Here is a 72,089-nt window from a genome sequence, read left to right on the forward strand (position 1 = left end):
ATCTCAGGAGGTGGGTGTGTCTCTAAAGGAAGAGAGATTGGAGAACCGCCTGTCCCACCGAGGCATCCTTCCTCTCCATGACGTCCATAGCATAATGTTTCGCGAACATCTCCGAGGAAGACCAAGTAGCAGCTCTACAAATGTCCCCCAGCGGGATGCCCTTCAAAAAGGCGTCCAAAGTAGACTGGGCCCTGGTGGAATGTGCTCTGACCTCCAGGGGAGAAGGCAAGTTAGGGCCAAGCTACACATGACGAATGACACTTGAACGGCAAGTGGATTGAGTGAAGGGCAAGTGAACAGGGAGAAATACACTTGCTGTTCAAGTGTCATTCGTCATGTGTAGCTTGGCCCTCAGTTTGGGAATAACAAGTCTTAATAGCCAAAGACACCCAGCAAGATATCGACTGAGACGTGGCAGCCTTACCCTGTCTTGGACCAAAGTAACAAACAAACAGTCACTTATCCTTCCTAAAAGCAGCTGTACGGTTTAGATAAAATAAGATCGCCCTTCGCACGTCAAGAGAATGCAGAGCTCTCTCTGCAGCATCAGTAGGGGATGGAAAAAACACCGGGAGAACAATATCTTGTGAAGTATGAAACTGGGTAGCTACCTTTGGTCTAAATCAAATGTCAGGTCTCAACACCACCTTTTGATGAACCTTAAGGAATGGGGGGGGGTCAAATCTCAAAGCTGCCAACTCACTAACCCTCCGTGCTGAGGTGACAGCCACCAAAAAAGCGACCTTAAGCGACAGCCACTTTAGCTCACATGTCGCTAGAGGTTCAAAGGGGGCCTTCATGAGCTCTGTTAGTACCAACGTGAGTGACCACTGAGGCACAATGTCCTTAACCTGAGGAAAAACATTATGTAACCCCCTCAAAAAGGATTTAGACAAGCTGTGAGGAAAAACTGTCTTTCCGTCTATTTTCGGATGAAGGGCTGAAATGGCAGCCAAATAAACTTTGACAGATGAGTTAGACAAACCATCATCTTTCAGGGATAACAAAAACACAAAAATAGATGCTAACTGACAATCCCCGACATCCAGGCCCTTGGCGGCAGCCCAAGCCTCGAAACGTTTCCACTTTGCAGCATATGACCTTCTGGTCGTGTCCCGTCTAGCATTAAGTAAAATTTCAGTCACTCTGTCTGACATTCCCTCCTGCCTAGTATGTGCCAGGCTGTGAGGTTCAGTCGGAGTAAATCGTGATACCACATTCCCCTGTCTGATAGCAGATCCGGATGCAGTCTGAACTGATAGGACAGACCCCGAGACAGCAGCATGACGTGCTGGAACCAGGGTTGGTGAGGCCAGAATGGAGTCACCAGAATCACGAGAACCCCTCCCGTTGAATCTTGCTGATGGTTCTGGATATCAACGGAAAGGGAGGGAATGCGTAGAATAGATGACCTCTCCAAATTATCTGAAAGGCGTCGCCCAGAGAGTGACGACCTAATCCCCCCCCCAGAACAAAATAGTGGGGCCTTTTTGTTGTTCTCTGTCGCAAATAAGTCTATGTATGGATAACCCCATATTACAAACACTCCGTTCAAGTAGGAGTCTGTTAAAATCCATTTGTAGTTGTCTTGCACCATGCGACTCAATTTGTCTGCAATAACATTTGCGGTTGCAGGAATATGCATGGCCTGGACATGGATGTGTCTGGCCAGCGCCCACTCCCAAATACGGATTGCCTCTTCGCACAGCACTCTCAATGTCGTGCCACCCTGCCTGTTCAGGTAACACATGGCCGTACTGTTGTCTGTGAGTACCTGTACTGATTTTTGTCGCAACGTATCTGCGAACGCAATAAGGGCATAACGAATGGCTTTTAATTCTAACAAGTTGATATGACTTTCCCGTTCTTGAACGGTCCAGGTGCCATGAGCCTCAAGGACTCTACATTTTGCGCCCCAACCCACAGTAGAGGCATCAGTAGAGATGGAGACATCAGACTGTACTGCGCCAAAAGGTACACCCTGAAGGAGATTAGATTCGACAAGCCACCATTCTAGGGAGCGGATAATATGTCTAGGTATCGAATATTTCTGTCTCTGAGAGGCTACCTCAAAATCATGGACAGATAGGAAGCACAATTGAAGAGGCCTCATATGTAAACAGGCAAAAGGGGTGACTGCCGTAGAGGAGGCCATTAGCCCCAAAAGACATTGGATGGTAGCAGCGGGCTGGAACCTACATCTCTTAAACAGATTAACCATTCTGCAAATTTTTTTTGCCCGATCACCAGGCAAAAAGCTTTTATTGGCAATACCATCCAGCACCATTCCAATAAAGAGAAGTCTTCTCGAAGGGAGAAGGGCCGATTTGTCAAAATTAATCAGAAGTCCCAGGCGGGAACAGGTACGCATGACTTCTTCAACCTCCTTCCGAAGAGCTTCAGCTGATGACGCTGCCAAAAGCCAGTCATCAAGGTAGGGATAGACTGTGCATCCCTGCTTTCTAAGGAACGCCACTACAGTGGATATACATTTCGTGAAGACCCTAGGGGCGGTAGATAACCCAAAGGGTAATACTTGATACTGAAAGATCCTGTCTTTGCAAAGGAACCTAAGGAATTTTCTATAGTCAGGGTGAATAGCTATATGGAAATAGGCGTCCTTTAAGTCCAGGACAGCAAACCACATATCATCTGGCATAAGCTGCAGTACAGTGGCAAGCGTGAGCATTCTAAACTTTTTAACCCTCACATATTTATTTAACCTTCTCAAGTCCAAGATAGGACAAACACCACCGTCTTTCTTATCCACCAGAAACATTCTGGAATAAAACCCCAGAAGGGAAGCCTGAGGGGGGAGTGGTTGAATCGCCCCTTCCCAGGATAACTTTCAAACTGAACTTTATAACCATTTGAAACGATGCTCAAAACCCAACTATCTTGAGTAATCTCGGCCCAGGCCGAAACAAACATAGCCAATCTGTCCCCAAACACAACAGACTGACCGTCATCTAGTCAGAACTGCTTATTTTGACTAGAGAGCTCCTTAGCAGCTGAGCTTTGCTGATTACCACGGGGTCTGTTATTAGACCTCCTACGCTGATAGGGAGCAGGAGCGGGCTGGTAAGGTCTGTAGGACCCATAGTGAGGATACGGATGGAACCTCTGATATCGCCCACGATAGTTCTGGAAGTTACAATAGTGGGGACGGTGATCAGATGGTTGTCTAGAAGGTAGAATACCATAAGATCTGGCAGTAAGGCGATCCTTACGCTTCTGTGAGAGGTAGTCATCTGTTTTACAAGAAAATAAGGTCTACCCTTCAAAAGGCAAGTTTTCCACCTTATTACGTGTTTCCACGCGTAAGGCGGTAATGCAGAGCCACGAGTGTCTACGCAGTACAACAGCCGAAGCCAGGGAACGGGCTGCAGTGTCCACAGAGTCACATCCTGTATTGATCTGCTGTCTGGACAGACGCAGGGCCTCGTCCATGATGACTTTAGCCAAAGGCATCTGTTCGTCCGGTAGCTTCTCAAGGAAAACAGCGATACGGTTCCACAAGAAGATTTGGTATGCTCCCATAATCGCTGAATGATTCGCGATTTTCAGATTCAGTGCTGCCGAGGAATATATTTTCTTCCCAAGTGCATCAAGTTTCCTGCTCTCTTTATCTGCAGGGACAGCATGAGTGCTATGGCGTTGCTGGGCCTGCATCTCCTCGGTAACTAAGGACAATGGAAGAGGATGAGAAAAGAGATAAGAGCAGTCAGTGTCCCTAGTTTTATAGAGAGCCTCCAGCTTACGAGAGGTCGGGTATACAAAGGCAGGTTTTTCACAAGTCGTGGTGATGACTTCCGCCAGGCCTTCCGTCATAGGAAATGCAATAGTGGCCGGGTTGCCAGACTGCACGTACTGGAGAATCTTGTCTTTAGGTTTAGGGTTGACCGTTGAGACCTCAATTTCCAGGCATCGAGCCATACGGAGCATCTGCTCTGCATAAAGCCTGTAATCTTCAGATGGAGACACACGTCCAGTTCCAATGATGATATCCTCCGGGGACGGATCTGAAGGAGGACTTGGACTCGGTTCCTGAATCCGATCCAGAGAATGATGTGAGAGACCTCTCTCCGGAGAGTCACAACGTGAGTATTCTCTCCGGCTGCCCCCCCAGTCCTCTCTACCAGAGAACGGGGAATACGATCAATGGGACCTCGGGTAATCCGATCCTCTGGCGAGATAATCCCAATCGCCAAAATGCAATGACAGGTCTCCCCGAAGGGAATAATCCCTACGGGTGTGCACTAGCTCACCCTCCTCTCCAGACGACGGGCAGGATGGGGATCTCATGTGCGGAGAAGGAGTCTTAGGTCTATCCTAGAATAACTGATCGGTTTGCACCGAGGTTGAAAGACTGTGTTTGGTCTTCTTCTTAGCCTTCTTCCCCACAGGAGCATCGACCGAAGATGCAGCCTCATGTTTCCGACTCTTCCGATCTGCTTTCTCCAGTAAGGTTGGCTCTGTTGTCTTCGGATCCGATCCGGGACCGCCCCACGGACGCTCAGCAGAGTGGTCCGTCTTTTTAGGTTTTGAACTGCTTGGATCCGAGGCTTTCGGCTCTGACAGGGGCCTAGATTCCGCTGTACTCGGTTCCGGCGGCATCAGTATCACTGTCGGATCCGATGAAGTCTTTCTGGCCTTTGGAACCGAGGATGTTGGCTCCGAACGCGAAGGTGACCTGTTCTGATGCTTCTGGACCCAAGCCGGATCCAAGTCCATCTGGCGGTTCGCAGTGTCTGGGGGGAATCTTCAGATCGGAAGAGCTCACGCGGGCCTTATCAGGAGAACGAGATTTGTGGGTCAATGCAGCACTGCGGACCGAGCCGACACTAAGTGAAGGTGGCTTTGGGGAGGTAGCACTCATGGCCCGATTCCACAACAAGGCCTGGAATCTGTGCTTCCTTTCGGCCCTAGCTTTGGGCGTGAAACGCTGGCAGTCCTCACATTCCTCTACTTTGTGGGCCTCCCCCAAACATTCTAAACAGACCGAATGTCCATCGGTCTTGGTCATTTTAGTCAAGCAAGTCGCGCAGAGCTTAAAGAGAGCTCTCTCCGACATCTTGGGAACAATCTCACCAACAAAACAAGGAGTCTTGCTGACGCACTTTTTCTCTTCTCTCTGCAGCGGACTAACAGGACTACACCGGTCGGCGGCAAAAGAGAAACTGAGGGTGAGGGGGCGCCATTGCCGGATGTTGTCTGGGCAGGAAATGCCGTGCATGCGCAATCGGCAGACGAGCGCCCCCTAGTGGACTTTGCTAGGAAAAAAAATATCCGGTCAGCAGGCCTGCGCGTGCGCAGTCCCATCTGGGGCTGCACAGAAGACGGACAATGAATTAAATATTACACATAAACATTACAGAACTTTACTGACCTTCCAAATTCCTTTTGTATAATTCCTGTTTATGCATTATTACAGAGTGGACTGCCTGGGCTTGCACAGGCTCTTATCCAAATGGCAAGAAATGGTCTCATTTAACCCATCAGAGTGCAGAGTTTTCAGTTTTAAAATCCGCTCAGCCTCCTTTCTCAACAGAACTTTATCATCTTGCCTGTTACGTTTAAATATAACCCAAAATAAAGTGTCTGTGGGCTTGTGTTCATGCTCTAAAAAGTATTCTACCAGAGAAGCACCAATTCTTTCCTGTGAAATGTTACTTTTAAAAGGTCTGCTCGTCTTGCCTATATAGATTTTACCACAACCACATGATATTGCATAAAACACGTAATCACTATTACATGTAGTGAATTCTTTAAAGCAATATTGTTTGTTATCTACAGGATTAATGAAATATTTCGTTGATTTTGTATTTTTACAAAAGCAACAATGCCCACAGGGAGAATGGCCAACTAGAGGGCTAGATCATGGTTACACAGTTTGTAGACTCATTTTCTGATGGATGTTCTAAGTGATCTTTCAAGCTAGCTGTTTTCATGTAAGCAACAATCAATTTGTTACTACACATAGGAATGTCATCTAGTATGTTCCACTTTTTGTAGATCTTGTTTTTAAAGGCTACACTTACAGAATTATAGGTTAGGCTACATACAAGCCTTCTAAGATCACTTTTCTCTTGCCCTTAATAGTTCACTCATATCTTTGGCGATGGCCTTGACGAGATGTTTGCAAAACTTGCTGTGGTATCCTTTCTCATGTTTTGCTTTAATACTGAAGGCTCATTCTGAAAATCCCGTATCCTAGAATAATTCTTCCTGATTGAGAAACTGACCAAAGAATACATTATTTTTCATATTATCCTATTTGAGGAAGGAATTTTTGTCAGTTGGTTTTTTTGTACAGATTTGTGAATATTTGGTTGTTATTCCTAAGAACCATGATATCCAAAGAATTTATCTGTAACTTATATGTATTTACAAATTTTAGATTTGTATCTCTATTATCAAACCAATTGTGAAACGTATGTAATTGGTCTAAGGTCCCCTTCCATAACACAAAAATATCATCAGTATACTGCCACCATTTTATAACATATCTCTAAAAAGGATTGTTTGAAGAATGAACCCCACATGGTTATTAAACTAAGTTTAAAGGCTAGTTTTCCTTTTATTATCATGGGTAGTATGAGGTCAGAATCATTCTGGAATTACTTTAATGACACAGAATATTGTTGTAGGATGGGACTTTATAGCTGGCTAGTAAAAAAAGGTTTGTCTACCAAGCCAGGCCACAATGTGCAGCCCCCGGTAAAAAGTCTTCATTAATAACCTTGCAAAATCTTGCTGAGTCTGTATTACTTGTTTCAGTAATGGTACCCCCAAATCTCTTTGCAGCTCAGTAATGAAAGTAGCACCTAATCTCCTAGTCATTTCTAATTACTAAAAGGTTAAGCAGCTGAATTGAACAAAACACCCAAGTACAAAATATAAATGATGCAGAATAACTGGAAGACATATACCAAAATTAAAAAGAAAACATAAAAAGGTAGAGGCATCAATTTCATTTAATTTCCTAAAATTTATAGGCAGCTTTTCAATACAAAATAAGTATGAATTTAAATTAATGTGAGTTAACAATATGCTCTATATAACTCTTGAGAAATTTCACAAATACTTTGTCTGCTGGTTACCTTCCAATATGAGTCACAAAACATAAGATGTTAGATGTTGATGTTATCTTTAGAGTTGCCAGCTGCCTGGAAAATAAATGTTCTGCCCCTTTAATAGAAGTTTAATATGTGGAAATAGGTAGCTGAATCTTTTCATGGCTTGGAGCTAAGTAATATCACCTGGTAAAAAAGCCCATTAAGCCTGTATTAAGGGGGCAGGATATTTTTTTTCTCTAGCCATATAATCTAGTATGAATCCTGACATGAAGAGAGGAAATAGCCACATGCGGAAAGTGCATACAACTGGATATCAATGGGAAGAAAACATACCAAATTATTTTAACAAAATACAAATTGCTTTGCAGACATGTCCCAAATCTGTACCTTTTTTCTTGTGGCTGGAGCACCATATTACAAAGAATACCAACCTCCCTGTTTCCCTGGTAATGCTAATGCAGGAGTGGGGAGCCTCTGTAATGAGAAAAAGCAGGAATGGCTTAATCCTTCTTCTACTTTATTTACTGGATAATGTTCTTCATTTCCAGGCCCATTTCCACACACGAAGCCTCTATTAAAGGCACAGGACATTTCCCCCCAGACATTTTGGCAATCCTAGATAATGCCCTGCTACATTGCCTGGAGAAATAATGCCCTGCCCCTTTAACAGAGAGTTAATGTGTAGAAATAGGCAAGTGAAGCTTTCCATGGAAACAACATCCCACTTATTAAAAGGACAGGGCTTTTTTTCTCCTGGCAGTTGGCAAACTTAGTGGTGCCATACTGAACTGAAAGTTACACAAATGCACTAAAAAAGCAGATTTCTACTTTCAAACCTGAAGCATTATTTTAGATGTCAGAATAAAAATATGGCTTCTCTCCTGCCTAGGGTTGCCACTGGCCAGCTACCTTGAGGGGGAGAAAGTAGTTCTGTCTCATTAACAGAGGTTCAATGGGATTTCATTTATCTCCATACCATGAAAAGCTTCCTCTACCCATTTCCAGACAAGAAGTCTCTTCTAAAGAGACAGGAACCCTGCCCCCGCAGTTGGAAATCCTGCCTCCTTACTGTATTAGACCAGCAAGGCTACCAACCCACAGCAAGGCTTTCCTATAAGAAACAGAAGTTGTGCTTTTGGCATGCAGGCATGGTAGATAAACAGGCCAATTTAATTATTTAAAAGACTGGCAATCCATCATTAGGGGCAGGTGCTCCCAAGGAAGTATATTATTAGCCTAGCTTAATTACACCCTTTAAAAATTCAAATAGAAAAGTTAAGGTGATGCTGTGTCCTCCTGAGAGAAAGTAAGGGATGGTGCCCTTTTCCGAGGCAAATGCTGTACTGGTTAACACCAGCAATTAGGGAGAAATATGTACTTAAATACTTATGAACCACAACCTTTGAATCAAACAGGTGTATATATATATATATATATATATATATATATATATATATATATATATATATATATATATATATATATATATATATATATATATATAAATATAAATATAGCCATCCAGCCTGAAGATCCTTGCATTTCAAAAGCAACTGAAGACACTAATTAGAGCAATGCATTGGTCCAAGGAAAATGAGAGCTAGATTAAAAGGAAAAAAACAATCAACAATGCAAAACAAATGCAAAGTTCGCACGTCCAGCTAGATGGAGGAAATTAACTAGATGAGCTTTGAATATTATGGGGAGCGCTAATCTTGAAAAACAAATAAAGTAAAATAATAGCAAGCAAAATCTAGATTAAAGCGTGATGTGATTAAAACCCATAATTTCAAGAAAAACAGTCATTCCGATTGATAGATTTCTTGGGCGTAATGATACAGGCATATTGCTAAAGTGAAAGTCTCTGTGAAGGAATCTCTTTGGTTCTTGGAAATCTTGAAGTTGTTCTTCCCATTCCACCCCCACCAAAAGACTCTCAATGACTGGTCCCCAGTTCACATTCTTCTGCTAAACCCAACCCTCAGACCCTTCCCCAGTCTCTTCTCTGCTTGAGAAAGAATGAAAAACAAAACGCTGTACCCGACCGCTTTCGTTCCCACGGATGCCTGCCTGGGCTATGATTTTAGGGGAACGCCGAAACCACTTCAGGGAAGAGAGAAAAGAGCAATTGGGCGAAGCGACGACCGATTTCCACCCCCACCTCCTTTTAGAGGCAAAACAAGCGGTGTCGGATTCATAGAATCGGAGCGAAGGAGCCAATGGGAACTTTGGAAGGTTGCTTAGCCAATCGAGAGCCGGAAGAGCGGAGCGCTTCTGGACGCTTGGCAGTTTCCCCGCCCTCCACGTGGCGCTGAAAAGGGCAGCGACGGCTCCGCTGCAGGTCAGGTCTCGTCTAGGTGGAGAAGATGGCTCCGCAGCAAGAGAAGGGACAACTTGATCCCGGGGTGGCTTTGCCCTCCTCGCGCCTGTTCACCTGGGAGGAGATCAACCTTCGCAATGGCCAAGGAGAGTCAGCGCGGGAACGATGGCTGGTGATTGACAGGAAGGTCTACGACATCACCCGTTTCCATAAGAGGCACCCGGGGGGTTCCCGGGTCATCTGCAGCTATGCAGGGCAGGATGCCACGGTGAGAAGGGAAAGGGTACACTCCCTTGGTCTGCCTCATGATTGTTCTCTTCATACTTTTTGAAGTGTTGCAGGACTGAGGTGTCTTGGAGGGCAGATTGGTCCCAAGGTAGATACCTGCTACATTTTTGGTTTGGGTACTTTCCCCCTCCTGTTCTCAGGTTTACTTAACCTTGTTTCTTACCTTAATTGAGGAGTCCGCTGGTTTTCCATGTGACTACATGTAGGTGATTCTACCTAAAGAAAATATGATTTCCTCATAAAGTTGAGCAAATTCTTTTAAATGTTTTATTAAACCAAACTTTCACATGCGCGCGCGCGCGCACGCACGCACGCACACACACAATAATTTGCTGCAACTTTATGAGGAGATCATATTTTCTTTAGGTGACAAAACAGTGCATCATGACTTCATTAGGTGTTATAAATAATGACTGCTTGATATTTATCTATGGTATTTAAAGTTGCAGAAAATTGTAGGAATGTAATAAAAGCCAGACTTGAAGCAATTGTGGGAAAATTTTAAGAATGACTACCCAGTAGCTGGACTTTGCTTAGCAAGACAGGATTTGAAACACCATTTGGGATTGAAACACATTTCGGATTGAAATCTTCAAAGATTAGGGTATTTTAGTATCTCTTTCCATTTGTATACACCAGTTGGAATAGGACCTGGGTATGCAAATGTATAGGACACATTATGGTTCCTAGGTGCACTCACGTTCAGAGTGGATTCTCATCATGGGATGGAGAACAGTGGATCCGCTCTGTACTCTCCAACTTTTTTTTATGATGGAAAAATTCCAGAAGAGTATCACTGCCTGTTTCTGGTAAGTATTTACAAAAGTAATGCTAGATGGAATATATCTATTGGTGTTTGGGGGCAAGAGGGTTTAATGTAAAAAAATGTATTTGTGATCAACAACTAACAAACAATAAGATGACTCAAATGCATTCAGGCTCTTCTTGCCCCTACCATCCCGGTCAACGGACTGAGCTTGTGCAAAAAAGTATATATATATATTCATTGACATTGCTGGTTTGGGATCATGCATCTATTTCCCCTTTTTATTGCACAGCTGCATTGTAGGCTACATCTAATTTAGTGCTGCAAATTTGGGAAACAAACCCTATGATTATCCCTCCAACAATAACCTCTCTATCATCCAAAGTACTGTGTTATAAACCCTCTAAACTGAAGATATTGAAAGAATGTATCTCAGCATTTTCTGGGTAATCTCATAGTTGGATCTATTTTATAAAGGACCCCAAAGTATTATCTGTTCACTTGATGTAGTGCAGACTCCTGTGGGGATATACAAGTTGCAATTAATCTCATGTTTTTACAAACATTAATATATTTTGCAATTTTCCTCATCAACTACAAAATATCTTTCATTGGAACAAATATTCCACCCTGTTTTAATTCTAACCATGAATTATTCTTATTTTATGGAAATCCTGCTGTAATCCATGTAAATGGAGCAACCTCATTAACTAATCTCACCTTTGGAACTGTTAAACCACAGTGTTGCTTCGTTCTTTCTTTTTTGCAAAGTTGAGAAACCAATTCTAGTTTTGTTTCCATTCCAAGCAAAACTCAGGGCAGATACATGTTCTCTGCTATCACCTTTTCATTCCCACAACAATCCTATGAGGTAGGTCAGGCTAAAAGACAATGATAGAACCACAACCACCAAGTGAAGTTTTTGACATGTGGGGATGTGAACAGAGGTCTTCCAGGCCCTAGTCTAAAACTACACCACACTGTCCGTCAGCTTTTGCCAATTCAATTGCAAAAAATCGGTAATAGAGTGCAATTAAATAAAAATATAATTTAGGCATAACGTTTATTTTTGTTAGAATCCAGATAGCCTTTCCAGCCCAGAAAGCTTCCATTTTTTCCATTGTAGCTTTAAAAATTATTTTAAAAATTGTCTTGCTTGATTTACCTATTTCATATGAGCTCACTGATTTTTGCTACTCAAATTAGCTGCTGTTTCAGTAATGTATTTTTGAAGCTGTCTGTCTCCTTTCTAGGAACAATGATGTCATTGCACAACCAGACCTGATTGGCTTTGGAATAGTGTTTGGCACAGTTCTTAAGAAGGCACTTATGCCAAAGCAGCTGCTGACGGGTTCAAGAGACTTCTGCCTGGAACCTGGGTGGGGCGTATGGGGAGTTAGTGCTGCCAGAAAATGTCTTAGAAGGGAATGTGCCTGTGCTTCCACTAGACAAAGACTTCCCCATTTCTGCACCTCCAAGCAGAAAAATCATTAAAAAAGAAGGCACTTTTCATGAGCAGAAAAAAAATTGTGACAGGAGCCCCTTCCCATTTGCTTCAGCAGTATTTCTAACCATCCTGGTTTTGCACTATTGTGGTGCCTTCCTCATGTCACCCATGTGCCATCGGCACTTAAGTATGCCTTGTGGCTGCAATACAAATTTATGCATGCATGTGTGTACTGTATATAGTCTCCAAAGTCAGAAGGAGTATTAAAACACTTAAAATGTTACTGATGGGGTGCTGTTTTGCATTTTATTTGAATATTTTATCATTATCTTATTTTACAGTGGTTGTTTTTAGCAGGTTGATTTGTTGTAGCCTGAAAGACAAAATGGCAGCAATACCTGGAATGTTCAGAATTAACTGTCTGGGATGCTGTGACTTTCCAAAGATAGAAGTGTAGCTCCTGAATAGATGGATGTCTTGTGGCACCTCAACAATTTTTTAATTCTAGTATAAGGTTTTGTAGATTACAGCCCACTTTGTCAGATTAAGGTAGTGGGTCCTCAATAAGCAGACATAGATGAGGTTGTGAAAGAAAGCAGTGTAACAATCAGAGTCAGAGATCCATGAAAAGTATAGGTTCTTTTTGTCCGGAAAGTATTAACATACAGGTGGACTAAAACCTGCCATAGTTCTTCATATAATTTCAGTGGCATCTTGCACTTCTTCCCACAACTCAGTAATCTCATGCATTTCCCAAAGTTAGGCTTCATTATAAGCATTTTATCTTTGAATTCATTACTGTAAATTGTTGCTCTAAATGGTGGTAAATAAAAATTGAACCTGGACTTGCACATTCCCTAAACTGAATGGGTTGCTGCTAGACCCAAATTTTGCACAGTGCAGCTGGGTTCATGCTTCACGAACATACAGTTCATGGGACTCGCCTTTTTCATGAATTTTGGTCCATTTGGGCCAGTCCGTTGGTCTGTGAGTCCAGACATCCTGGTGCCGATCTATCAATTCCCTAGGCAATGGAGAGGATGTCCGCAGACCTTTTGCAGACCTTAAAAACTTAATACTGAGCAGAGAGCTCCCATTCTGCTCTATGGAGCAAGGAGCAAGAATGAATTCCCTAGGCAACGGAGGGGTGGACGTTCTGTAGCCAATCTTAGCCCTCAAATCTTGATAGGCATCTTTGCCTGACAACCAGAGAGCTCTCATTCTGCAAGGGAGGGGTGGACATTCTGCAGTCAATCTTAGCCCTAAAAACCCTGATAGGCAGCTCTGCCTGCCAACCAGAGAGCTCCCATTCTGCTCTATGGAACAAGAATGAATTCCCTAGACAATGGCTGGGAAGGTGTCTGTGTGGTGAGTGAGGGGGCTCTTTCCCCACCCTTTTCTGTTTGATTTTCCGTCATTGCAACTTTTTGGTGCTGCTAGCTAATGCCAGTCAATTGGCATTTGCGACTCCAGTATCTACTAGAAGTTTTCTGGGGGCAGCCACTTTGGGGGTCTGTAACTCGGACGTCTGAAATGCAATCTTGACCAAACTTGGAGGGTGGCTGGAGAAGAGGCTGCTGAAGATTCTCTGCAAGTTTGGGTTCTCTGGGTGTAAAAGGACAGAGCCAGGGCTGCTGGAAGTGATGGACCACAGACCGACAAACCGGTCCATGAATGGGGCTGGTCTGTGAAAAGTTCGTGGTCCGTGAAAATCAACAGACCATGGGCCAGTGGTCCGTGGGGTTTTCCTGGTCCATGCCCACCTCTGGTTGCTGCAGGGCAAGATTTCGACCTCCTCTCTTAGCGATTTCCTCACACTACCACAGTATCTACTTTAAAAATGCAGAATATAAAAACGTTCTTTGCTGGTAATGATGTGCAGCACCAATCCCTCAAAAGCTGTCTCTGACCATGCAGACATCAATGGCTGGTTTGAATCACTTCTCCATTCACAGGTGCTTGCCAATCTTACGGCTGCTTTGGAGGGTAAATTCTATGAGATTTTAATACTCTGATGAGGTCCCTCCCCTTCTTAAATCCCACTGTTCGCAAGCTCCACCCTCAAATCTCCAGATATTTCCCAAGTGGAAGTTGACACCCTATTTCCAGCATGACTTGGACCTCTGTCCTACCCTCCAAATCTTCCTGAGAGATCTAGGGGATGGACTGGCATCTTAGAAGCAGGCAAAAAAAGTCCGTTACTATGACTAATCCGATAGGAACCCCCAAAATTCCTACTTAACTTCAAAGTGACCAACTAGTTCCACATCATTTTTTTTAATTTAACCAAATGTATATCACACCTTTCTGCCCTTGAAGTCCCCCTAAGCAACTAACAAATTAAAATATACATACTAAAATCACATTATAAAACTATTAAAATTAACCAAAACACATCATTAAAACAGTTAAAACCAGAACTTTAAAAACAGAACAAAGACATAAAAATGACAATTCAAACATTGGGCATGAAAGAGAGATCACTTACGGTATGCCAAACTAAATAAAAAACTCTTCACCCACTGGCAGAAGATGGCAATAGAAGAAGACAGACAAATCTCCCTTCGGAAAGAGTTCCAGAGTTTTGGTGCCACAACCAAGAAGGCCCTCTCCCAGGCTGTTACCCATATAATCTCAGAAAGCAGGGACACCCAAAGCAGGGCCTTTAAAGATGACCACAGTAGTCAGGTAGGTCCATAATGGAGTAAGGTGGTCTTTCAGATATGTTGATTCCCAGTGCTTTTTCTCTCTCTTTTTTTTTTAAAAGAGGTGCTGGTACTCATGATATTCTCCCCTCTCGGCCCAGGTCTCAAAAGCCCAAGAGGTGCCAGTACCCCATAAAACAATGCTGGTACTCAGGTACCCCCTGAAAAAAATGCCCTGTTGGTTCCAAACCATTTAGGGCTTTTAAGCTCAGCACCTTGAATGGTGCCTGGAGACAAATTGGGAGCCAGAGTAGATGGACCAAGGCTGGACTGATATGTTCTTTACAACCCACTCTAGTCAACATCTTTGCAGCATTCTGTACCAATTGAAGTTTCCAAACATTTTTCAAGGGCAGTTATACATATAGTGCATTGCAGTAATCTAATCTAGAGGTAACCAGAGAATGTACCATAGTGGCAAGATCTTTCTTGCCTAGGAAAGGCCACAGTTTGCTAACTAGACGAAGCTGGTAAAAGACACCGTTGGCCACAGCTGCTACCTGCTTATCCAGCAGTAGGTGTGGGTCCAAGAACACCCCCAAACTGTAGAACTGTTCCTTCAAGGGGAGTGCAGCCCCAGCCAGAACAGGTAACACCTTAAATTCTGGGTCAGACCTTCCACTTAGCACCAGTAGTGCTTCCATCTTGTCAGGATTAAGCTGCAGTTTATTAGTCTGCATCCACTGCAAAACTGCCTCCGGGCACCAGTTCAGGGTCATTGCCACTGGGAGGAAAGAGTGGGGAGCTTTGCAGCAAAAAAACACACCAAACAATGGTGGGACAGCTTGCAGAAGTCTTCTGTTTTCAGCCCTCTCATTGGCTGAACTGCCCAGAGCTGCCTTCCTTCCCCAGCCCCCAGGACAGATCCCATTTTCTGAGGGAAGTGAGTGCAAAACTGCCCCTGCCACTATTTGGGCTGAAACATGCTTTTGGAAAGACTTAATTGGCTTTTGCTGAAGCTGCTTGATGGCTTTTGTTTAACTAGTTACTGGCTTTATTATATTTTTCCTTTTTTTAAAAGCTACTATTTTATTGATGGTTGTGGATTTTCCGGGCTGTATAGCCATGGTCTTGGCATTGTAGTACCTGACGTTTCGCCAGCAGCTGTGACTAGCATCTTCAGAGGTGTAGCACCAAAAGACACAGATCTCTCAGTGTCACAGGTTTTATTGTTTTTGTCACTATTTTATTGTGTCACAGGTTTTATTGTTTTTGTCACTATTTTGTTTTTCTGTTGATTGACTGACCATTGGTTGGAGCCTACATTGGCTGAAAAGTTGACCTTGAAGTAAATGAATACATTTCTTGTTTGAATTTCCACCTTCATTGTCACTTTGCTGAATCTGTGAATCTTGTGTTTGTGTGTGAGAGAAAGAGCACATGCAAGAGAGAACACATGTATGCACACATAGGACCCATACATGGAAGCAAATAATATCTTTTCCAGCTCTGAAATAAGTACCCACATCTTTCATGCAAAAGCAAGCAAATTATTTGCTTGCATTTTCTACATCTGAACAAACTTATGGGAGAGAAGGAGGACTAAAGTCTTTCTTGTGGCCTCATGCAGAAACACCAGTATTAGGAATGCAGACATTACTGCTGATGCAGCCTGTCTATACATTACCACCTTTTTTGAAGGGAAAAGGAGAATAAGTGCTTTTATACATTTAACTATAATTCTCAAGACAGTGCTGTTTGTAACACCTCTTGCTCAGGGTTATGCCTAAAGGCAAATTGAGCATCTATATAATTATAGGTTAGAATTAATGATCATCCTTGCAGGTGTTGTATGATTTCTTATATAAATGTCAAGACCGCTTCAACTGGTCTAGAAAAGAAGCTCAACAAGTTGAGGTGGGATAGAGAAATTATTCATTTCTTCTGACATTTGTTTTCAAGTGAAGTTTTTTATTTATAATTATAGATCACTGCTATTTAAAATAAAATGCATTTTAAAGTATCATATTACCAAGTACAAATATTCAAATAAAAAACCCACCGTTGTTGTTTATCAACAATGAAATCCGGCAGTGAGATTTCCCATCAGGAGGTGCTGCTGAAACTGATCTTCCCTGAAACTGATCTTCATCATCACCTTTCTGTTTCAGAAGCAAACTCTGAGTCAGCTGTTAAACAACTATGAAATAAAATTGAGTTTTTATATCATGGAAAGTAAAGTAAATAATGAACAAAGTCCCCTCTCCTCTGCTGGCCTCACATATAAAGGTATTGCTCAAGTATTACTTCATTTTTTCCAGTTTTGCCATCTAGGAAAGCTAGGAAGTATAGTCTTGACAAAGAAGGGTAATGTTACTGTGGTGTACCTTACATTAATAATGCATATAAGAGAACTGAAAATTATATAATTGCTTACACATGAAGCTATTCCCAAAATTTCCTCATTATACATTATGACACCACAATGGGGAGTGGACAGGCTCAAAAATGTCACTGAGGTTCAATTTGAACCTAGCCCAGCAGCAACGTGAGAGATGGCAAGGGGTGTAGCTCAATGTAAGCCCTGTGGGCACCGTGGTTCAGCTTGCTTGCAGTCAGCAGTAGTGGGTGGGAAGAAGTGATGAAGTAGTTTATGCCTGTTGCTAGATAGACTCATGCTGACACTGGCTGTGTCCAAGTGAGCACTGGTAGTGCTGCTCTGTTGGGGCAGCCAAATTTTTTGACCCGTTCCTGACCCTAACTCTCAAGTTTTTTGTGTCATTATCCCTGCATATCCCAATAAACCTTTTTGCTTTTGCTTGTCTTGTAATCTTTAGGCACTTACCTTTTTATAACATCTTTTTAGAACAACTGTGAAGATCTAGTTTACTTTAATGGTTTTCCAATAAATATTCATAGTAGTAGTAGTAGTAGTAGTAGTAGTAGTAGTAGTAGTAGTAGTAGTACATGATAGTATTTGTTAGAGGCTATGCTAGGTTTGGTAATGTTTATTTATATTCATCCTTTCTCACTGATATTCAAGGCACAGTATAAGTCAATATGAAACAACTGAGACATTCAATAAACAATATAATAAGGATAGCATAAATTTGAAAACAAACAGAAATCCCATACAGAGCTGAAAAAGATGCTGAAACAAAGATAAGCAGATTGGTATGACATATTAAACAACATGGAACTATCCATTAGGAGCGTACTCATAGCAACAGACAATTCACAGTAGTACACCTATCCTTTTACCAACACATCTCTCTAAACCATTTCCTTACAGCACAGCCCTGTAATATATGTAAGAAACGCCCCGCCCCCGAATAATATGGTTTTGCTCAGTTTGATGAAAGCCAGGAGAGTAGGAACTTTCCTGACTTCTCACATTTGACTCCCTACAAAATATAAACCGCAAAGAGATGTCAACAAGTCTAAAGTTCTTGAATTTTGAATTTGTGAGTAAAATTTCACATTCAAAATTGGAAATGTTGTCTTAGAAAAAAATCCAGTGAATTAGGAATTACCACTGAGTTTCTTTTTCAAAAAATTCATTTCAGAACTATTTGTCAACAAAAAAACCCAGGCTCACCGATTTGCCTTCCATTTCCCTTCTCTCTAACTTTTCCTATGTCACAGGGCTTCTCAAGCATTATATAAAGTTTGCTTTGGACAAACCCTCCTTGTGTTTGACAGGTGTCTGTAAGCTTACCTTTAAAACAGCAGGGGTGGGGGGAGAACACAGGTTATCTCCTGTGCATCCAGGGGAGGCAGAAGGTGAATATTCATTCCCTCCTTTAACTAGCTGGGAAAGGTAGGGAGGAGGGCTGTTAGTATTACCAAAGTTTCCGCATGTCTGCCCAGGCATGATTAGATGATACAGAAAGATCCTTTTATTCATTTTCTCTTTTGGTTTTGTTCTGTTTTAGGATCCTTTCATGGCATTTCATGTGGATAAAACTCCAGTAAAGAAGTACATGAAACAACTCATGATTGGGGAATTGGCACCAGATCAGCCCAGCTTTGAACCCAGCAAAAATGTAAGCATGTCTTAACATTCACAATTGGAATAAAAACTTAGTATAATTTCCAGTAACTCTGCTAATGCTGAACCAAAGGATTCCCAAAGTAAGAATGTAAAAAATATCATTCATAGGCTTCTTCTTAATGTCACGATGGTCTATATCAGCTTCTGCAGTTCCATCTGAGAGGGAAGATACTACAATACTTATTTTAGTAAAAAGCTTAACCCCAGCTATTGAGTACTGAAAGTATATGTCTACTGTAACTTTTCTGATTCCTAAGACAGCTATATTGCATATTGAAAAACAAAAGAAGCTGCAAAATTGGATCTCTCCACAGAAATTATTAGTAGAAGACTTCCGAGAGCTACGATCCATTGTTGAGAAAATGGGACTCCTGAAACCAAACCCACTCTACTTCTTTGTGCTTCTTCTCCACATCTTACTTCTGGATGCTGCGGGGTGGTTTGTCTTGTGGTACTTCGGGACATCTGTGACTACGTTCATTATTGCTACAGCTCTGCTGCTGATTGCTCAGGTAATTTTCTCAAGTAGCCTATGCACATTTATTTAGGGGCAGATACATATCTTTATTACATAGGCTTAAAGTTGTAAAATACCTTTAATCCAAGCTAGTAGAAAGGAGGAACATAAGAATTTAGACCATAGGGTCCACTGCCTTTAGGAGGAATAGTGGTTCAGTCTTAAGCAGAGTTATACCTTCTAAGCCCATTGAGGTCAGCTCTGCTAAGAGTAGCACTGGAAGTCTCTTAAGTCAGCTGAGGAAATATAGGTTGCTGGAGGGTCAAATGGAAAACCACATGTACCACTACTCCAGCTTTACATTTGTTTTATTTAGACAATTTGTATGCTGCCTCTTGAGATCTATTTGAGGCAGATCATAAGGAAACAATAAAACAAAACAAGATAGACAATAAAAACAAGTCAAGCCAATAAAATTAAAAATTAAGTTAATAAAAACATGACAATTAAAAACACCAGGATTTAAAAGCATATTGAACAAAAAGAACTATAAAATAATACTGATTAAAACAGTCTTCAGGCTTGATGTAGACCATAAAACAGCTTTAAAAGGATGGAATGTTGTAGTTAAATGCCTAGGTAATGAGATATTTTGGCCTGGTTTCTGAAGGAATATAAGGTAGACACCAGGTGATCCTCAAGGGAGAGAGCATGCCAAGGACAAAGTGTCACCACTGAAAAAGCCCCTTCTCTGGTTGCCACCTGTGTCATCTCTGTAGATAGGCGCACAGAGAGCAGGGCTTGAGAAACGCTGGGCAGGCTGGACAATACGGGAAGTGGTAGTAAGAAGTGCCTGGAAACAGACAAGCATCCACTGTAGATAAAGTGATCAATTTTCCAGTAAGAATATTAGATTAAGAGACAAAGTACACGTGTCTTCCTAGTAGCTGCTCTTCAGAAATGTAAAAGTGAAGGGTGTTTAGATCTCTTGTTATCTTAAAGCTCAATCAGTCCCATCTTAAACTGCAGGAAATGGGATGGAAGTAAAGTGCAATGGGATGGAAGTGCAGTCCCATATAATTTCATATACCCACAGAAAGTCAATTAGACAAATTCTTAAAGGATAGATCTATAAATGACTTCTTGCTTTAATAACTCTGTGTTTAGTAGTCATATTTTTGATTGCTAAATCCTAAGGAAAAGCAGTGGAGGATAACCATCACCATTCCAAAATAATTGCCTGTGGTGGTTGAAGGGGGGGGGGAACCCCTAGACTGAATAACAGCGTATCCATGGCAGTTCTGCTTGTGCTTATGCTTGTGCTATGGTTGGATATATTGACAAGTCATAAGTTACATCATCATCGTCATCACATTCGATTTATATACTGCCCTTCAGGACAACTTAATGCCCGCTCAGAGCGGTTTACAAAGTATGCCATCATTATCCCCACAACAAAACACCCTGTGAGGTGGGTGGGGCTGAGAGAGCTCCAGAGAGCTGTGACTAGCCCAAGGTCACCCAGCTGGCTTCAAGTGGAGGAGTGGGGAATCAAACTCCGCTCTCCAGATTAGAGTCCCACGCTCTTAACCACTACATAGCCCTAGGATTTACAAGGAATATGTACAGTCCAGTCTTTACTTAGATGCAGCTAACATCAAGTTTTCTGAATTACCGTTCTCCTTTTTAGTCCCAAGGAGGTTGGCTACAGCATGACTTGGGGCACCTTTCAGTCTTCAGCAATACAAAATGGAACCACATTCTTCATGAGTTTGTGATGTGCCATCTAAAGGTAAATTTATTGATAATCTAGTTGTTAAGACTGGCCAAAAAAGAAATATGCTTGAAAGGATTCAAAAGAATACCACTGCCATTTAAAGAACAGGTTCACAGCTTAAGTTGCTGTTATATCCATGTTCACAAGTAAAGCCTCCTCTGTGGCACAGAGCACTTTTAGCCAACTTCAGCAAGTTTGATCGTTGCCACCCTTGGTTAAGAAATGTGATTTGGCCACAACTATCCACTCTTTAATAGCATCCAGGTTGAATTAATGCAATATGCTTTACTTGAGGCTGCCTTTGAAGATGGCTTGAAATCTTCCATTGGTATAAAATGTGACAGCATTACTTTAATATTCAAAGAACTACACTGGCTCCTTCTTGTTTTTCTTCATGCTGGTTATGACCTGTACATTTCTTCAAGACCCTGAGACCAGGGTAATCAAAGGCCAGCCTCCTCTCATATAAGAGCCATTAAGATTGTCCAGGGAGGCCCTGATCTGTGCACTTCCACCTTCTAAATTAAGGGGATGAGGCTAGTAGAGAGACAGCCTGGAAAACACAGGAAGATGCCTTATACTAAATCATACCATCAAGGTCTGTACTGTCTGCTCAGACTAGCAGTGGGTCTCCAGGTTCTCAGGTGGAGTTCTTTTACATCACTTGCTGCCTGGTCCTTTTAACTGGAGATGCTGGGGATTGAACCTGGAACCTTCTGCATGCAAAGCAGAGGCTCTTCCACTGAGTAACAACCCCTCCCCATCTTAGGTCATTTCCCCATGTCTTAAAAATAGCGCCCTACTCATGGAACGCTGGCGGCTCTTTTGCGCAATTTCTGACGTCAACCGTTTCAAAAACGGGGGCAGGCAGTTATGATTCCATTTTCGCCACAAAAATGGAATCATAACTGCCCACCTCTGTTTTGGAAACGGTGACATCAGAAATCGCATGAAAGAGCCACCAGCATTCCATGAGTGGGGTGCTATTTTTTAAGATGGCCTTACTGCGGCACTTGCTGTACTCTGCTATTCATCTGATGCCTGCATGTTCATTTTTCCATGCTGGAAAATGTTTCTTTTGCCCAGATATTTTGTTGAAGTGGCATATATCCATATCATTTTTTAAACTCTGACTATGCCTCCTGTATTGACCTTTTTAACTGTTTATGTGGCTACTATTGTTTTTCTTCTGATTTACTGTTTTACCATGCAATCCTAAGCAGAGTTACTCCAGTCTAAGTCCAGTGAAATCAATGGATTTAGACTGAAGTAACTCTGCTTAGGATTGCACTGTTAATATTTTATTGTTCACTTTTCTCCCCTGAATGAGCAGATTTATTTCTCAGCAACTGTAAATTTTTACTACTAAGATGACAACTGTGGCCATATTTCTCTCTTTCCATCTTTCTCTACAGGGGCTTTCAGCCAAGTGGTGGTCTTTTCACCATTCTCAGCACCATGCCAAACCCAACTGTTTCCTGAAGGACCCAGATATTGAAGTGCATCCCACAATATTTTCTTTAGGAAAACCTCTTTCTGAAGAGGTAAGAAGTAATGGCATTTCTGGGAATGTTTGGATGAGGTTTTTTTTAATCCATACCAGAGTAAGAAACTGCCTTAGTGTTCCTGGTTAATACAAGGAGTGACTCTGCTTATTCTTCTAAAAAGTTTTAGTAGAATTGATATAGTAGAGAACCAAATTCCCAGGTGTGGTAGCGGTAGCTAGGGGGCTTTTGAGGAGTTTAGGCTAGTAAGCTGGCTGTGACTTACATCTCTCAGGCCTTGGTAATTCACACTTCTGTACTCTCTTGAATGAAGTATTAACTAGGGTTGCCAACTGCAGATTAGAAACTTTTGGAAATTTGGAGGTGGAGCCCTGGGAGAGCAACGTTTGGGAAGGGGAAGGAACTCAGTGGAGACATGACGCCATAGAGTTCACCCTCCAAAGCAGCCATTTTCTCCATGGGAACTGATCTCTGTAGTCCAAAGATCAGTTGTAATTTTGGGAGGTCTACAGGCTTCACCTGGAGGTTGGCAGCCCTAAATGTAACACATACTACACGGGGCTGCCTTTGATGATGCCTGGGAGCTTCAGCTAATGTGAAATGTTGTGGCTTGACAAGGACTTGTTTCAGGCTCAGCAGCATTGGCCTCCTATTAGTTTCTGTGCCTGCGGCCTATGTACCTTAAGGAGTGCCTTCCTTCTCCCACATGTACTTCCCTGTCCTGAAAGAGTTTAAGAAATGCCTGGGCTCAAGGCCTACACATTCTTTAGTGACACCCTGAAATGCCTTCCTAATGCAGGCACATTGGGTGATCTCACTATTGAATTTCTGGTATTTGATGTGCCTTGTTCAAAAGACTTCAGTACTATGATCCTGGCTTTTGCTGCTTGAGATTCTACTTCTTTTTATTCAGTTTTGTGTCATTTAGGCTGTTTTTAGCTGGCTTTATGATGGCTTTAGGTTTCTGTTTACTTTTATTAGTAGTAGTACTATAAATATTCATTTTATCATTATTATACTGCTTCAGGAGCTACTTTAGTGGCAGAGAATGTGGTCTATAAACTGTAAATGTATGCCTGTACATTTAGTAGAATTTTAAGTGGTGTCAGGGGATCTCCCGTTCAGAGTAGTGATAGGGAAAAAATAAAAAATGACCATTGGGCCAATGGCATGATATCACTTCCTGGCAAATCCTGAAAGTGTCATCACACTTCTCTAGGAATTGCTGGAAACTCTGTGGTAAAAAAACTTTCAGTGATTCCAAGAAAAGATTGGTGTTACTTACAGAATTTCCTGAAATTAACATCACACTGATGGTTGTTTTGTTTCCCTGTTCCCCCTACCCTGGTCTTTTGCTGGTTGCCAGGCCTAGCAACCCTAAGTTGTACATAATAATGTGTAGAGATAAAAACTAATGCAATATAGAAAGTGTTGACTGGAAAATATACTGCTTACTGCTAAAGTTCTTTTGGCAAAATGTTAGGAAAATCTTATACGAATCACAACTCAAATATGTAGGTGATAAAGATTTGGCTAATTATGATAATGAATAATCTCACATATTTTGGATTGAAAAATCCATTGTATTGATTTCTTTTCTGGAATATGGATCATTGTACTGCAACAGAAAGAGATCCGAGGAAAATTTGGAATAGCTGTTGTAAGTGCTATGAATTCACCAGTAATTTCTGTGAAAAGAAAAGATTTCCATCTGTCAATCAGGAATTCCTCATCTCCTCAATTCCTCTGCAGCCCTAAATTGCCCTTTGAGATGCTGCTTCTGGGGGACGCCCAGAAACAGTATGCAGGGGGAGTTAGAGGTCTGCTATAGAAATGGGGAATTGGCAACTATAGCTCCCTTCCATCTACAGAGATCCTCCCTGGGATTCAACCCCATGGTTTAATTTGTATTTATTTTCATATCTTTCTATTTTTATGTAATGTTCAAAAGTTGGTTGATTATTACATTACAAATGAGGGGGGATTTTTTTTCCCTCTGCCAAAATTCTAGTACTTGGGGCCTCTCAATTAAATAAACTGGTAGTATATTCAGGACAGAAAAGACTAATGAATTTTTCACAGTGCATAATTAACATATAGGACTCCCTACTAAAGATGTGGTGATGACCACTAGTTTAAGTGACTTTAAAAGAGGATTGGATAAATTACTTTAAGATATGTTTATCGATGGCTATTTGCTATGCTAGCTAAATTGAACTTCCAGCCACTAGCAGATTAGTGATCTATGACAGGCATGCACGTGCAAACACATGCGCGCACACAACGTCCCCCTTGCTTGTTTTGGAAATGGGCTCAGGATAGCCTATGAAACTTTCAGTTTATTGGCAAATACATCACTTTGTCCAGGCCTGATCCTCACTGCTCCCTAATTCTTCTCTGGTTCATGTGGTGTTTATGAACCATAGAAAAAAATGTTTAGCACCCTTCCCCCTGCGCTTAACATCAACTTACCTGGTGTTATTGCTGCAACAGAACTCAAGAAAGAAGCCGGGTTGCCAGGGCACCCAGGGGATGGGTGTGTGTGTGTGTGGCAGCAGGTACTTATTCAATGTGCTTCCACCTCTCTGGAAAATAACATCATTTCCAGCGTGATACAGAAGCGATGGGTTGTGGCAAGAGCTGATTCTCTTTAAAATTGGCCCCAAACTTAGTGGTTGGAGCTGATTTCTAAAGAATTGGTGTTGGCACGATCCTTTGCTTCCCCATGGCACTGGAAATGATGTTATTTTCTTGTTGGCCAGGTTGATATATGCACACTTCACACATGTGCCTCAGGCCTGCCCCTGGCATTTACAGATGACTCCCCCCACCAGGTGAGCAGCAGTGTGTGGGGGAGGTAGAGGCTGGGGGCAGGAAATCCCCCACTGTGGCAGAGGATCTGGCAAGCCTGGAAAGAAGAGATTACCCATAGGTATCCCTTAGCATTGTCAGCCTCCAGGTAGGGCCTGAAGATCTCTCACAATTACAACTTATTTCTAGACCACAGAGATCAATTCCTCTGGAGAAAATGGCTGCTTTGAAGAGTGTATTCTGTTATTCAGAACATTTGTATGGTGCCTTACTACACAAAATATGGTCCCCAAGGTGGCGAACGTGAAAACATAAAAACATTTGAACATTAAATCAGAATTTTAAAATGTATAAAATAATAGTTTGTGTTGTGTTTATTGAGCTTTTTTACTATCTTAAGTGTTTTAAATTTAAATTGCTTTAAAATCTTTTAAAATTGTTAGTGTTTTAATGTTTGTGGCCTTGGGGACCCTATTTTGTGTAGATAGGTGGCATTGCAAATGTTTTAATTAAATGAATAAGATAAATTCGATAAAAACATATAAACACACAACACCAAAACCAAGAAGGGAGGGTAAATAACAGTTATTGAGGGAGTGCCAAATGAAACAAAAAAGTCTTTATTTGCTGGTAGAAGTTGATAGAAGATTATATGGCATTATACTCCACCCTCCCGAGGCTCCACTCCCAAAATCTCCAGGAATTTCTGAATCCACAGTTGGCAGCCCTACTCTCTCCCTCCTGGCACCGTGGACACTGTGCACCCAGTGCACTCTGAGGAGCCTCGTTCTCAGAATATGGGATATCTAATGCATTGGACGCCTCATAGGCAGTTGCTGAAGGAATGCAAAAGATGGAAAAATCTGTTCTTGTCAGCACCATCCACTGGCACTGTACCGAATCCAGGTCAGTTAAACTAACCATGGATTAGTTGTTACCTCTTCATGACCTTTAACACTTTTTTTTTACAGCTGGGCAGGCAGAAGAAAAAGTACATGCCTTACAATCATCAGCACAAGTACTTCTTCATCAGTGAGCATTTCCACTTTTCTCGCACACTCTTTTGACCAACACCTTCTGACTGATGCCAGCTTGCTGGTTCTTGTCATCATCCTTAGCATTTGTCTTATTCTTCTTACTTAATGTGTACATTGGGGATGGGGGGAGAAGGGAAACACAGTGTTTGAGTCTGGTACATAATCAGTGGTTAATAAATATGAAATAACTGTAGTATGAGTTGAGGCCTCCTCCATTTTTCCCATCCTCAGTGGTACAATTAGTAGATCTGACCTCAGAACTATTAAGTGGAATAAAGTGGTAGCACTCTAGATTGCATATAGATCAAGATGGGTAACCATATTTGTCTGTCTGTAGAAGTAGAAAAGAGCAAGAGTCCAGTAGCATCTATAAGACTGACAATAGTCATACGATAGTATTCAGATACTATGAAGAAATGAGTTGCAACTCACAAAAGCTCATATCCTACTACAAATTTTGTTAGTCTTATAGGTGCTACTGGACTTTTGCTAGATTGCGTATGGGATCATATACTGGACTTTCCCCTGACTATAAGCTCCCTGCACATAGCACATGGTACAGTCATGAATACTACCTTAGTCTACCACCACACTGTAATATGTCACTCAAGCACTTGAGAGGAAACTACTTTGAATTTAGTGGAACTTATTAGTTGCAATTAAACATCCATAGGATGAGATGGATTTCAGATTGTTGCTTCAGCCACTGTGAGAAAGAACAAAGCATTTCCTACTATTGCAGCTTATGAGAGTATGCAGTGGTTTGCACAAGACTAGCTCATCCACATAGTCAGACTGAATGGGGGCCATCATGCATGAAACAACAAGTCTTGGTTCTCACATTACTTCTTCCATGGCTGGCTCCTAATTCAAACTATGGAGCAATTATGTACCAGAACACTCTGCAACATGTCAGGGGTGTTTGGAAATCTCAGTTTGGATGAAGTTGCTTTCATTCTGCTTGTGCCCAACTTCAGCTGGTAAATCAAACAAAGCTTAAGTTACTCTTAGACAGCATATAATTGAACATTATTTATTTACTTGATTTATACCCTCACTTTTTCTCCACTGGGGGCCCAAAAGCAGCTTACACCATTCTTCTCCATTTTATCCTCACAACAGCCCTGTAAGTTGTTGGCTAAGGATGTATGAATTGCTCAAGGTCACCCAGCAAGGTTTCACGGCAAAGTGGTGACTCAAACCTGAGTGGCTCAGATCCTAGTACAGCATTCTAATCAGTACACTACACTGGCCATCTCATAAGTATGAAGTTAGTCAAGGCATACCACAAGCACATGGAAACAGGGAGATTTGCATTTGTGCAACTGTGTGTCAATCACATCACATTAGAAAGGTGGCGAAACCCAAAGTAGTGGAAGCATTAGAGGGAGCAAAAACAGGCATTAGGCAATAAAGGTCTAGCCCTAACAGTCAATGTGGTATAGTAGTTAAAGCTTACCACATAGGGTTGTGCAAGATTAAAATGGAGGGCTTCCAGTGTATTATGGTAAGAACATACAATAGGCCCTTAGCAATTGCTCCAGCAGTGCCATTTCACACATTGTGAAATTATGCTGGCACTGTGAAGAGGTAATACTAGTATTCTAGGATAAAGGGTTTTTTAAATCACTTTAAGGAAGTAAGCAGTTAACAGAAAAAATCCAATTTTATTTCAGTTTTGGTGTAATTTTAAGTATGAGAAAGTTGCCATTTGTATTTTGTTTTTTGGGCAACTTTCAGGTGATTAAAAAAGAATGATTAATAATTCTGCCCATTTTATTTCCTTCTGTAGCGATGCCCCTTGCTGTAGTTCCAGTATTTCAGATTTATTCAGTTTATTTCATATTCCAACGCAAACTATGGAGGGTAAGTGTTCTAAGATGACATATAATCCTTCCCAAGTATTAAGATGCATTTTTGCACTTTGAAAAGATCTCAGGGAAAAGCCCTGAGAGATGGTCACATGACCCTATTTTGGGGTGTGGCTTTAATCTGTCGACCAAAGAATTCGCATGTAATAAATAAGTCTTTCTTTTTAAGCAAGTATCACTGACAAGTTTATGATGACCTTCATGAAATTTTTGTACACAGTGCCTCATAGGATCACTAGGGAACTGAATCTCTGAACTATTCAGAGGAAAACCAGGCAGAAATTGGTTTGATTGCTTCCATCAATTCTCTCAGAAAACAAAATTGGACTCGAGCTGTATGAACTGAGCATCTGCATAGTTAAGGGAACATGTCATGTGTCAAGTTTGATGCCTAACATTAAACTGGAAATTGCTGGGGGAGGGAATCCCCCCTCCCCAAATAAGTAGGCACAAGGTATGTATCTGTGCCAACAATGAGTCTGATGAAAATGTTACCTGTGGGGCCAGTGGACATCGCATCAATGCAGTGGTAGTTTTGAGGAATCCTTCTGACCCATCCAACATGCTCATATAAAAGGCATGTAGATTCTAAAAAGTCTTTGAGGTTGGATGTCTCAACAGATAATAGTATATGTCCAAGCACAATAAGAGATAACAACAACAACAACGTGTGCTTATATACCACTCTTCTAGACAGATTAGTGCTCACTCAGAATGGTGAACAAAGTCAGTGGTATTATTATCCCTACAATACAGCTGGGAAGCTGGGGCTGAAAGGAGTGGCTTACCCAAAGCCATGTATTGTGAACTCATGACAGCAGAAGAATTTGAACAAACAGAGTGCTGATTCACAGCCTAACCACTTAACCACTATGCTACAACAGCAGATGTGGGAATGGTGTTCCACGTGGTCAAGATGTGTGTCTGCCTGAGGAACCATAGTGGCACTATATGACTATTGTCCTGACTCAGTCCTTTTTTTCCTTTTTCACAGGAGTTGGCATGGTGTGCTACGTACTTCATCCGATTTTTTATTTGCTTTGTGCCCTTACTGGGAGTGAAAGGTGTTTTGGGAGAACTTCTTCTGCTCATGTACTGTTCATCACATTTCTATTCATCACTTCTTGTTTTTTCTCTTTCTCTGGATTCCAACATTAAGCTTTCCCACTGCACCAAAGATTACTCTTAAGAAATGTTTCTTTTTTCCAAATAACCAAAGCAACAGAGGATGGGTTGGATATTTGACTAAGCCATTGCAGATGGGATTTTCATATCATCTGATATCACCCAAACACTGAGTTTTTTAATGGCATATCTATACACATTTGGCTGCAAATGTGTAGCATAATCAAGTAATATACATGTGCGAACTCACCTTGATTCAGCTGCTATTTCCTATATTCATTTTGTTTCTTTTATTATTATTATTATTTATTACATTTCTAACTTATTTTCATGTTTATATGGAACCTAAGCAGACTGGAGCCTATGCAACTATTTGAAAATGAAAACAATAATAATAATAACAACAACATTCAATTTATATACTGCCCTTCAGGACAACTTAACACCCACTCAGAGTGGTTTACAAAGTATGTTATTATTATCCCCACAACAGAACACCCTGTGAAGTGGATGAGGCTGAGAGAGCTCTGAAGAGCTGTGACTGGCCCAAGGTCACCCAGCTGGCTTTAAGTGGAGGAGTAGGGAATCAAACCTGGTTCTCCAGATTAGAGTCCCGTTCTCTTAACCACTACGCCAAGCTGGCTTTTTTCAGCTTGACAGCTACTGGTTTAGAATGGAAGTAGGGATGTGCACTAAAAAAAAAATGTCTTTTTCAGATTCTGGTATCTTAACTCTGGTACCATATTTATTCAGTATTTCCAGTATCTGGATCCGAATATACCAGTACAATATTCAGATTTGGGCTTTATTTGAAATTCTGAATATATTACACTCCATTGTTCCCTATGGGGGCCCGAAGGGCTGTTTTTCAAGCGAACTATACCAAAATTGCCAAGAACCTAGTCCTGCCTGTCCACTAAATTCTCTCCACATTTCAAGTCTATTGGATCAAAGGGTTCAGTTCTGTGGACCCCTGAAATGGTGCCCCCAGCCATTATTTCATGGGGGGGGGGAGATTAGTCAGTGCTTTCTCCAGGTCAAAGCCAGAAGCCTAAAAAAATCTTTACCCAAACAGACATGAGCAACCACACTGGCCAAGCCTCCCAATGCAAGCAGAAATAACAAAGCCCAACCGTACCAGTGTGAAACCAGAGAATCCCAACAGAACCAATCTGAAGCAAGGGACATTGTTACAAACCCAAGTGAACCAGTGTCACTTTTACAAGCCCAACAGAATCAGTGTCATGCTGGGCCGGGCCCAGGGCCAATGCATGCCTAACAGAACCAACATAAAACCAGAGAATCCCAGCACCCAAACTGGCAAGCCAATAGTGCCAAGGCAGCCAGCCAAACCTGGCAATGGCATACGGCAGGCAAGCAACACTGACACAGACACGCATACAGTAACACTGCCTCCTTTCCCCATCTTCCTGTCACTTGTGAAATCTGCAAGGGGGATGGGATAAGGTGCTGCAACCTTTAATTTGTATTTCCTGGATATACCTAATATATTCAGATAATTGGGGAGTGTAGAAACAGGTTTATCCGATTATACCTAAAGAAGACAGATATTTCCAGATATATCCAAATAATATCAAATAGGTATTTTTCAGGTATATTTTTAAACCAGACGTACCAACATGCAGATTCCTAAGTAGATGACCTTGATATGTTTATATCTTTCACAACCATATTTATATTTACTGAAAATTAGTTATCAACAAATCAAGTATTTCCTGTGCTCAGAATGTGAGCTTAGGTAGCTCATAATGCTTACCTTACCATTCCAAACTCTTCTCTGACTATCAGAACCAGGAAAGAACTTCCCTCCCTCCTATTTTGCTCTGCCTCCTCCCCCTTTCATTCAGTCTCCTGCTCATGCTCTTATGTTGTCCCCTCATGATGCAAACAGCAACTGAAGATGGCTCCTTCCCAGTGTCCCCCCCGCCCCCACTCCTTCCTTGGTACATTGAATTTAAGGTTTTGCACCCTAGGTAATACATTTTCAAGGAAGCTCTTGGTACACCGCAGACACGGCCATAACAGTATCCAAAGTAGTAGAAAAGGGAGAAGTTGAGTGGGAGAGAAACTTTCTTCTGACCTATTGACTGACCACCCACCCACCACCAGCTATAGTTACCACTTCAAAGTGAGGATGGGAGGGAGGAACAATGGAAGGAAGAGAGTTCATGTCTAGATCAGAAATTGGACATTTATTTTAGTGACTGGCTCAGCTTTGCCAATAAAATAAGCAACTATTTTTTTAAAAGCAACTATTTCACTCAAGGTGAGGGATAATCCCTTGGCCTCTATGGCCTATTTATTTATCCCTCCAGGGCAACTGATTGGTTGCTGTGTTAAACAGTAGGCTAGACTAGATGAACCACTGGTCTGACCCAGCAGGATCTGCTTATGTTCTTGCACCCTGTCTCTTTTTAAAAGGAAGTTCCAGTGAGTTCATTGGGGAGCTTATTTCCAAGTTAAGAATGCATAGTAAACTTGGCATATGTTGCCTGGAAAACCAAGACTGGTTTTAGGCCCTAACTTCTCTGTCTGTCTCACAGCATTCTGGAGAGTATCTTGTTTACATGGATATCACAACTGAACCATATTCCCATGCACATTGATTATGATGGAAACATGGACTGGTTCTCTACACAGGTAAGAGATCCTTCCCACATTCTCACCAGGAGCTATATGTGCTTCTGTGCCAGTGGCCTAGGGAAAATATTTGACCATGTATGATGAAGTTCATCAATGAGCCGAGAGGCTAGAAAGACACAAAGAGGGAAGCATAGTGGGAACAAGAGATTGAAAGAGGAAATTGGAACTGGATATGTATTTATGTAAGCTGGTTTACATATTCATGAAGATTTGGTTACTGTGACACTGGATTACAAATTGCTCATGAGAAAGAGCTAAGAAAGACTACACAATGAAAAATCACCCGTGTATTTAGAAAAATATTCAGTTGTTATTATTTAACAAAAGGACGATCACGACGTGAAAAATTCATACAGTGTGGAAACAGTGCATTCATATACTCTAATTATATCTAAGAATGTCCTTATCTCACAGTCCAAACCATGCAGGGAACTCCATGCCCTGCTCCGATCCTCTTAGGAACAAGGCAAGTACTCCGTGGGTAGAAGAGATGGTAAGTATGAATCACTTATGATCCTTAATATATTTGATGTCTTTTCTTCTCTTTTCTTTCCATACAGGTGTCTTCCCAGATGTTATTTGTAGCGTCCAACGAAAAAGCAGCCCTAACTGCAACCGGCTAAGCGGCAGATTTCGTCCTCATGACTTCCTCAGGGGCTGGTGGACCACCTGTACTCATAAATGTATGTCTCACCACCCAAAGAGCGACACGCATGTCGCTCTTTGGGTGGTGAGACATACATTTATGAGTACAGGTGGTCCACCAGCCCCTGAGGAAGTCATGAGGACGAAATCTGCCGCTTAGCCGGTTGCAGTTAGGGCTGCTTTTTGGTTGGACGCTACAAATAACATCTGGGAAGACACCTGTATGGAAAGAAAAGAGAAGAAAAGACATCAAATATATTAAGGATCATAAGTGATTCATACTTACCATCTCTTCTACCCACGGAGTACTTGCCTTGTTCCTAAGAGGATCGGAGCGGAGCATGGAGTTCCCTGCATGGTTTGGACTGTGAGATAAGGACATTCTTAGATATAATTAGAGTATATGAATGCACTGTTTCCACACTGTATGAATTTTTCACGTCGTGATCGTCCTTTTGTTAAATAATAACAACTGAATATTTTTCTAAATACCTGGGTGATTTTTCATTGTGTAGTCTTTCTTCTGTACCAGGTATTGCCTTGTTATATTGCATGAGAAAGAGCTAGCATAGTCCTGACACTTCAGGTAATAATTTTATATCACACAAAAAGCAAAATTTTCAGTGGAGTCTGAATCAGCTGCCATTCACTAAGTTTTGAAAAATCAAAACTGAAATTGAATAATATACATATTCAATTGAAATTGAATAATATACATGCCCATGGAAGCCAGCCTGGAGGGGAGAAACAGCATATGTGTTGTGCTGGAGACGGCAATAATGCCTCCTTTAACGCTGTGGCTATGTTCCTGAAAACAAAGTGCTAAGCTCAGTAATAGGTATATTTCAGTTTGTTTCCGTTTATTATGATCAAAGATCACAGTTTTACACACACACAAATTTATATATAGACAGTAAAATGTGTAGCTTATTGGCACTAATTTTGGTAAAAGAAAGCAGATGTTCAGAACTAGTTAATTAATCAAAGGTTTTGAACATTTGGTTTTGTGTTAAGCAAGCCAAAGCACAGGGTTTAGCCATTTCGACAGGGGTTTCATCAGAGCAATCTGAAAGAAGGAGGGCTGTATAAACTTTGCCAAATTAGCCTGGCAACAACAGGTATGGAAATGCTGGTTCTAATGGGGATATGTTCACAGTATCCCCATTCCACGAATCCCCATGCTGATGTGGGAATTCGTGGAACAGCCCTGCAATGGCTGAACTCCTTCCTTCACAATCGGGGACAGAGGGTGGCACTCGGGGAATAGATGTCTGCTCGCCATTCTTTGGTATGCGGCATCCCTCAGGAGGTGATTCTTTCCCCGATGCTATTTAACATCTATATGTGCCCCCTCGCCTGGTTAGCCAGTAGCTTTGGGCTGGGTTGTCACCAGTATGCGGATGACGCTCAGCTCTATCAGCTGATGGATGGCCAGTCTGATCTCGCTCTGGATTCCTTGGCCAAGGGTCTTGAGGTTGTGACGGTATGGTTACATTAGAATTACCTGAAATTGAATTCCCTGAAGATGGAGGTTCTGTGTCTGGGTCGTGGGGTGATTGAGCTGGGGACCCGGCTCCCAGCCCTCAGCGGGGTACAATTGAAACCTTCGCCGATGGTGAGGAGCCTGGGTGTGGCCTTGGATGCCACACTTTCAATGGAGGCCCAGGTTGCGACCATTGCCAGGTCAGCCTTTTTTCATCTTCGACAGGTCAGGCAACTGGCACCCTATCTTTCACCCCGGGACCTGGCTACAGTAATCCATGGAACGGTCACCTCCAGGCTAGACTACTGCAACTCACTCTACACTGGGCTTTAAAAGTTAAAAAATCATAAAATCAATAATTTTTAAAAATTAGCCCCTGGCATGACATCAGCCCCAAGTTCTGCAGGGGCACACTTGGCATGCATGCACAGGTGAGTTCCCTATGCCCCCAAATCTTTCTGCTCCCCCCTGGTTTGGAGAAAGGGGAACCTGGCAACCATGTTAGGAAGAGAGATCTGCCTCTCCCAGAACAAAGCAACATCATTCAATAACAATGGGGGTGATTCTCTCCCCATTGTTGTTCAATCTGTATATGTGCCCCCTTGCCCAGCTGGCATGGAGTTTCGGATTGGGTTGCCACCAATACACTGATGACACTCAGTTGTATCTGTTATTGGATGGACAGCCTGGCTTGGCTCCAGAAGCCCTGATTAGAGCTTTGGATGTCGTGTCTGGTTGGGTGAAGCAGAGCAGACTGAAGTTAAATCTCACAAAGACGGAGGTCCTGTACTTAGGTCATGGGACATTGGAGGGGGGGATCCAGCTTCCAGCCTTCAATGGCACACCTCTTGTGCCCGTTTCGCCGGTCAGAAGTCTTGGCGTGATGCTGGACTCCTCTTTATCAATAGAGGACCAGGTTGCAGCAGTTGCCCGGTCTGCTTTTTTCCATCTTTGGCAGGCCAAGCAGCTTGCTCCCTATCTCTCAACCTGTGACCTCGAAACAGTGATTCATGCAATGGTCATCTCCAGATTGGATTACTGTAACTTGTTCTACGCAGGGCTTCCCTTAAGTCTGACCTGGAAATTACAATGGGTCCAGAAGGCTGCTGCCCGTGTCTTGATGGGTGTGCCTTTCAGGACACATGTAACTCCAGTTCTGCAGCAGCTACACTGGCTTCCCATGGAGTTCCGGATCAGGTTCAAGGTTTTGGTGTTAACCTATAAAGCCCTAAACGGACGGGGACCAGCATAGCTGAGGGACCGTCTCTTCCCATATACTCCCCGGAGGGTGCTGAGATCAGCCAGTAAGCACCTACTGGTGGTCCCTGGCCCCAGGGAGGCTCAATTGGCCTCAATGAGGGCCAGGGCCTTTTCGGTCCTGGCCCCAACCTGGTGGAACTCTCTGTCTGAGGACACCCGGGCCCGCCAAGATCTTGTCTCCTTCAGGCGGGCGTATAAGACGGAGATGTTCCGCCAGGCGTATGGTTGAGGCCACCAGAGTTTCCACTAAATGAGCCTCTCTCCTGGTCTCCTCTATGTAGGGGGTGTTGACCATCTACCCCCTATATATGAGCAACCATGCATGTTTAAGCCGCACCTCCACCTCCATCAGATATTATATGGTTTTTATACAGTGAGCAGGTGTTTTATTAGAAAGCTGTGTTAATTTATTGTGATTTTATCTTGTATATTTTATCTTCTGTTGTAACCCTCCCTGAGCCCACCTGTGGGGAGGGCAGGATATAAATATAATTAATAATAATAATAAATAAATAAAGAGGAAGAAATTTTAGAAATGGAGCTCATATGAAACTGCTTTACAGATTCAAACTCATGAATCACTTCAGAAGTGAATGTTGACTTTTTGGATTCCCTGGCAAAGTAGGGATTTGAACCTGGATCTTCCCAATTCTGGCCCAACACTAACTGCTACAACAAAATTTATATTTTTGTTTTTGACATTTTATTTTGAGGCTTAGGTTAGACAAAAATGTTAAATACAATTGTAGAACAGTAATGTAAACGCACTTTAAATAAAAATGCAATACTGTCCATGACTGTAGCACTGGAAAGGAATTGGAAAGAAAATCAACATTTTAAAAGGATATTTGAATTAGTACGATTTGCTCTTCCTCCCCTTCAAAAAATCCGATAAATATGCCTGAAATGAATTTAACAGACAATGAAATATATATGGATCTACACTCACTCTTTTCTCTCTCTCCCTTTCTTTTTTCCCCCACCAGCTCCTGGCAACATGTAATGTGAACCAATCATTCTTCAATGACTGGGTAACAGGGCATCTGAATTTTCAAATTGAGCATCAGTGAGTATAGAGATAGGAAAATGGAAAAAATATTCTCACAGGCAACACTAGCAAATTGACCTATTATGGTAGATAGGCAATTGCTCCAGAGGAGCAGTGCATCCAGCAAGGGAAAAAACATCCTAGTACAGGTTTCTTCTTTTCTCTCTGCAGCCTTTTCCCTACAATGCCTCGACATAATTTTTGGAAGGTGACCCCTTTGATTAAGTCTTTGTGTGCCAAACATGGTATTGAATATCAGTCAAAACCCCTGTTTGCTGGCTTTGCAGATATTATATAGTAAGTATCATTTTTAATTTGTTTTTAATTTTACAGACCATACAAACTTCAAAAGGAAAAAAAATAAAAATATGACAACAATAGCGGTAGCTCTATACACAAGCTTCTATAAAAGATTTCCAAACATCAAAAATTAAGTCCATATGCAATTGTTGTCTATATGACATACGTTCGAATAAGGCTGTAAAGTCCTCAGTCCATTGAATAATGGGAGGTGGGCATTTGTCTCTCCAATGTTGTAATATAAATCTTTTAGGTACAGTAAGGGCACAGAGGGTCCGTTGTCACTGATCATCAGTTATCCTGCAGGACAGAGGCATATAGTTTAGAAGAACATACATTTCCTCAGAAATCAATAAATATTTTAATGCAAAATTAATGAGAAATGACTTCCTACCCAAACTTAAAGCATATGTTTAAGAGGTACATCCTGTAAGTTACAACACTAGCAATTAGACACTTTATTTAATTATTTACTTAATGTATTTATTTACTTCATTTATGCCCCACCTTTCTCCCCAATGAGGATCAAAAATGGCTGATATTGTTCTCCCCTCCTCTGATTTATCCTTACAACAACCCTGTAAAGTAAGTGAGGCTGAGAGGATGTGACTGGCCCAGTATTGCCAAGCAAGCTTCCGTGGCACAATGAAGATTCGAACCTGGGTCTCCCAGATCCTAGTCCTAGGATTCGAACCTGGGTCTCCCAGATCCTAGTCTCACACTTTAACCACTACACCACACTGGCCTTTTGTATACCGTGCTTACTAAATACCATGCTTACTCTCTACTTACTAAAATGGTGTAGCAGCATCCAATATATTCTAAACATATTTTTTTGCTGAATAAGCATACCGGGAGATCCAAAACAACAACAGGTATAAAGTTTAATGTCATATCCTATTGCTTTGGCATAATTGGGCAATCTAGCTCCTTTTTCTGTTTATCCCTAAGACTCTGTATATCACATTTATTAATCAATATCAAATATTTAAAAACAAATATTGTCGGTTTCATTTTCTGCATTCATTTAATGAGAATTTCCAGAAGTAAGGGAGACTCTGAAACACTTAATGCTTCAGGGCCATATTGAGATATCAACAGATGTTGCCATTGAACAGAAGTTAACAAGTCATAAAGACCTCAACTGAGACAATGACAAAACCTCATCATCATAGCCTATCAATTGGTCCATGTCAAGAAAAAACCCTATCTATACAAGCCTTCCATTAAAAAAAAGATTTCTTTCAATTTTTTAGATCTGGATTTGCTCATCATGTTAATTTAGCATGTGAAAATGGGTCAAATTATGACATTATGCACCATAATTCTCTAACTGTAGAAACTTCAAGAGGCATAGGATCAATTTTAGCACAAATAGACTCTAATGCACTCCATTTAAAGAGGGTCTCACCAGATAAGAAGCCTCCAAAAGAGTCCAAAATGTGAGAGGCACAATCTAAATAATTAGTACAAGTTATTAAGTATGCCTGATGATATAAACTAAGATCAGAAAAATCAAATTCTCCTTCATTATATTTCTGAGATAAAGTATTTATTTTATTATTATAGCTACAAGGTTTATAGGAATGAATTACATGCAAAACATATGTAATCTGAGGCATAATGTTCATTTTGAGTGCATTTCCTTTACCTCATAGAGACAAGTTTAAGTATCATATGGAAAAATATATCCAAGTAGATAGAGGTACTGAGGAATGGGGATGCAGAAAACATGTGAGACTTGCGGAAGCACTCTAGTATAAAATACAACTTACCAGAGCTATTTCCAGAAGAGATGGTTCTCATTGCTGCTGCAAATGCAGAGGAACATCTGCATGGAAGTTTTCCCAGCACTTCCTTTGTTTCAGCTATCCATGGCTGCCAATCCCCATCCATTCTACGTTCATTTTCAGGCTTTTAAAAAAAATGGTAATTAGCAGTTTTCTATATCTATTTTATTTATTTAACACATTTATTAGCCACTTTTCCTCCTAAGGTGCACAAGGTGGTTTAAAAAGTAAAATATAAACATAAATATATCAAAAAACAACTGTTAAAAATGCAGTTAAATCAGAATCAAAACAGTTAAAATAGAATGAAAAAGTTAAAAGAGTTAAAAATCCAGCCCATTTTTAAAAACTGTCCTCAATAAAACAGTCTTCAGCTGCCTCCTGAAGCTAGAAAGTGAGGGGTGTGTGCCTCCCTGGGGAGATTGTTCCGCAATTGTGGGGCTGCCACTGAAAAGGCCCTCTCCATGTATCCACGAACCGAATTTCTTTGGTTGATGGAACAGTCAGGAGGGCCTCTCCCTATGATCTTCTGCTGGGGTAGGAACATTATAGTATAGCTTTATTCACAATAAAGAAAGAAAGGGACACAATAAGGGAGTCCTCCATTCCACTTTACTTATCCTTGAGCCCTAAGTAAACCCTGGTCTGCAATTACCCCAGATTCTAATACCCTGGAACTGTACTAAAATATGAACTGGACTTCTAAATATTACATTCCTCTTTTCATCCCACAGAATAAAATCTTCCTTGAGTATTTTACTGTAGCTAAAAAAGTAAAACAAACTGTAATCATGCATTGAGCTGTTACAGAAACTCAAATATAATCTTTTACAAAATAATTTCCAGAATGCAGTGTCATAAAATAATCCTTGAAAAGTTCTGAAAACTGAAATCTTCAGTTTGTCTTTCGTAGATACTTTGAGGCCTCCAAACCACCTGGAGAAATGGAGTGTGTGTAGAGGTTCCAGCTTCTAGTCAAAAAATACCTTGAGATTTTGGGGTTGGAACCTGAAGAGGACAGGGTTGGGGGGGGGGACCTTCAGTGGAGTATAATGTCATGAAGGCCACCCTCCAAAGCAGCTGTGTTCTCCAGGAGAACTGATCTCTATGGCAGGGAGATCAGTTGTAATTCTGGAAAGATTTTCAGCCATCGCCTGGAGGTTGGCAACTCTTGGTGTGGGAGATGGCCTGTTGTGTGCTCAGTTCTAGTTCTAGTAGCTCCAGATCATTTTGAGTAGTGCCTGCTATGGTCCTTCAGGATTTTAAAACGGGGAATATTTGAGGTGGTTGTTTTCCTCATTGGACTGTAATCACAGTCCCTTGAATTCTTGTGATTGTGTATAGGTTAAGTATGTGTGGCAAGAGAAAGTTTTCTCAAGACCATAGATTTCTCACTAAGACAAGAATTTTTTTGTGACTGCCTGCTTTATAATTCTGTGCTTTTCCATTTTATTCTTTTGCTACTTTGTCATTTGTTCAAATTTTGTCAACATGTGCCAGGACTCTGAGAGTCTCTCTACACAAGATGTCTTGGCATGTGTTCATCAAGTATAGGGAGACACAGCGTTAGCCAGGAAGCATAGTTTAAAAAGACAGAACTATCAGAGATCACTCCTCAGAGGGTTTGTTAATTTCATCTTTGCCTCCCCAAAGCCTCTGTCAATTTCACCTCTCCAGTCTAAAACTGTGAGGGATCATAACTAGGGGTGTGCAAGGCCTGCCTGTTTCGTTAAACCTGATTCGGTTTTAACTGAATCAGGAAACCATTTCGATATTCAGGGAATACCGAAACCGCAAGCCGATTCGGTATTCGCGTTTCAGCTTGATTCGGCCATTGTTTTCAATGAGAAAACCTTCTCCCGGCTTTCCGGGGGTCTGGGGGGGCATTTTCTGTCCAAATCACACCAAACTTGGTGGAGACCTTCTCCTAACTCTCCTCTAACTACCCTCCAAGTTTCAAAAAGGTTGGACTTTGGGGGGGCCATGTTATGCCCCCCAAACAAAGTGCCCCCATCCTCCTACACTCTCCATGCTTCTCTATGGGGAAAAACAAGTCATCTTTCTAGGTGGCTTGGGGTGGCATTTTGCAAGCAAAATGCAACCAACTTTCAGGGGACTTGCTCCCACCCTCCACCAAGTTTCAGGCAGATTCCACTTTGGGGGGCCATTTTATGGCCTCCCAAAGAAGGTGCCCCTATCCACCTCCACTCCACTATTCCCTATGGGGGAAATAAGAGAGGCTTGTATGGCTAGGGGTGGCATTTTGCATGCAAAATGCCCCCAAACTTCAGAGGACCTCCTCCTACCTATCTTCCCTCCCTCCACCAAAGCTCAAGCAGATCTCACTTTGGGGGGCCATTTTATGGCCTCGCAAAGATGCTGCTCTTAGCCCCCCCTTTCTCCATTACTTCCTATGGGGGAAATAAGACAGGCTTGTCTGGCTATGGGGGGCATTTGGCATGCAAAATGCCCCCAACCTTCAGGGGACCATCTCCCACCTGTCCTCCCACCCTCTACCAAGGCCCAAGCTGATCCCACTTTGGGGGGACATTTTATGCCCCTCCAAAGGTGGTTCTCCCGCCACACCACTTTGTCTTTCTAATGTGGGGAAGACTTCCACACCGCAGAAACACATGGGATTGGGGCTGCCCATGGCCACAGCCACAGTCCACTTGCACCCAAACTGCCAAATACCACACACACCCTCCCCAAAACCTAACCTCCCCTGTCCTGTGGCCAGCCACTTTCTATTGATTCCTGTGATGGGAAAATCTCCCACAGCAGGAACCCACGGAATGTGGCATCTATGGCCACAGGAACAGTCCCCCTTTTAAATCTTCCCCCCCACACTGTCCCCACACTGACCCAAAGAAACCCTCCCCAACATTCCCACACCAGCCACTACCCCAGGAGCAGGCTGGCCAGCCGTCCCCCATTGTTCCCTGTGATGGGAACTTTTAAACTCTCTTTCCCTGGGCAATTATGCACAGCCCAGGGGTGCCACAATGGTGGGCACACTCCTGAGTGCGAGCTTGTCCCTGTGAAAGAGCACCTGAACCACAGACACCCTCCCCCAAATTCCCCCACCACCTACAGAGATGGCTGGCCAGCCAGCCCCATTGTTCCCTATGATAGGAACCAACTGCACAACAAAGAATAAAACACAAACACACACTGAATAAAGTTTTTTAAAAAATATTTTCTCACTTTCAAAGTACAAGTAGGCAAAGCATTATGACACATTACTCCAGCAGTCCCCCACAGAAAAATAACACCAACTCACTTAACATCAGAGAATCACAAAAACACAAGTCCTGTCAAAACACTTTATTTCTTTAACAGCTTTAGGTTACACAGCAGGGGGGCACACCAAAGGTCATGCCAGCTGTATCTTACAAAAAAAAAATAACACAACTCACTTCACATTAAAGAATCACCCAAAACACAATTGCTGTCAAAAACACTTTATTTCTTTAACTGCTTTAGGATACACAGTAGGAGGGCACAACAGGGCATGAAAGCAGTCTACTACACAAAATAACACAACTCACATCACCGTTTTTGACAGCAGTTGTGTTTGGGTGATTCTCTGATGTGAAGTGAGTTGTGTCAGAAAACGTTTCGGTAATACTGAAAAAAAATGAAATGGCCCTAATTCGGTATTTTTTGTCAGAACTGTGGCTAGATAATGTCCTTACTCCAGACTACCTTCTGCAATTAGACAACAGTCCATTGTTTCAAAAAGGTTTTTACTGAAGAATTAGTTCATTATAGTCCACTAGCCTGAATACAATATTCAGGATGGTACATATGCATTGTTACCAATGACAGGCAAAGCATGAGGTACAAAGTAACAGATCACAGCAGGCCCAACCTCCCCCCACAGTTCTCAAAACAACCCCTTTGAAGTTAGGAAAGCGAAAGTTCCTCAAGGCCGGTTCATGGTGGAACATCGGTAGCCAAAACAATTCTTTTCTGTGAGATAGCTGCCTGGGAACCTTGGCACCTGTGAAGGGAGCACTTAAACACTGAAAGGATTAAAAATGGAGTCGGTTAAGCAAAGGCATACAAGAAAGCATTCTGGACCTGACATTCTGCCCCCTCTAAGATGCTCCCCCCCAGGTTTATGTGGGTAGCGAGAGTGGAATGCTTTAACTAATCTAGGAGCATGAACATGTACAGAATTCACCCACTCATCAAACCCAGAATCAAAGTCCTTCCATCTGATGAGGTAAAACAGCTGATTTCTTTTTATTTTAGAGTCCAATATTTGTTGAACTTCATAGTGGGTTTGATCATCAATTAAAGTTGGGATTGGAGGGGCACGGGTGTGCCACTGGTCTGCAGAGGGAGCTTTTTTCAGCAAACTGACATGGAAGGTATCATGCACGTGGCGTAAGTTCTTTGGTAAATCTAGGGCAACAGTCACTTTGTTGATTACTTTGCGAACAATAAAAGGTCCTAGGAACTTCAATGCTAGCTTGCGGCTGGTTTGGGTTACTTTCAGATTCTTTGTAGAAAGATAAACAAGATCACCAGGTTGTAAATCCCATTCCGCCGCACGATGGCGGTCGGCGTACTTTTTGTAATCCTGTTTGGCTTTGATGAGGTGTTTTCTTATTTGAATCCATTGTTGAGCTGCTTCCCCCCACCATTCGGAGACGTCCTTGGAAATGGCAGTAGGAGGGGGAAGCGCTTCAAACGGGAATGGTTTGAAGTGGAAGCCATAGACGACTTTGAAGGGAGTTTCTCCTGTGGAAGCGTGTACGCTGTTGTTGTACGAGAACTCTGCCAAGGGGAGTAAATCAAGCCAATTATCCTGCTGGAAATTAATGTAACAGCGCAGAAATTGTTCCAATATCTGATTAGTCTTTTCTGACTGTCCGTCGGTTTCCGGATGATGGCTTGAACTTAAACCTTGTTCAATGCCTAGTAGTTGTAAAAGCTCCCGCCAGAAGTTGGCAACGAATTGTCCGCCGCGATCCAAAATCACCTTTGATGGAAAAGAATGTATTTTTACAATGTTTTTTTATAAAGATGTCGGCTAGTTTTTTAGCAGAAGGAATGGTGGTGCAAGGTATAAAATGAGCTTGCTTGGAGAACAAATCAACTACGACTAAAATGCAATTGTGCCCCTTTGAGGGGGGTAAGTCAGTGATAAAGTCCATAGAAATTATTTCCCACGGTCGACTTGGCGTTTCTAAAGGCTGTAATAGTCCTGGAGGTTTGCCCTTTCGGGATTTGGCGCTGAGACAAATGGGGCAAGATGCTACATATTGGGAAATGTCCTTGCGCATGCCCGGCCACCAAAATTGTCGTTGCACTAAGTGAAGCGTTTTTAAGTACCCATAGTGCCCTGCTGTGGGAGCATCATGACAGCGTTGTAAAACTTCTTTTCTTAAACTTTTGGGTACATAGAAGCGATCTCCCCAAAGCCATTCCCCTTGATCGGATTGTTGCAGTTTGTCTTTGGGCACGTCCCCCCCCTCCTTTTCCACTTCAGCTTTCAGTTTTTGTCTCCATCCCTGATCGGGTTGAGGGGGTTGGGTTGTGCGGCTGCGTGTGGTCACCACGCCCCCTAATTGCGTAGGCGAAAAGACTGTGTCAATTGTCTCCTCCCTTTTGCTTTTGTGCTGGGGCATGCGTGATAGAGCGTCGGCCAAAAAGTTAGTTTTGCCCGGTAGAAAGTTTAATGTGAAATTGAACTTGGAGAAGTATTCCGCCCACCTCAGTTGCTTGGCGTTTAGTCTACGGGGGCTGCGTAGGGCCTCTAAATTTTTATGGTCCGTCCAAACCTCGAAAGGATGACGGGCTCCTTCTAACCAATGTCTCCATGTGGTGAGAGCAGCTTTTACGGCAAAGGCCTCCTTTTCCCAAACATTCCAATTCCTTTCCGCGTCTGAAAACTTTCTGGAAAGGAAGGCGCAGGGTTTGAGCTTCCCGTCCTCCCCCCGCTGCAGCAGTACGCCCCCAATTGCAGTGTCGCTGGCGTCGACCTGCACTATGAAGGGGCGGTTTTCATCGGGGTGTTGTAGAACGGGTTCCGAAACAAACTGCGTTTTAAGGTGATCGAATGCTATCTGGCATTCTGGCGTCCAAGACAATCTTGCCCTTGGTTTTTTGGCTTGGTCCCCCTTGTCTTTGGTTTTTAACAGTTCGGTTAGGGGGAGTGTAATTTGAGCAAAATTTGCGATGAATTCTCTATAAAAGTTGGCAAAGCCCAAAAAAGATTGTAGTTCTTTGCGGGTCGCCGGGGTTTGCCAATTTTGAACTGCTTGAATTTTGCCGGGATCCATTTTCAAGCCCTCTTGGGAAATGCAGTAGCCTAAGTAAGTGAGTTCTGTTTTGTGGAACTCACATTTGGAGAGCTTAATGGGCAGTTTGTTATTCATGAGAGTGGTTAAGACCCTTTTTACAAGGTCCAAGTGTTCCTCTTCAGTCTCCGAATAGATTAAAACATCATCTAGGTACACCACAACACCTTTGTATAGGAATTCATGCAGTACTTCATTGATCATGGACATGAAAACCGAGGGGGCCCCAGCCAGGCCAAATGGCATAACCAGATATTCATACTGGCCGAGGGGCGTGTTAAAAGCGGTTTTCCATTCATCCTCCGCTCTGATACGAACATGGAAGTAAGCGTCTTTTAAATCTAATTTCGTAAAGACCTTACCTTGAGCCACAACGTTGAGTAGATCTCTGATGAGCGGGATGGGGTAGGCGTTGCTGGAAGAGACAGCGTTAAGTCCCCGAAAATCTGTGCATAGTCTTAAGCCCCCGTCCTTCTTTTTGACGAAAAGGACTGGCGCGGCATGGGGGCTGTTAGCAGGTCGAATGAATCCTCTTTGAAGATTGAGGTCAATGAACTTGCGGAGCTCTTCCCTTTCGTTAGGACTCATGGGATATAGACAGCCTTTGGGCAGTGAGGCGCCCGGTAAAATTTCCACGGCACAGTCCGTCCTCCTGTGAGGAGGTAAAGTATTAGCTTCTTCCTCTGTGAAGGCTTGGGTGTACGCTCTGTATTGCTTGGGTATTTGGTTGATTTCTTCCTGGGTGAGGAGAGCAGGCTCAGTGATAGTAGGGTTGTTACCCCAATTTTGGTTCCAACGATGATTTTTGCAAGACTCCTGGGTGAACGTGATGCTTCCCTCTGCCCAGTTGATGTAGGGGTTGTGATCGCACAACCACCGGCTTCCCAGGATCAAGAGGTATTTGGCAGTGGCACTAATAACGAATGGTCTTACTTCCCAATGCTGTCCCATGCCTGTTATGACCGGAGTGGTTTCAGTGGTGACTGGATTCATGTTAGTGCCATCCATTTGCTCAAAAATGACAGGTATTTCCAATTCTTTCACAGGAAGTACTAGCCCATTTACTAGGGCTGGTGCAATAATGTCTCTGGAGCAGCCTGAGTCTATTAGGGCTTGCACGCGGATGTGCATTTTCTTGTCAGGGTTCACCAAAGTTACTGGTATGAAGAGTATGGACCCGTGAGGTCGGTTCGAAACCGGAACTGACTGAGGTTTGATCTGCCGTTTGGGTCCTTTTACGACAGATCCATTTCGTTTCCCAAGGAGGGACTCTCTGGATTCTCCCCCCCCCCCCCCGTTAGGGCTGTTGGATCATATTCCATAACTTCTTCCAGTTCTAATCCTCTTTCGGGAGGGTTTCTCCGAGAAGCTCCTCTACCTCTCACTGTTCTGGGAGCTGGAGTAGGGCGCGGTGGCGCCGGGTAGGCTGCGGGGGCTGGGCGTCTTAGTTGGAGCAGAGGTCTTTGCACAGGCCGATATGGGCATTGCGGCGCAAAATGACCACTTTGGCCACACTGCAGACACAACCTTTGTTGCCATCTAGCGTCTCTTGCTCCACGAGTAGCATATCCAGCCCCCCCGGCTTCCTCGGACGGGAGTGGAGGAGCGTCTTTGGCCCGTGGGTTGTTGGTGTTGTTCCACCAAACGAACTTCTAGCAAGCGATTTTCTACTTCGCAGGTTAATTGGATCCAACCTAACAGCGTAGGAGGGTTATCTTGCATGAGAGCTCTGTCCAACAATTTAGGGTTTAAACCCTGTTTGAATAAAATGATTTTGGTGGATTCTTCGCACCTTGGGCATTTGGCAGCGAGTTGTCGGAATTTTGTGGCATAGTCTCTAGCCGACATGCTGCCTTGCCTAATAGCCTGCAATTCAGTTCGGGCTCTAGTTTCTTCCAGGGGGTCCTCATATTGGGCTCGAAGTGCATCCACTAGCCCTTGAAGTGTATCCAACTCAGGGGCCCCAATCTCATAAAGTCCAACATACCAGTCAGCTGCTTTGCCTTGGAGACGTGATCCCAGGTGCTCGATTTGACTGACTTCACTCCCGAATAGATGCCCCCATCGATTGAAAAATTGTACTACTTGAACAAGGAAGAATCCCAATTTGGAAGGATCTCCATCAAATGTAGCGTCCAGCTTGACCCAACCCATGGGAAGATCTTGCCTGGGGGCTGGTGCTGGCATTGGGTAGACATCGAGCGGGGCGAGTTGTAAAGGAGGCTGTCGCGGTGTTGGCGGTAACTGCGGCGGAGGCTGCTGAGGGTAAGGTTGAGGTTGTTGCGGTGGGGGCGCTCCCGGAATCGGCTGGGGAGGTCCTCTAGGTGCAGGTTGTAGCGGCGCTGGCCGTAAAGGTGCCGGCCGCCCCTGCGGTGGGCCTCGAGGCGCTGGTACAAGAGGAGCGGGAGCCGGCCCTTGGGGTGCCGGCTGCAAAGGAGATGGGTGAGGAGAGATGGGTTGGAGAGGAGCTGTAGCCCCCCGCGGCCCCGGCGTTTGATGAGGCCTGCCCGTCCCGGGGATGACTCGTGGTGTAGTTCCTCTCGGGAGGCTTGGGGGCTGGTTCGCTTGGGTCGTGGGTGGAGGCACTATAGGGGAAGCAGGCTCCAGCGGTTGTCCTGGTTCCCCTCCTCCTCCTCCGATCCCACTGCCAGCGGGAGTGATTGGACGATCGGGGCAGGGGTCTCCTGGACTCGGTTCTCCACCTCCCCCACCGGCTCCGTCGTCATCTGGTATGACCGGTTGTTCGGGACGGGGTTCTCCTGGACACAGGTCTTCTGGGCAGGGTCCTTCCCCGGTGACAGAATCCGCATCTCCCGTTTCTGGTGGCTGTTGCGGCCACGGTTGGTTAGGGCCCTCCGGTCGGGGCAGAAGACTTTGCAGGTTAGACAAACTTTGGCTGATGTCTGGTAGACCAGCTGGCGGCTCACGACCTCCGTCCCCCACCACGAGTACTGAAAGCAGGTGGACAGCGTTTGCTAAACTTTCTTCCATGCTTGCTAGTCTGGTCTCCAACACTTGCACTCTATCCGTGGTTTCTTCCTCCTGTTCTGTGTACCCCATAGCTCCAGTAGTCTGCGAGGTCTGCACAGTTTCGGCCTGCGGTCTCGTGGTTTCCGTCTGTCGCCACGGCAAGGGTACTTCCACTCCTTGTTCCTCTTGAGATCTCGCGGCTAAAACTCCTTTTGTCAGACCAGTGATTGCCGATATTCCTGAGTCAATTGCAATCGTTCGGCTTTGAAGTTGCACCCATTGGTGCTCACTTACGTCTTGTTGCCCCGACCACGGGGTGACTTCAGAATAATCCCAGCTCAGGGCGCCATGGCGGGACGTCTTCCATTCCGTTTGTTCGGTCGTCCTGTTCCAGTACAGCCACGGTCGGCTACTGGCATGCTCTGGTATAGATTCCAAACTGCACCGGCTATCCAGCTGCGTTTGCGTGAACATCGTACTGGCCCTCCGTTCCCTCGTCTCCCTTGGTCTCGCGCCCCACTGCGTCGGAGTGGGCAAGGAGAACAGTGGTTCGGCCGTAGCCCTAGGCCGAGTATCAGCACTGCTGGGAGCGAGGGTATAAAGCGTTGTAACCGAGGAGCTGTTTCCTCGCGGTACAGGTTCTTGAGGTTCCAAACCTTGAGAGCCGGGAGAGGCATACGGGTCAAACAAAGGATCCCTGACTGGGACAGCTTTGGAGTCCGTCTGATCCGGCTTAGGCATTGGAAAAGTGATTGGTAACAAAATGTCAGAACTGTGGCTAGATAATGTCCTTACTCCAGACTACCTTCTGCAATTAGACAACAGTCCATTGTTTCCAAAAGGTTTGTACTGAAGAATTAGTTCATTATAGTCCACTAGCCTGAATACAGTATTCAGGATGGTACATATGCATTGTTACCAATGACAGGCAAAGCATGAGGTACAAAGTAACAGATCACAGCAGGCCCAACCTCCCCCCACAGTTCTCAAAACAACCCCTTTGAAGTTAGGAAAGCGAAAGTTCCTCAAGGCCGGTTCATGGTGGAACATCGGTAGCCAAAACAATCCTTTTCTGTGAGATAGCTGCCTGGGAACCTTGGCACCTGTGAAGGGAGCACTTAAACACTGAAAGGATTAAAAATGGAGTCGGTTAAACAAAGGCATACAAGAAAGCATTCTGGACCTGACATTTTTAACCTAATCAGAATACCGAATTGCACACCCCTAATCACAACCAGAGGGCAGCAAGAAATGGAAATGGGCTGGAGCTGCCTTCCAATGTCGGGCTTGGACCTGGAGAGTTTATAATGGGCTGAAGTTTCCCTTCTGGCATTTCATAGCCCCTTCACACAGCTCCAGTGTATAGCAGAGCCTTTGCCCATTACATCTCCTGACACATGTTCTTCATGTGTAAGATGTCTTGTGTAGAGAGACTCTGAGGAGTTTTGCTAATTTGGTACAGATTGGATGTCCAAACAGTGCAGTTGCTCTGTAGTTTCTTCAGAATGGCAAGAGATGTAAGAAAAAATGTACGAGCTGCTGCAAGTTCTGTGGCTGTATGAATAGTTGAAGCCTGAGTGCAAGGATGTCTTGAAAAATAATCTGCAGAGTTGTTCTTGCTAGGATGAGAGATCAGTGTGAAATCATAACCTTGGAGCTGCAGCATCCAGCATTCAGTGCAAGCTGGTGGCTGGACATAAGTTGCAGTGACTTGTAATCAATAACAATTGTGCAGTGATGTCCATATAGATGCAAATGGCAGTTTAAACAACCCCACATAACAACCAAACTTTCTCATTGTGAATAGGAACACTTAACTGGTGAGAGAGCACTGCAAAAAAAACCCAAAAACAAAAGATATGCATTCCCCCAAAGATGCACATGAACTCTCTTCAATGGAGTTAAACATTTCCAAAGCCAATAGGCAGGAAGGGATCTCCCCTTGGAGGGACCGGGTTGGCAGAGAGAAAATGCTATTGTGCTGCTAGTGCTGGGGGGTGGGGAGGGTGGGAAAGATGCACTCACATGCACTGCACACATTTCCTCTTCCCACTAATGGAGTTGATTTAAGTTGTGCCATTGCCTGGGTAGCATTGGGAGGGAAAAGATACTCATACACTTTGTCCACACCTAATAGAATTGAGTCTATTAGGTGATATGAGGGCTCTGTCCCCTTGGGATCTGATTGGTGAATGCCATTAAGGAAAACAAGAAGCTGCCATGCCAGCCTATTGCCTACCTGCCTGCTTGCTGCTGCGTGGTAAGAACTGTAACAAAACACACGTTTTTTGGTGGGAGGATGTTGTTGTAACTTGGTGTCCTGGGTTTGGTTCACCATTCCAGAAGCTGCTTTAACAAAATGAAACCACAATTTTTATGTGTATTTCCAGCTCATTTGTTTCATTTTGCTCATCTCTAATATGGGATGCTTGTTTTAAAGGGACACATTCTTGCAAATCTATTGCAATGCATGCTGACATAAAATGAAATCATTACCATCTAAAATAAGAGCTCCTCCCAATGAATACAGCAATCTTAAAAGACAAACTCACAGAGCCCCAGTCTCTCCCCCATTTAATTATTAGGCATGCTCTTAAATATTTATTTACTTTATTGATATAACACTCTTCTATGAAGCACTCGGGACACAGAGATGAACAAAACAAGTCATGAAAGTCCATTAAACAAGAAAGGCACATGTACCCAGGATGTTTTACATTTTTTGAACTTCTATAATAGCCTCAAAAATTATTCTGTGCATTAAATGGACAGGACAACCCCATGCTTTACATGGCAAACCCAATTCTTGCATTTTCACTGTTACTATATTGGCATTTTCTGCCACAATATGTGCAGATGACATACTTGCATCTTTAAACCCCCTGTATAACTTCATAAGCATACATACACAGGTATTTAAAGGCATAGGATTGTGACCCAGGAAACACTTAAGAATCATATATGCCATATAAGGTGTGGAGCTACCCACACTTGCATAGCTACCTACAGTTAAGGTGGCCAACAACCTGGATAAAAATGTCCTGTCCCTTAGAGGATTAATGTGTGGAAGTGGGTAGCTGAAGCTCTTCATGGCAGGGAAGTAAATAACATTACCTGGTAAATCCCATTAGACCTCTGTTAAATGGACAGGACATTTTTTTTCTCCAGGCATCTGGCAACCATTCCTCAACTGAAACCTGAGCTAGACGTAAATGCCCCAAGCCAACAGCATAAAACCAAAGAAAGAAAACAAGAATACAACACAGATTAAATAACTAAATTCAGCTGTAAATGCCTAGGATAATATTCTTGTAACGTGGGGCCTAAAACTGAACAGATGTAGAAGCACAAGGATTGTTGTAGGGAGAGGGGCACAACAGAAAAGAGGCTATGGTAAGTGGTTGGGGGCACACAGAGAAAACATTTTGTAGTTGATCGTAACTGTCAGTACTTGTTCCTTTAGGTCCCCCATCTCATGTTTTCCTACAATAGTTCACCCAGTGAAAATAGAAGCAGAACAATATAGAGATTGGTATTAGAAAACTTACAGATGTGAAATATCTCAAAGGAGTAGAGGCATTCAAAGGCAGCTGACAGGATGGATACTGCTTTCTCATCTAAATTGACTGCTTGCGTCTTTTCTTTGCATGAATCGGAGGCCACCAAATGTACAATCTTTCTTTGTCTCATCCTTCCTTGTAGCAATTAATCAGGCTCTTGTTGTCTGTTCTTGGTAGTTCTTTGAAGGATTCAGGAGAGATCTGGCTCGAGGCATTCAATCATGCCTAGAGGAGCTCCCAGAGTGATGACAGTGATGAAGATACAGCAGATAGAACTGAAGGCCAAAAGGCTGCGGCTCTGAAGATGGACTTAACCTATCTTGTGGCATAAGAACACTGAGGATATTGAATTGTAAATGTGGGGATTACAAAAGCATGTTTTATATTCTCCATTGGGGAGGGGGCTTGGATCAAATACTAATATGGATGGGATTGGGGCAAAATCACCCTTTCCTCCACTAACAGAGCAAGCCTGAGACTCAAGCTTGTTCTGCTACTACAAGGGTGTGTGTGTGTGTGCGCGCGTACGCATATGCGTATGCGTGTATTTCCTGTCCTGGCTGGTGAGTAAGGCCCATCAAACTTAATGAGACTTATTTCTGAGTAAGCATGCATACAGTTGAGCTGAAAATACGTCATTATTACTTCCGTTCAACTTTCCTGGAACCTTTCTAAAGTATTTATATTTTGTTGTAATGTGATACAGCTTTATATAATAAATCATGCTAACAAAATATCAGACTCCAAGCTTATAGAAACAGAATTTGTTTACATTTTGGCAATAATAGCTAATGTTTTAAATATATATTAGCAGACTTTATTTGCACTAGTCTGAAAAAAACCAGTGTAACACAAGAGTTCACAAATACAAAAATTACGATTGAGAAATAAAACAGGAGTCCAGTGGCATCTTAAAGACTAACAAAATTAATTCCAGCTTAAGTTGTCATGAACTGGAGTTCAGTACATCAGAAATAGCACCATAAACTTTTCTGGGCATCTAAGTGATAGCAATGTTGCATAAGTAACACATCCATGTAATTACACTGGCATTGCCCAGACATCTACAGCTATGACACTGGATCCTGTAGATAAGAAGTATTCAAAGTATCACTCCAGACCTTTTTCATCCATCCCCCCACCCCCAAATGGGGCTGGAGCTGCTTAAGAGGCAGAGCTGGAGCTGCCAGCCCTGCCTCTTTAGCAGCCATGACTGCACCTCTTCATCAGCACTTTTTAAAATAGGGCAAATCATACCCCTGTTCTGGCAAAGCCCTCCAAATGATTGTCTCAGCATGGCCCTTGAACTAGAAAGTTTAGTTGCCCCTGTTGTCACTAGAAAAGGATGCAGCCTCATCTATCCGAGTATCCCCAGCTTCCACAAAGCTGCTTTATACTGCGTCAGACAACAGGTCATTCTTGTTCGGTAACTGGCAGGGTTCCACCCAGATGAAATTTCTATCTCAGCCATCACCTGAGAACCTTCTTTTTAATTGGAAATACTAGGGATTAATCTGAGACGTTCAATACGCATTGCAGAGTACGTGTTCTACCACTGAGCTTTGGCCTTTTCTCAAATCATTCCACTAATCAAAAATCTAAACGGGATGGATTTATATATTCTTATGCACCTGCCAAGGGCTACCATCTGAGTGGCAAAGTTTTCATTACTTGGTGTTTGATTAACGGATGTACTAGTGCAGTAGATTTGTATTAATTAATTTATATTGAATTTTACAATATATGACAGTAATACACTCCATTGTACCAGTACCTTCCCAACAAAGATGTAAGACAGCAGTATAGTAGTTAACTGGTTCATTAACAGCTGACCCGCATCAATTAAACATTCCTGAATTAGTGGCAGTTGTTGCTAATAAGCAGCCTACCATGGCTACCAACATTTAGGGTAAAGCCACCCTGGCCTCCAGACAGCATTACTGCTGTTTTTGTGCATCCTTGTTTGAGTTTGAAAAGTTGCGAAGAGGTGTCAAGACTCTCTCCACACACACTGCTCCAGCAACTAAAGGCTTGCTTGATGCTGCTCAACCCCCAAGGATGTTCCCTCCCCAGCCCACCAGACCCATTGAGCCACTGATGGGCTTGGGAACAAACAGCCCCCCCCCATCCCTATACAACTCTGGGTGCTTTCCCATTAGCTCTCCATGTACTATGTCAACTCACAGTAGCCCTGTCAAAACTAGTTATAGCCTAACCAGTCAAAAGACCAGGCCTAATCAGAGACTACCCCAGGACACTGTGGAGCAGGTGAATAAAGCCCCCTTCCCTGCCAATTTGGCCCAAAACATTTCTCGGCTACTCTCAAATTATCCACAGGGAGAGTGGATGGTGTTGGCATAGTGATTATACAGCAATTACCACATGTACTGATTACTGAGTTAAGAAATGCTTTATTCAGAGGGAGTTGACTGTTCCAAGAAACAGTAGGTACCTTGGGCAAGGCAGGGGCGGGGTTCCTGCCTCAGGACTCCTCTCCTGAGCCCTCGATCAAGGGCAGTGGAAGCTGCTGCCAGGTGGTAATGTTGAGAAGCATGACACAGGCCGCCATGAGCTTCACAACTGCCAGCAGCTGCATCACTCAGAGGCCCCCTGTATGGTGCAGGCATTGGAACCACATCAGCAGCTGGCCAAATGCCCACTTGATGACCATCTCCATGCACTGGTGGGCTTGGTTGTAGGTGGCACAGTCTGCTGGCTCATCCACGGTACATGGGGTCAGGAGGTAAAGGAGAAGTGGATGGGGAGGAGCAGGTAGCCCCAGTCACCTGCATAATATAGGAAGCTGTTAGCTGCCATCGGGCCCTCTCTGTGCCCCCCACCCACTGGGCCACCCACCCAGCAGCCATCCCTTGCCAGCCATGTGGCAAGTTCAGGCCAGCTGCCACAAAGATCCAGGCATCGCAGGTGCTCCTGGAGAACTTGGCCACCAGGTCTGTTGATGCTCTAGAAGCAGAGGCAATTATGGTACACCAGGGGCTCCTCAGGTACAGAGGGCAACATGCGTGCATTCGGAAACCTCGTGAGGGAGGTGTATCCAGCCCAAATGGGGTCCAGCTCAGCCTCCTCCGTGGGGAAGCACATGCTCCCAGAGGCAGCCCAGCATGCCATCTAGGAAGCCATGGAGGCAGCAGCTCAGAGAGAACTGGGGGACCTCCAGTACTTCGGTCACCGCACCTTGTAATGAGCTGGTGGCCAAGTAACAGAGAGCAGCATCTTCTCTGGGATGGGAATGGCTCTGGGGGCTTGGCCCTGTACAGCCAGCCCCAGCTCCTTGCAGAGATCCTTGATGACTGCCTTGTCCAGGTGGAATCGGTCAAGGTAGGTGCTGTCCATTGTGATGGTGCAGATGCACTCCCAGTAGCTGGTCTCTCACAAACAAGTCTTCACCACTGTTGGTTGGTATGTGTGAGGGCGAGACGTGTGGAGGGGCTGCTTGGACAGCTTGTAGCTGTGGCTTGTGGCCCCCCTCCAGTCCCCCCATCCCAACCCCTGCAGGGGTTGCCTGGGGCAGGGCATGCCACAGGGTTGCCCACGGCAACACAATTGGGAGGCCTCCCCACCAGCGAGTCCAGACAGCCCCTAGCAAGCCACAGCCCACTCCTCATCACCCAGGGGGCTGCTGGGGCACACCACTGCTCTTTGGCCCATCTGCCCCTTGCACAGTGGTACAGGAGGGGCATCTCAGCAGGCCACAGAGTTCACAGCCTACATATTGGGTACGCTAAGGCTTGCCAGTTGTGTGCCTGTCATGGGAACAGGACAGCCATTGGCAGGTGCACTTGCCAGCGGCCATGACACACCTTCCAAGACTTGGCCGACAATGTAGCTGTCCATTGGAAGTGCTTTGGGTTGAGGTGAGCCTTATGATTACACTGCCTTTATATAATCCCATTTTTCTTTCTGCAGCCCCTCTTAAAATTATTCTGCTTTTCAAAATATATTTTTATTTAAAAATATTTGGAGTTGTGGACTGTACTCTGGTCCCAACTTTGTAACATCTAGAGACCCCAAGACCAGTGGACCAGGGATTAAAGACTCCTCTGTTATCTGGGTACTGCACAGAACTCTGTACATGCTCTGAGGAACCTGCTACAACCTAGGTAAAGTATGCTTAGCTGAGTTAATCAACATTATTGTTTTTATTTAAGAGACTGTGCACTTTCCCCAGTAATAAACTTTCTTTCTGTAAAAAATTCCCCCCCCCTTCTTTATTACAATCCGATCCCTCCTGACCTGCAGCACAGCCGCTTAGGGCAAGGGCCGTCTTTGCTGTTCCGGTGGTGAAAGCGGCACGATTCTGCTTCTCCATCTGGTGCTTGAGCATGGGGGTGGAGCCAGGTGCCTTATAAGGCGGCTTTGCCCTCTCAGCCCTGCAGTTTGCATTGTGCTTGGGCAAGAAGAGCACACAGAAGCACACTCCCCAAGCGCATTCAAGGCCCATGGAGGTGGTGGCAGTGGCAGTGACATCAAGGGCAGCGGAAGTTTTGAAGATTTTGCCTACGCTTGCTGCACGGTCATTCATAAAGGCGGAGGTGGCGGTAGCAGCTTTACAACAACATCTCCCCCCCTCCCGAGCAACTCACATCCCCTCTCCACCTCAGCAGCCGGTATCAGCAGAGGTCGGTGTGGCCTTACGGCCTAGCCTCGGGTGGCATCAGTATCTGTGGCTCTCATGCCCCCCTCCTTATTTTGCCTTGTTGGGCTTGTTCCCAGGTCCCTGCTTTGGCATCTGTAGTGTGAGTAGGTTATTACTCCCCCCCCACTTCACTATTGCAGTGAAGCCCTCATAGGGGCCGAATCGGGGGCTGTAGGGTAAAGGGCTTTGGTATCTGGCCTAGCAGTGTAGGCTGCTTCTTCCAGGCCTATAGTCTGCTTCCCTAGACTCTACCAGTGTTACATAGCTGGTGAGACAGTGATGGTTATCCCTGGGCTTTTGTGGGGTTGCTTAGAGGCCTTACCATCCTGGCCACTTGGACCTATTGCTGACCACCTCCCCTTAATGTAGTAGTTACAGTAAGTTTGAGAGGCCATTTGTAGTTTGGTAGGCTGTTGTCCATTTTGGGGGTCGGTGGCTATATCTGTAGTTCTTTGGCCAAATTTGTAGTTTTTAGATGGGCAGCAATTCTGTTTTGGTGGTGGCCTATGACCATATTTGTAGTTTTTAGGCAGCCAGCCATTTTGTTGCTCGACGGCCAATTTTGTAGTTTTATTGGTGGGCAGCCATTTTCTGGCTCATCTTCCAGGTTGTCTGTTTAGTCATGCTGCCCAAAAAAGGAATTGGAAAGTGTAAGGGCAAACAGCCTGCAAAGTGCCTGTTCTTTCCTCCTTGGATGATGATGATGAGGTTTTAGGTAGGTAGGAGATCATTGATCATATGTCCACACTGGAGTAATCAGGGGGCCCCTGCATTTGGGTCAGTAGAGCTGAGAGGCACACCACAGCTTGCTTGAAGTATTAACTCTTCTTTCCTGGATTGCCTTGGGACCAGATCCACCAGCAACTTTGACTGCAGGTGATGTCCCCGGCTAAGCCCAACATGGGTAACCGCTCTGACAGTGGTCATCTGGTACAGTGGAATGTGAATACTCCTAGCACCTGTCCTCCTGCAGAGCAGTTGGTTCAATCACGACTGCTTTGCTGGGAGTTTACCTCCCAAGGGTATGCTCTAGGAAAACCTGTAGGAAAACCATGAATGCCCAGTGTTTGCCAGCTTTCGTGGCTTCATGGCTTGTATGCATCAGAGACAGGGCAGCCAGCATGGCAGAGGAAGGGGGGCAGCAACAGACTGGCGAAGGGGCCTAGTCCCAAGGCTCAACAGGTCAGTTTCCGCCCCTTCTCCATGGCAGTTGCCTCTGAATTCCCTGGGTTGGTTTTTCCAGATGCGTGTCGGTTGAGGCCAGTTGTATATCGATCCCCTCACATGTGCAGCTTGTGACGGTGGAGAAAGCCTTTATTGATTGTGCTTTCACTTAGATGCAGTGCCTTGCTGCAGGATGCTGAGGATCCTCATTCACAGACACAGCATGATGGGCTGGCAGCCCATCAAGCCAAGAGGAGGGCCGGCTGTGTCAAATATTCGGGTCACTCACTGGGTGTTAATGACCTTGTCTGCCCATTTGCCTATTTGTTTCAGGCTCATACAGACTTGCAGTGCTGAGGCAAGTGGTGGCTGGTGTGTTTTCCATGGGTCCGCAATGCTTCCCCGCCGGGTGTGGCAAGAAGCTTGGAATCATGGTGCGCTTACCTTTAGTCCAATGCTTTCCCACCAAGTGTGTGCAAGAAGCTTGGGATCTTGATGTTTACTTTTGGGCCCAAGGCTTCCCCGCCTGGTGTGTACAAGAAGTTTAGGATCCTTGTGTGTTTATATTAATCCAATGCTTGCCCACTGGGTGTGTGCAAGAATCATGGGATCCTTTTAAAAAAAAATATATTGGGTAGAGTGAAATAGGTATTACAATTTTCATAAAAGACATTCATTGAGTTTCCCCCTCTTACAGATTAATCGTCTTACATTTGTCCAATCATCATTTCCCACCCTCTTCCCCCCTTACCATTGACCCCCCACAGCACTAAAACCTATTTAAATCTTAATATATTGCTCCATTCCGGTACCTCTAATTTTTCTAATTCTTCAAGGTAAAGTTCTTTTTTCACACACTCTAATCTCTATCCTAAAGACATCAATAGTTATCCATCGACCATAATTGTCCTTTTACATCCCATTCATTTTCCAAATATTCTTTAAATTTTTCCCAATCCTTTAAAAATTCATTTGCATTTCGTTCTTTCAGCTTTCTAGTTAGTTTGTCCATCTCCACCATGTGTAGCGGTTTTTGTATCCAATCTTCGATCTCTGGTATTTCCTCTTGCTTCCAATATTGCACATAAAGTAATCTTGCTGCCACCATCATATACCAAATTAATATCCTATCTGTTAATCTCATTTTTTCCATTTTAAGTCCAAGTAGAAATAATTCAGGGCTTTTCGGTAAGTTACCTTTTATAATTTTCAACATTTCTGCATGTATTTTGGACCAATATTGTTTGGCTTTATCACAAGTCCACCACATATGGTAAAAAGAGCCTTCATGTTGTTTACATTTCCAACATTTATTTGACATAGCATTACTCATATTTGCTAATTTTTTCAGTGTTAAGTACCATCTGTACATCATCTTATATCCATTCTCTTTTAAATTAACACCTGTAGATATTTTCATGGTATTTTTCCACAAAAATTTCCATTCATCCATTGTGATCTCTTGGTTGAAATTCAAAGCCCACTTCACCATTTGTGTCTTAACCACTTCATCTTCTGTATACCATTTCAACAACAATTTATAAAGTTTAGCAATTATCTTTGTTCCTTCCCTGAGTAAAAGTTCTTCTAGCTCTGAATTTCTACTTCTAAAGCCTACTTTCCTTTTATCTACTTCAAATAAGTCTTTAATTTGCCGATATTGTAGCCACCCATATTTAAAAGGTAAGTCTTCCTCTGTCTTCATTTTAACAGTATCCCTCTCAATCAACAATAAGTCCTTATATGTTATCCAGTCATCCCCTTGATAGTCTGTATGTGGTTTTATCACTTCTGCTGGTACAATCCACAGTGGTCTTTTCTCCTCAATGTATTTTTTGTATTTTTGCCAAACTAAAAAAATATTTCTCCTTACATAATGGTGTTGAAACATTCCATCCATTTTATAATTCTTATAACATAAATATGCATGCCAACCAAACAAATTATTATGACCCTCCAACGTTAACAGCTTATAATTAGATAAATTAACCCAATCTCTTAACCATGTTAAACATATCGCTTCATGATATAATCTCAAATTTGGTAATTGCAGCCCACCTCTTTCTTTTGCATCACATAGTACTTTCATCTTGACTTTTGGCTTTTTCCCGGCCCACACAAATTCTGATAATTTCCTTTGCCATTTATCAAAGTACTTTTTGTCTTTTACAATTGGGATAGTTTGTAACAAGAACATCACTCTTGGTAATACATTCATTTTTACAACTGCTATGCGCCCCAAGAATGATCAATTTGTTCCACTTTATCAAATCTTTATCTAATTGCAACCACAATTTTTCATAATTATTTTTAAATAGATTTCATTGTTAATTCAATTCCCAAATATTTTGTTTTTGAAACCACTTCACACTCTATAATGTTCATTAACTCAACCTGCTTCCTTTTCATCATATTTTTATAGAGCACTTTAGATTTTGCTTTGTTAATGTAGAAACTGGCCAAATCTCCAAATTCTTTAATCTTATTTAACAATAACGGTAACATCTGGACCGGATCTTCCATGATGAACATCACGTCGTCTGCAAATGCTCTGAATTTGTAAGAGAAACCTTTAAGTCTTATGCCTTTAATAGTATGATCTTCTCTTATCTGCCTCAGCAGTACTTCCAAAACCATAACAAACAGTAAAGATGAAAGTGGACATCCTTGTCTTGTGCCTTTTCTCACCTCAAACTTTTCTGTTAGATCATTATTTATACTCAATGTTGCTTGTTGGTCCTTATAAATAGCTTTAATGGCTTCTATAAAGTCTTGCCCTAATCCCATCTTTTCTATTGTTAGAAACATAAAATCCCAATTTAAGTTGTCAAAAGCTTTCTCCGCATCTGCAAACAGAAAGCCCACCTTCCTTTTCCGGGTGTTTATCGTAGTATTCTATCGCGTCCAAAACGACTCTCAGATTATCCCTTATCTGCCTATTAGGTAGAAACCCTGCTTGTTCTTCGCCAACAAAGTCCATTAAAAATATCTTCAATCTTTCTGCTATGACTCTCACAAAGATCTTATAATCATTGTTTAAAAGAGATAAGAATCATGGGATCCTGATATGCTGATGTTTGTGCTAGGGGTGTGCTTCCCGCTTCAGGTTTACCTAAAGTGGGGGGGGGGGGAATCCAGCAAGCCGCTTCGGGATTCTGGTATTTAGCTCGCTTTGGTATGCTCCATAGAGATTTGGAGCATACTGAAGTGAGGGGGAGCAGTACTTTACCCGAATCTGAAACCTGAATTGCACACCCCTAGTTTGGGCCCAAGGCTTCCCCACCGGGTGTGTGCAAGATGCTTGGGACACAAAAGGAATTTGGAAGGGATAGGCATTGGCCAATGGAACCCTATAGTAGGATAAGGGCGAGGGGACTAGGCGAATAAGGACTGAATTTGCTAATCTCTACAGAGGGGATGGGGTTCACCTATCAGTGACAAGCAGCAGCATTTCCTAGAGGATGTACGGCATGGGCATGGGTTGGCCTTAAGCCACCTGTGGGGTGCAAAGGCCTAGTCAGAGGCTTGGCCTTGGTGATGGCAGGATAGAGTTTGGGTGAAGGGGTGGGCCAGTGAGCACTCTTTGGCACATCTCCATTGTGGAGGGAATTAGTGTCTGTCAGGATTGGCTGGCAAGTTTGATGGCTGCCAGCTGGGAGGGCAGACTGCCTGCCTGCCTGCCACTGCACAAGTCCTTCCCTCATGGTTGACAGCTGGAGGTTGCAGAAGCTTGTTGGGAGAAACGAGTTTTGCCTGGCCGACTGGGTCCCAGCCATGTGTATGGATGGCTCATGCCCAGGGCAGTGGGGCTCACCTAGATAGGTCAGGGCAGCAGTTCAGGGGTGACTCCGAGGCCTGACCTGCACTGTTAGTTAGGCCCTTGCTGTGTTTGCATTTATATTTGCAATTAATGCTGTTGCATTAAACTTGGTGTCTGCCTCTTTATTCTGCCTGTGTATGTGGGGGTGGGGGGGCAGAATACATTTCTCTGGGATATTGGCCGTTTCCACACAGCTTACCTGTGCTCGTAATGTCCCAGTAGATCGCGCAAAAAATGCAGAAGATCACATTTCCTCGCGCGAGATTTGCGTGATGTCGCGTGACATCGCGCAAATCTCGCGCGAGAAAATGCGATCTTCTGCGTTTTTTGCACGAACTACCAGGACGTTACGAGCACAGGTAAGCCGTGTGGAAATGGCCATTTTTCTGAATCTCTTCCCTAGGTGCCAGGCTACTTGGGAGCTTCAAAATTTGCTATAAGGTATTTTCCAGGGTTTCAACCCGGTTACTTTTATTATTTTGCTAGAACTAAGCTGAGCTGGAAGGGCACCTTCTCAGTGTGTCAGTCTAGATGTTCTCAGGAGGTACCTGAGTGGTAGCAGCCAATTACCAGGGTGCTTTCCAATGAAACCAAAGGGAGTTCCCTGCTAGGGAAATCTCCCCCCCTGCCCCCCACTTTCCAACCTTAACAAAGGAGAACTTACTTACTGAGACCTCTGAAAAGAGGAGATTCAGGCTGCTTCCACACACATTGGATAATCCACTTATAATACTCTTTAGTGAACATTTGGAACTGCTTTTCCATGTGTGGAACAAAAAATCCACTTCCCAAAGGATTGCTAAAGTTTGAAAGTGCATTATTCAACATGTGTGGAAATGGCCTCAGTAACAATGCAGCAAAGAGATGCTGAGAACCAGCAGTTGCTGTTCCAGAAACACCACATTCCTGTGCAGTGAAGACCTATAGGCAGGTGCAAAAGAGAATGTCAAGAACCACATCTCATAATACAAGAGCAGTCTGAGCTCATAAAAAAACCCAAAGAAGCAGAAGTCAGAGGAGAAGATACTGCAATCACCAATACAATGAGAAACATTCATAAGTGATAGAAGAAGAACAAATGGCACAGATCCACAGACAGAAAAAGTCCATTTTTTAAAGTTTTTAAAACTACTGCAAGGAGTTAAATAAATTTGGTAAACTTAAATTCAGTATTACCAAATCTGATTCAGTAATTGCTTTTAAGTTCAGTAATACTGAATTTTACTGAATCAGGCAAAATTCGGTATTTTTTACCAAATATGGAACCCAAATTGCACACCTCTAGAGAGAAGTGCCACTGCATAGAGAGGAACCTACTTTGGAGTGGGGGGGGGTCTGTAAAATCAACCTTTTTTCAATTGCTTAAAATACAGGGGGTCTTATATTAAAGGACTGTACAAATTTGGTGCCATTGTCTTTATAAACAGCTGCCCCAGACCCTTGAACAGATTTCCCGTTGAAAATAATGGTCTCATCCAAAAAACACATGAATTTGACTCCCCAAACTGGTAATATCCTACCTAGGAATAAGGAATCACAGTAACCCACTGTGAAGTCTAGGACAGAATGAAGTCTAAGACAAATTATAATGAAAAATTTCTCAGTGCTCGTCCATAATTCTAATATCTCTCAGAGCGGAACTACAAGTGACAAAAGGCACAGGTTGGACACTTGTCAGCTTCCCTCAAGTTTTGATGGGAAATGTAGGCATCCTAATCTTGCATCTTGGCTCTCTGACTGCTGTCCAATAGACTTTTCAACTGTCACTTGTCCAACATTCTTCCAAGCTGCCTACATTTCCCATCAAAACTTGAGGGAAGCTGACAAGCGTCCAACCTGTGCCTTTTGTCACTTGTAGGTCCGCTCTCAGTCCCATTCAAACTGCCTGTTTGGAAATAATCATTTGCTCATTACAAATATAATGTACTAGCAAGAAAGCCCATTGTGGAGAAAAATACAACGGGCTCTAGAAACCTGGGGATGGGGAGGGCTGGCAGGCAGGGGCATGGAAGGGCTGGCAGGCAGAGGGGGCATGGAAGGGCTGGCAGGCAGGGGGGCATGGAAGGGCTGGCAGGCAGAGGGGGCATGGAATGGCTGGCAGGCAGGGGCATGGAAGGGCTGGCAGGCAGAGGGGGCATGGAAGGGCTGGCAGGCAGGGGGGCATGGAAGGGCTGGCAGGCAGAGGGGGCATGGAAGGGCTGGCAGGCAGAGAAGGCATGGAAGGGCTGGCAGGCAGAGAAGGCATGGAAGGGCTGCTAGGCAGAGGGGGCTGGGGAGGGCTGGCAGGCAGGGGGCTGAGGAAGGCTGGCAGGAGGGCTCACCTTCTCTTCTCTTTCCCTGGCTCAAACGGGGCTGCAGATTCCGGTGGGCAGCTCGCCCTTCCCTCTTCATCCCCAGCTCGAGAGGGGCTTCGGAGGGTGGCGGGCAGCTTGCCCTTCCATGGCTCAATTCTGGCTGCAGATCAGCTGGCAGGGAGAAAGCCTTCTCCCTGCTCCTCTGCAGCCCCCCTTGCCTGTGGGCCAGCTGATCCATGGGCAAGGGAGGGGGCGGCGGCCTTCTTCTGCCTCTCTGCTGAGCCGCCCCACTGCAACTGCCTGGCAGCCCTGCATTGCAACATGCTGTCAGGCTGGGTTGCGCTGCAGTGGGCTGGGTCAAGCAGCACTGGCTTGCAGCGCATCACTAGGCAGGGCCACACAGCAACGGGCAGGGCAACCCCATGGTGCAGCACACTGCCAGGCCGGGCAGCCCCACACCTCAGCGGAAGGCACCTTCAGGCCACCTCGCAGTGCTTCTCCATTGGCCTTCCAGCCCCTGAACAGGTAGCTGCCCGCAACTATCCATTTCAACCCGTGTGGGCTGGATCAGCTGCAGAAGGTAGTGAGCGCTGCCAGGAGCAACTCTCCCTTATCCCAGCTAGGGGCACGCTAATGCGCCTGCACCTTGGGAGTCGTCAGAAACCCGTTTACATAATTATATAGTAGGATAACTCTAAAATGCAAATGTTGCAGATCTGGATTATAGTGTGACAGTGTGTTCATGCAATAGACATTCTGCTGACCAGAATACATGCATGAATATAATTTAAGACAAAAATACTATCTCAGCTAATAACTGTTAAAAGAATTAGTATGTAGTTTATTTAGATGGTTCTATTATAAATATTCGAAAGTATAATTACATCCTGATTGTATGTTGCATATTCTTCACTAAATGAAGTTGCTATATTCATGTTTACCAAACTCTGGGAGGCAGAGGTACATCCAAACTTCCCAGTTCAAGCATAACAAATACCACTGAGACAAGAGAGTTCAGTGCAGTTGTTTTTTAAATTGATCCCTGTTTCTTCACATGTAGTTAGTCCACCTTGTACATGCCAACCTAGAGCCTCTCAGGTAGCTCATGGGAAAGACCTTCTCCTTCCTCTAACTGGCTCCTTCCTCACTGTCTGCTTTTGGGACAGTTCCTACCTGAAGTTCTCAGTATCAGGCCCCATAACCATACTTCCATCTACTCTTCCACTTGTTCTTTCTCCACTTTCAGATGCTCCTCTGCCTTTTTTCAGTTCAACCTCCCATCCTTTTGCTCTCCCTCCCACCTGCCCCTCTTCTGTCACTTCTGTTTCCACCCCTTCTTCCTCTTTTCTACTGAAACTTGCTTCTAGGGTCCATGCTCATAGTAATCAGATCCACCTCCAATCACTTTCTTTAGGATGGTTTCCTCTCACTCAGCTGTCACCAGATGATGACCTCCCAACTTCAACCAGCTTTCGGCTTCCATCCTGCCAGTTAGTCTTGTTTGTTGTGTCTTCTCTGTCTACCACAATCAGACCATCTAGTTGGCTATCTCCCACCTTCTTGCTCTTATCATTTCTAGGACCTCCTGTCCCCAGACTCCTCACCATAGTGCCCAGCTGTCTCTCAGCTCCTCTTCCAATCTGCTCCACAGGAGCTTTGCCTTCTCCAAGTGGCTCATGACACCACACTATGAAAATACTGATTATTCTCCAAGTTATATATAGATGACTAAAAATATACGATTAAGCTTTTGAAATAAAAGTGTATGTACATATATGCATATTTAAAAATCAAAACAAGCTATTTAGTTGCTTTTTATTTTTCAAATTTAGGAGGTTAAAAATTCATAATTAAACTTGGGACCCATAATTTTCCAGATCAGCAAATCCAAAATGTGTTAGATAACCTGGTTTCTGACTTTTAACTTGATGAGTTTTCCAAGCTCTTCCTGCTTTTTCAGAAATACATCTAGACTCCACTGATGAGAGTAGATATGTGGCAGAACAGCCTCACTACCCAGCAGGGCACTGCTCCGCTTTGACTTCCAAGGTATCTAGAGACCAGCAGCTGCCCTATGTCTCCTCCTGGCAATGGGCCAATGGGGCTTTTCTTTCCTCTTTTTGTACACCACCACCACCAATTGGCCTTTGCAGGAATTTCTCATTGAGAGGGCCAAGGCTCGCCATTTTAAGGCTGTCTCCTTCTAACCAGCATCTGGTTACTGCATGGACTGCTTCTCCATTTGTGAACCACTGGGGGATTAGCATTTTGCCAAAAGACCACTCACTTTCCAGTGGTGTCCATTTTAAAATAGCATGTCAGATCAGTGGAAGTTGCCTGTAGAAGTCTGGTGTATGTGATCCTTCAGCCTCCAGATGAAATTAGCAAAACAGAACCTTCCCTCTGTGCCAAGGGATTTTATTATCTTTGTTTACCCATCTCCTTGGCAAGTAAAGAAATCTTTCCTGAAGTCCTCAGGAAGGGACTTTCTAGCATTCTCCATTGCCCGACCTGGATGGCCCAGATGAATGTGATCTCACCAGATCATGGAAGCTAAGTAGGACCAGTCCTAAATTAGGAGACCACCAAGGAAGTCCAGGGTTTGCTAGATAGAGGCAGGCAATGGCAAACCTCGACTGAACATCTGGTGCTTTGAAAAGCCTATGATATTAACATAAATTGGCTGCTGCTTGATGACATTTCCCACCACCACTGCTGGGATTGAAAATAATTTTGTTGGAAAGTATTTGTATGCTGCCTTGAACACCTAAATGGTAGAGAGGCAGGATATAAAACTTCAGAATGAGTGAATGTGGAGAACTGTATAAATTACCAGCACAGTTCTGATAATTATGTGTAATTTAAAACATACTAATGTTGCTTTGTGGAAACTGGTTAAACTATTTGAGGAGCCAAGCTGTAGGTAAGTGTCATGTCCTGACAGTTCACCTCAGGCCAGAAGTTCTTGTTTTTCTTGTATTATTTCTTCCTAAGAAAGTGAGATTTCTGTGAATGTTTTCAAGTTAATTGGAAAGTTTAAAGGTACTAGTAATGAAGGTGATCTGTAACCTTTTAGACTTGCTTTGTATAGTTAATGAAATTGCTCTAGGAGGTGAACATAGGGTATCTGTCTAGCTAGAGCATTTTTATTCCTCCCTTCCTCTGAGTTCAGAGCTGCACACCTGGTTGTCTCTTAGGCAAGTCTATAACATTCTGACAGAGGTAAGAAAAAGAGTCTGAGCCACACCACTTCAGACTCTGGGAAGTGCTTCACTTGGCTGACTGTTCCTGCATACAGGGGGTAGGAGAGGACCTGTACACGGAGGAAGAAAGGCTTCTAGTCTTCTCTCTATATTGCAAGGTTTCAACATTGAGGGAATCTTTTTTATATGGAGAAATGCTCAATGCTGCCAGGCCCTATTTTGGTTCGAATGTGAAATGGCAGTGCTCACAATTTGCTGCCTTACAGAGAAATAGGCCTATATCTTGCCATAATACATTATCTTTTACTTAGCCGTAATTAGACATGGGCACGAACAGCATTACAAACGGAAAAAACCAATGAACAGGCCATTCGTAATGCGCCATTCCAGCCAAACAGGTGGTCGTCACAAACCTTGTTCATTGCGCTTGGCTGCCGTTTGGGAAGCTAGATACTCAGGCGCCTTCAATCAATTGCCTCAGCAATGGAGGGAGGGACTGCTTGAACTCTCTCTGCACTCCTTCTGTCACCTTGGACACTCCAATCAAAGTCCAATGTAGCTTGATGGGCAGGTCTTCTTTCCAAGCGTGGAGCTGCAAAATCGGTTACAATTGGTAACGTGGGAGCAGACACCAGGGGGGAGGGAGGGAGGAGTTCTGTGCCCATGTTCTGTGCCCATGGGAACTCAAATCTCATCCCTGCAAACCCTGTTAGGCAGTTTTGACTGCCAACCACAGGCCTCCTGCGTTTCCCAATAAGACCTCTGCTTATAAAATGGTCCTGCACTCCCAGTTCTGGCTTTCACTGTCAGCAAGCAGTGGAGTGGGACAGAGCTGTTGATAGCCTTTTGGGGGAGAGAGAGGGATAGTGCATTGGAGCTGGGCTTTTTCCTGTGTGTGGTGGGTGGGATAGGGAGCGATCCCCTCTAGTTCCAGGGCTGCTGCCAGGTCCTGGGGCCAAGCTCCGTGGGCACCTTGGCTGAGGGCTCACCCTGACTATTATTATTATTATTATCAGTATCAGTGCCTCATCTGGTCAGGCTTCTGGGAGTGCTGGGCTAGGGCTATAGCCTCAGCCTATGGTTCCAGGGCTGCTGCCAGGCCTGGGGTTAAGCTCAGTGGGCACCTCGGCTGAGGGCTCACATTATTATTAGTGCGTGATCTTGTCAGGTATCTGGGAGTGCTGGGCTACAGCTCTAGCCACTTCGTCTGGTTCCAGGGCTGCTGCCAGGCTCTGGGGCCAAGCTCAGTAGACACCTTGGCTGAGGGCTCACAGTGTTCTCTCCTTTTCTGTCCTCCTTAATTCCAGTTTGGTGGCACAATGAGTTGTCCTGTTGTGGTGGCCGCCATGGGTGGTTGTGGGGTGAAATGCCATGGCAGTCCTCCTGGTTTATTTGTGGAAAGCAGTACAGGGTGTGGCTCGGGGGCAGCAGAGGGTACTCCCGTTCCCCCAGATTCACCTGTGGGTGTGTGGAGGAGGCCAAAGAGGTCTTTCCACTGGGGGGAGAGGATCTCTCTCAACATTTTGAGGAGGGGGTGGGTGACGGACCCCTGCAGGAATGATTTGTGTTTTATGAAATATCCCTCACATCCCCACCCCAAACTCTTGGTGGTGTCCCCACCAACACCAGTGGTGCTCATCGCTCACTCCGTCGTCCATGGCCAGCTCCGCAGCACAGCCTGTAACCATTCGTCCTCCTTCCCCTGGGACAGTTAGTGGTCCACGTTTCAACGCCTCAGTATGGAGGCACTTTCGGGCCCTTCCTAATGACCCCTGTGTGGTGCGGTGCCGTGCCTGTGATGTCCTGGTGTGCAGGGGCAAAAACCCGAAGCACCTGTCGTCGATGGCCCTGACTTGGCACCTGAAGACGCACCACCCGAGCCTGTGGTCTCCGTCCTCACCCAGCGAAACATCCATTGGGGGGAGAAAGGGGGCAACCGCACGGGGCTAAAGTGAACTGGGGAGGGTGGCTCTATTTGTGTTGAATGGGAGCTTCCTGGGGGCTTCAAATTTGGGAATGTATAACTCCAAGATCCATATTGCAATCTTGACCAAACTTGGGTGATGGCTGGAGAAGAGCCTGCTGCACATTCCCTGTGAATATGGGCTCTCTAAGTGCTAAGGGGTCCTCTTTGGCACCGACGGACACCGGACACATTCGTTAACGGGACATGTTTGGTTCTGTTCGTGTTCGTCGTCGGGAACAAACAACGAACAGCCTGTTTGGATTTTTTTTCCTGTTCATGCCCATGTCTAGCTATAATCACAAAGCTGCTTCCATTTGGTGCCTTGCCAGAAAACAAATCTGGACATCTTTTACAAGTAATACTTGTTTTGTTCACAGCACATTTGTTATTTAATGTTAAACATATGAAGATTAGTTTTCTGCTAAAAGTGAATCAGGTGAATTTTGCATCCCTGTGATGACTTTTTCACTCCCCAGCCATACTGTTTAGTGTTTAGTGCAATGTGTGGATCTTGCCCATGTCACCCAAAGATTTTTTTTCTCCCTACCTAATCCAGATCAGTTGCGGTTACTGATGGGAAAGGGATCAATTCATTGAATGAATGGCAAGATTTACATTTTGAGTTTTACTAAGTAAAAGTGAAGACTTGAGAAATTTCCTATGGGATTGTTTAAAGCAAAAGCACTCAACAGATAATTTCATGGGCAAAGCTAGCACCCTAGAGAGAAGATTATGGCCGTTTCCCCATGTCTTAAAAATCGTGCAACACTCACAGAGTGCTGGTGGCTTCATGGCGTGATTTCTGACATCAGGCAATGATGATTCTGTTTTCGTGGCGCCATGACACCAGAAATTGTGCCACAAAGCCACCAGAGTTCTGTGAGTGTTGTGTGATTTTTAAGACGTGGGGAAAGGGCTTATGCTAGAAACATTATCCATGTAACAATTCTGAAGCCTTAAAAACATTGGAAGGAAGTTTTATTTTTTCATGTGCTTCTGGCTAAGGAGATTTTTGTGGGAGAGGTAGGAATCCCAGGTTTTCCAGTGTGGGGTGAGGGATCTCCTGCTCCTATCCTCTGCTCCCCGCCCCCATTCACCTCACTGGCGGGGAAGAAAGACAGGGGAACAGGCCTCCCTCCTGGCTTTCTACAAGCTATGCAAGACTGAATCATTCAGGAGGTGTTTCTATTCAGATTGTAGGGCTGTGTCATAAGAAACAGCTCAAGGAGATACCTTGGTAAGAGACAAGGACTATAGTCTAGACTAGAGATGGGCACGAACCAGAAAAAAAATGAACCATGTGGTTTGTGGTTCATCAAATTTCACGAACCATGAACCACGAACTTTCACGAACCTCCCCCCCCCCAGTTTGTGAACCGGTTCGCTTGATTCATGAAAATGTCACATCCAGGTCAGCAAATCATCACTTCTGGACCAGCAGAAGGTCACTTCTGGGTCTGCAGGAAGTCCATCCCCTGTTGCCTAGGAAACTGATTGATCGGCACCAGACTGACTGCAGTGATGAATCAAAAAATGAACCAAACGAACCAGCCTGTTCTGCTTCAAGCAGGAGCCAGCGTCTACAGAGCACAGCTGACAGGCAACAAAAACCAGCTGGCAGGGCTAGGTGCACAGGTTAAACAAAGTCCATAAATCCAAAGCGTTGTCAAAAGGCAGATGGGGGTCAGTAATCAGAGAAGCAGTCTGATAAGCAATAAATAAGCACCAGCAACAAAGGGTAATCCAGGAAACATGTTGAAGCCACACTGATGGGCCCCTCCCTCACGCTCTTATGTTCTGTGAGTTTCATGTCAGCTGGGTACAGCTGTGTCAACTCTCTTCTGATGTGTCCCCTCCTTCCTTTGCAAAGGCTGGCTGGTTCAGAGCTCTGAGGTGTGCTGATCTACGTTGGGCCTGTAAGTCTCCTCAGTGCCTGCGTCTACATTGCTCTCATGGGTCTGGGGATTTTGGAGGGGAAGCTGGCTGAGTCTGAACTGCTGGCTCTGGGTGGAGAGGGGCAGCTTCCTGGCCTTCTGGCTGGGATTCCCCGTCTGCCAGTTCAGCTGTAGCCGGCTGCTGGCTTACAGGCCCTGACATCCAGCAGCTCTTCTTCAGAGGAGTCAGAGCTGTCAGCAAGTCTTGGCTGTTCCATGACAGTTCATGGAGGTTTGTCAGAAATGGGATCTGACAAACCACTGGTTCGCAAACCACAAACTGGCCTGGTTCGTCATGAATTTGGTTCGTATTTTGGTTCATGCCCATCTCTAGTCTAGACTATTGGGTACTAGTGGATGATCTAGATACTCCTCTAGTGGGCAGTTTGACATTGCTAAAGATGCCATGTTACTTATTTTCGCTTAAATTCAGAAAGATCTCATCTATGTGTTTGGCTTTCTTCTAGTTTTTCATATTTGCAGCTACCATACCCTTTTGTATCTGTTTTCATTGAATGTTCTAACTCTTGATCATATAGTATTTTTGCTCTGTTAATGTTCTAGCTATTGATTATATTGATTCTCATAGTGAGAAAGGTGGACAATAAAGTATTATTATTGTTATTATTGTTATTATTATTATTTAAACATAAGATGAAAGCAAGGAGTCCCATGGCTTGTATGAGAACTAAGTAAGAGGAAAGGAGTGGCAGGAAGGGAGGGTCTGCAATTTTGCTCTTTAGGCTGAGTAACTGTCCCAAGGTCAACCCAGTGAGCTTCCATGGCAGAGAGGGAACTCAAACCTTGTTTTCCCAAATCCTAGTCTAACACTCTAACCTCTATATCATGCTGACTCTCAAAAAATAAATTTATTTCTTGGTACTTAGGACTGCCATTCATTTCCAGTATATTGCAAAACACATTCTTGCTGCTAATAACAAGCTTCTGGCCATGTCGATATCTGCACTACTCACTGCATTTTCTGAATAACATAAAAGTGTGGATGCTGGATTTGCTGACAGCCAATATCCTGTCATTTCAGAAATCAGAATCAAACTCCTGAACCAAAATGGCTGTGAAAACAACTCCAACTAAGTACTGCAAGAAGGAAAAGTTACTGGCACGCTGGAGGAGGCAACAGTAAATTTACACTTCATTTTTGGCCTGTAGACTTAAGGTAATTGGAAACTCCATATTGGGGATAATTTGTGACCATTCTTATAGTAATGTAAATTTCTCTTTCATGTTCTTTGTCGTCCTGAAAAATGTCACTTATGACACCAGAGATTACAAATTGCATGTTATATTCTAAACAAGAGACATAGCATTCTAATCAAACTCTGTGGTTAGATAAAACTAGGGACAGCGAACTTGCAGTTTTGATCTGAGCTCAAGAGATAAAAAAATAACTGTGTGAGTTATCACTGTCCTTACATCACAAGGTTTTTTTGTTTGTAAAATGTATTTAATGTGTGCTGAAAATGTGTATGGCACCCTTACATCTTGTCAACTTCTCAGGTTGATAGAGATGTGGTCCCACTGCTGTGAAAACTTCTTGGTGTGTATTTCTATGTATCTCTCTGTGTGTCTTTGTCTCTTTGTGGATTTTTGTTTATTCTGAGCTTGCTCCTGTTCTGAAATAAAAAAGTATTTCACAGATCACTGTTTCAGGTTCTGGGGTTAAAACTGCCACAATGGAACTGAAAATAAGAAAAAAAATCCAATTTTAATGCCATATATAGATCAGTGTAGCAGCCTCATTTGGACAACTGTGTGCAATTCTGGCTGCTGGCTATCTCAAAAAGAATATTGCAGAGATGAAAAAATGCAGAACA

The 72,089-nt window shown here is 43.8% G+C and overlaps 1 protein-coding gene across 1 annotated transcript; it reads left to right on the forward strand.

The window, feature by feature from the left end:
- Positions 1-9,442: 9,442 nt before the first annotated feature.
- On the forward strand, positions 9,443-36,580 carry LOC129324937 (acyl-CoA (8-3)-desaturase-like). Its single transcript, XM_054972396.1, has 11 exons — positions 9,443-9,667; positions 18,481-18,591; positions 18,914-19,111; positions 20,747-20,848; positions 22,249-22,377; positions 26,121-26,181; positions 27,979-28,052; positions 29,052-29,149; positions 31,747-31,843; positions 36,221-36,300; positions 36,454-36,580. Exons 1-11 carry the CDS (start codon positions 9,446-9,448, stop codon positions 36,578-36,580), a joined length of 1,299 nt encoding a protein of 432 aa, XP_054828371.1. The 5' UTR covers positions 9,443-9,445.
- Positions 36,581-72,089: the final 35,509 nt, after the last annotated feature.

The sequence above is a fragment of the Eublepharis macularius genome, chromosome 2, assembly GCF_028583425.1.
Source record: "Eublepharis macularius isolate TG4126 chromosome 2, MPM_Emac_v1.0, whole genome shotgun sequence".
NCBI classification, from domain to species: domain Eukaryota; kingdom Metazoa; phylum Chordata; class Lepidosauria; order Squamata; family Eublepharidae; genus Eublepharis; species Eublepharis macularius.

What these genes read in the sequence shown, in the direction of transcription:
- LOC129324937 (XM_054972396.1), top strand. Translation starts at nt 9,446, where the DNA reads ATGGCTCCGCAGCAAGAGAAGGGACAACTTGATCCCGGGGTGGCTTTG. An exon ending in TTGTGATGTGCCATCTAAAG is followed by an intron (nt 20,849 to 22,248) that starts GTAAATTTATTG and finishes CTTTCTCTACAG; the next exon opens with GGGCTTTCAGCCAAGTGGTG. An exon ending in GCACAAGTACTTCTTCATCA is followed by an intron (nt 26,182 to 27,978) that starts GTGAGCATTTCC and finishes TTCCTTCTGTAG; the next exon opens with CGATGCCCCTTGCTGTAGTT.